General features: G+C 43.4%; 6 protein-coding genes across 6 annotated transcripts; 4 read left to right on the top strand and 2 right to left on the bottom strand.

The window, feature by feature from the left end:
- Nucleotides 1–21801: 21801 nt before the first annotated feature.
- On the top strand, nucleotides 21802–27268 carry LOC306753340 (ectonucleotide pyrophosphatase/phosphodiesterase family member 7-like; the record flags this gene model as incomplete). The annotated part of the gene is made up of 5 exons (XM_079237211.1): nucleotides 21802–21964; nucleotides 23281–23426; nucleotides 24283–24915; nucleotides 25079–25307; nucleotides 27141–27268. Exons 1-5 carry the CDS (start codon nucleotides 21880–21882, stop codon nucleotides 27266–27268), a joined length of 1221 nt encoding a protein of 406 aa, XP_079093337.1. The 5' UTR covers nucleotides 21802–21879.
- Nucleotides 27269–30068: 2800 nt separating this feature from the next.
- Nucleotides 30069–33023, top strand: LOC306753339 (ectonucleotide pyrophosphatase/phosphodiesterase family member 7-like; the record flags this gene model as incomplete). Its single annotated transcript, XM_079237210.1, has 5 exons — nucleotides 30069–30231; nucleotides 31324–31469; nucleotides 31592–32224; nucleotides 32622–32868; nucleotides 32977–33023. The coding sequence occupies exons 1-5, from the start codon at nucleotides 30147–30149 to the stop codon at nucleotides 33021–33023; spliced, it is 1158 nt and encodes a 385-aa protein (XP_079093336.1). The 5' UTR covers nucleotides 30069–30146.
- A 3089-nt stretch (nucleotides 33024–36112) lies between these two features.
- Nucleotides 36113–42117, top strand: LOC306753568 (DNA-directed RNA polymerase III subunit RPC4). Its single transcript, XM_079237453.1, has 9 exons — nucleotides 36113–36132; nucleotides 36719–36902; nucleotides 37716–37762; nucleotides 37879–38033; nucleotides 38169–38293; nucleotides 39960–40047; nucleotides 40138–40325; nucleotides 40581–40718; nucleotides 41305–42117. Exons 2-9 carry the CDS (start codon nucleotides 36729–36731, stop codon nucleotides 41431–41433), a joined length of 1044 nt encoding a protein of 347 aa, XP_079093579.1. The 5' UTR covers nucleotides 36113–36132; nucleotides 36719–36728; the 3' UTR covers nucleotides 41434–42117.
- Nucleotides 42118–42415: 298 nt separating this feature from the next.
- Nucleotides 42416–46560, bottom strand: tfam (transcription factor A, mitochondrial). Its single transcript, XM_079214061.1, has 7 exons — nucleotides 46322–46560; nucleotides 44963–45105; nucleotides 44449–44519; nucleotides 44083–44232; nucleotides 43879–43974; nucleotides 43549–43605; nucleotides 42416–43463 (listed from the first exon to the last, which is right to left on the bottom strand). The coding sequence occupies exons 1-7, from the start codon at nucleotides 46405–46407 to the stop codon at nucleotides 43182–43184; spliced, it is 885 nt and encodes a 294-aa protein (XP_079070187.1). The 5' UTR covers nucleotides 46408–46560; the 3' UTR covers nucleotides 42416–43181.
- Nucleotides 46561–48198: 1638 nt separating this feature from the next.
- ube2d1b (ubiquitin-conjugating enzyme E2D 1b) lies at nucleotides 48199–53515 on the bottom strand. Its single transcript, XM_079214288.1, has 7 exons — nucleotides 53378–53515; nucleotides 52246–52309; nucleotides 52045–52076; nucleotides 51767–51844; nucleotides 49386–49491; nucleotides 49181–49274; nucleotides 48199–49095 (listed from the first exon to the last, which is right to left on the bottom strand). Exons 1-7 carry the CDS (start codon nucleotides 53399–53401, stop codon nucleotides 49050–49052), a joined length of 444 nt encoding a protein of 147 aa, XP_079070414.1. The 5' UTR covers nucleotides 53402–53515; the 3' UTR covers nucleotides 48199–49049.
- Nucleotides 53516–57414: 3899 nt separating this feature from the next.
- On the top strand, nucleotides 57415–67906 carry ipmkb (inositol polyphosphate multikinase b; the record flags this gene model as incomplete). The annotated part of the gene is made up of 6 exons (XM_079238082.1): nucleotides 57415–57643; nucleotides 61024–61109; nucleotides 61720–61816; nucleotides 64139–64311; nucleotides 66608–66689; nucleotides 67096–67906. The coding sequence occupies 6 exons, from the start codon at nucleotides 57415–57417 to the stop codon at nucleotides 67893–67895; spliced, it is 1467 nt and encodes a 488-aa protein (XP_079094208.1). The 3' UTR covers nucleotides 67896–67906.
- Nucleotides 67907–71134: the final 3228 nt, after the last annotated feature.

The following is a 71134-nucleotide window of genomic DNA, read 5'->3' as shown; positions in this document are numbered from 1 at the left end:
GGTGGTGCCACTCAGGAACCACTTGCGCAGACCCAAGCACACACACACACACACACACACACACACACACACACACACTTTGACACACTGACACACAGGAGAAGAGAGAGAGGCTCTGTCACACTCCGATGCATCCGCGCCCCACAGAAATATTACCAAAAGCAGATTTTGCACGCATGCTCGCTCGGGGTGCACGGGGAAATATTTACATATGCTTGAACATTTTCAAAAACGCACGTCACAGTCATGCACATCCACGTGCATGCTTCAACATTTTCCTACACAAACACTCACACAGTTAATGAAAAGCAGGATTCCTGGGAGTGTCTGGCAAGAGTTTGATCTTTCTCTCAGATCAATGTCAGTAGATTGCAGGGGAGCCGTGAGGCTCACATCTCAACTCAATAGTAGGACTAGACTGTGTGTGTGTGTGTGTGTGTGTGTGTGTGTGTGTGTGTGTGTGTGTGTGTGTGTGTGTGTGTGTGTGTGTGTGTGTGTGTGTGTGTGTGTGTGTGTGTGTGTGAACGCAAAAGAAAGAGACTGAGCAGAGCAAGACAGAAAACTGTTAAACAGTAGTTTTTGACCATCTGAAAATCTGCTTCATTCAGGTTTGTACAGAGGTCTTGCACACAGCTGTGAGGCTGAATGTAACAACAAGAGAAAGAACAATGTGGGACTTGTGAATACATAGATAGTCTCACAGTTATCAATAGTGAAATTAATTAAATCAATACTGAAACAGATTCTCTGCTCACATAATTAGTTTGTCCCAAATAGCATGTCATTACTCCTGAGGGTGGGCTGATGATCTGCCCTGATTCATCTGCAGCCAGCCTCTCCATGCAAGAGAGGAATGATCGCTGCCTATCGTTTATGGCCAGTTTGACTTGTTCTACAGCAGCCTTAGTTTTCTTCTATTTTTGTTTCTGCTAGTTTAAGTATAATATGATAATATTCTACTTAGCAAGCTAACAAACTGTGAGTAAAATGTAAATGAGTTTGGCCTTCTGTCGTCCATGTAGGTGATGAGCCCTGGAAGTGCAATAGCTGAGCAAGAGGCCACAGCAATGGGACCAGCCAAAAGTCAGAAAGCAGCGATGGTTGGACCTCCATCTTAAGGCCACTTCCAGCCTGAAAACAGCAAATCCAAGTGCACGTTTTTTGTGCGTTTTGATACGAAAGCCGGTAACACTTGTACATTTTTCCAAATAAACTTCCTTCGTCACTGGTAAAAGGTTTAAGCAACAAATTACTTGGTTAGGTTAAGAAGAAGGAAATACATACTTTGGTTTAGGCAACAAAGCGACTAAATTGGGTTTAAATATATGCCGTGACTGAACTACGGAAGTGTTGTTTCTGAAGTTACGTTGCTGGCTGGCTCATTACTTTTTGTAGGTATAGCTACGAAGCGCTGCATGAGAACAGCCTGTCTACACTCAAAAAAAAAAAAAGTTGAGTCAACTTAAAAAAGTGAGGCAACCAGCTGCAAAGCCTTTTTGAGTTCACTCAACTAAGGGCTAATGTGTTGTGTCAACTTATGATAAGAAGTTCACTCAAAGTGATATCTTAAGTTTGTCAAACGTAACATTACTATTCAGACCTACTTATGTATTTAAGTTAACACTACTTAAAATATTGCATTTGATAGTTACATCTACTCATGGACTTAAGTTCAGATCACTTAAAATATTAAATTGGAGAAACTTGAAATTGTGTGTTCTTGTAGATTGAAAACATACAACAGCACTTAACATTTTTTGTTGAGAGAACTTGCTTTTAACTTAAAATGTTTTGTTGAGAGAACTTCACTGCCCATTAGTTGAGTACACTCAATTCTTTGCAACTTTGCCTTCATTTAAATTAATTAAAAATGTACACCGTTTTCTTTGGAAAAGTCAACAGTTAAAGAAAACAAACTTCTTCAAACACGAAATGTTTATTAACAATAAGTAAACATTTGTTTGCATAACTATATGAACTCCAGGTGTCAACACTTGAACATAGACAGCAGAGGGTCAACATCCTTAAAAATCCAAATGGCTGCTTAAAGACTAATGACTCCAAAATCAAGGCCTTGAAACAAGCTTTGGAACATGGGATATGATGGAAAATATATACAACACAGAAGGACAATGGCATTCCCTTGAAACTGGGCTGCTTGAGCATGGCTCTGGTGCAGGTTGCAGTTTTATTCAGGAACAATTTTTTTATTTCGTTGTAACATTTGACTGTCTAGTCAGGCCGGCTTGACCCCACCATAAATATTGGTGGGAGCTATAAATGGCTTAAAAACCTCTCTTATCCATGCATCTATCCATCCATCTACTGTTTAAAACTGCAATATCTTAACAAGAACTGTTAAGATGCAAAAAACAACAATTTAGTACAAGTTATGCTTTCTTGAGCATACACAGTAACAATGCTGATTCCAATATCAGTTTATCGTTATGGGCACTGTACACTATCAACAGTGGGACAATTTGTCATATATTGCTTTTACAATGAATGGACATTATCAAAAAAGTATCGTCTGTAACAAGACAACTGCAACCTGTACATTGGCCTTCAGAAACCTTTTGGAACTCTTCCCCCCTCAAAATCCAGCCAAGACCATAGGCAGGGTTTAAAAATGGCAGGCTACTTGAGCAAACTGTTTTTTAAGGCCTGAACCCGGGCAGAGCACTGGGTACCAAGGTTCATGAACAACTTTTGAATTACTTCGAAAGTGTACCTCAAGTCCTTCGGATACTCCAGGTTGAGAGCATAGATGAGTCCAAACAAAAGGGCAAATGCAGTTGGGATGTCGCATGTATCATCCAGGACAATCCGTTCCTCAATAATCAGGGCGATGCTTAGTGTTGTTGTTGGACTCCCAGTGCAACTCCTTTCACATAAGATTCCTCCGGGTCTGTATTCTACACAAAAACAAGCATACAGAGACTATAATAAATATTCACCGCCTCTTTTGAGTTTTCTTGTTTTTTTCTTCCCATTCTGTAACAATACAATTTAAAAAAGTCAAAATACATTTTTATGCAGATTTTAAAAACTAAAATATACCACTTTCATACAAGAGTCACCTCCTACACATTAGTATTATAGTATTTAAATCGTCATAGTCTGTTAAATTAAATAAATTGAGCAAAATACAGGGAAACATTTGCTCCCACGGTACAGGCTCCCTTTAATTAGTTGGAATGCTTCAGCAGTCCAACTATTGTCATTGTCTTCTTTATTCAACTTATTATTATTATTATTATTATTATTATTATTATTATTATTATTATTATTATTATTATATTTCTTCCGTACGTATTTTGAACCTCTTCTATTCCTTCATATATTCAGCTACAGAAACCGTTCAAATATTAAAATATTCAGCTACTTAAGGAGACGATGGCAATGACCTCTTCATATTTCTGACTTTTCAAATCTTTGAATTATTAAGCTTTTTATGAAAATTGAAATGAATGGGAGCGGATGGGGAAAATCTTCAAATCCTCTTCAACTTCAAACGCTCACAAGTTCTGCATACGTTCAGCTAAAGACACAATTTAAACTTTTAAAATGTTGACAAAACCTTCAGCTATTATTCTATAATTTCATATTTTTGATATTTTTTCAAATATTCAAATTATTAAGCTTTTTTGAAAAAGAAAAATGAATGGATTCCTATGAAGAACATCTTCAAATCTGTTTAAATCTCTTCAACTTCAAAAGGTTAAGGGTTCGCCATGCTTACAGGTAGTGACACCATTTCAACTTTAAAATGTTGACAAAACCTTCAGCTATTACCGTATGATTCAGCTTTTTGATATCTGTAATAGTTTTTTAACTATCAGCGTTTTCATTTCATGCTTTTTTCCGACCATTTCTGCCTTTAACATGGGTGTGTATTGCGCCGCTCAGAGTGCGTGATGTCACAGCTTGAGTGTAGTTCCCCTGGAGGATTAGTTAGATTTTATTTTGCTTTTTGCCATCTCCTCCACAATACTAAGTCTTTGGGCATAATTTATACATCAAAACGTAAGAAATCTTGTCTCACTTCTTAAACTTGGATCGATTTAAAGCCAACAGATTCAGGCGTGTTTAAATCAGACGATATGTGAGGTGGCCTCCTTCTTCTTCCATTCGCTCCCATGTTAAATCTTGCTCCAAAAATGTCTCTCTCCCACGACCGTACCTGATTTATAAATTGCGACTAGAGACACACAAACAACATCGACGCGTTCGCAAGAGTCTTATCTCTCAGAAAATATTATTATTTTGGCGTCTTGCCTTTGAACTTCTTGAGATATGAAGCTTTTTATAAAAAAGAAAACGCACTGGAGTCTATGGAGATCAAACAACTCAGTCTCTCAGTCATGTCACAGGTGTTTTCAGTTTGAACTAATCACCGCACACTGCAGCTGTTGGTGGAGAAACAGCGCAAACGGCCGCGCGCGTGACAAGTGGGCGGAGTTTACCCAGCATTCAGTTTGCTGGTGTAATTTTATGAATGTGAAACCGTGACTGAACATTTGTACCCTGTCAGTTAAGTAGCGCCCCCTGCGCTCTCAGCTGTATTCTGTGAAAATTAAATGATCCTCTCTTCCAAGAGTGCAATGCACTATGGGTATTGAGTGTATGGTATATTCATATCTACATTCCCCTGGGTCCTAAGTCCCTCCATGTTAGCTTCTTAACATGCTACCAACTTTCTCTCTGTAGTTCCTCCCTATAACAACTCACTTATTTTCTTTGTCTCTCTCCATCCTCCCTCTCTTTCTTTCTCACTCTCTCCTGCTCTGTCTGTCTCCCCATATGTCTCTCCACCCCTCCCTCTCTCTGTTTTCTCTCCTGCTCTGTCTCTCCCCCTCTCTCCTTTCTTCTCTGTCCTCCCTCTCTCTGTCTGTCTTTCTTTGTCTCCCTCTCTTTCTTTACCTCTCTCATTTTATACCCCTCTCTCTTCCTCTTTGTCTTTCTTTCTCTCTCTTCTGTTTCGCTCTCTCCCTCTCTTTCTATACCTCTCTCGTTCAACTTTTATATCTTCTATTTCTTCTGTACACATTTTGAATCTCTTCTCCTCCTTCATATATTCAGCGACAGAAACTGCTCAGCTATTAAAATGTTCAGCTCCTTAAGGACACGATGGCAATGACCTTTTCATATTTGTGACTTGAAATATTAAGCTTTTTATGAAAATTGAAATGAATGTGATCAGATGGAGGAAATCTTCAAATCCTCTTCAGCTTCAAAAGCGTACAGGATCTGCATACCTTCAGCTACAGACACATTTTAAACGTTCAAATGTTGACAAAACCTTCAGCTATTATTCTATAATTTCATATTTCTTATATTCAGCTATATTCAGCTGTATTCAGCTATGTTCAGCTATATTTAGCTATTTTCAGCTATTTTCCGCTATTTTCAGCTATTTTCAGCTATATTCAGTTATATTCAGCTAAATTCAGCTGTATTCAGCTATGTTGAGCTATATTTAGCTATATTCCACTATTTTCAGCTATTTTCAGCTATATTCAGTTATATTCAGCTAAATTCAGCTGTATTCAGCTATGTTCAGCTATATTTAGCTATATTCCACTATTTTCAGCTATATTCGGCTATATTTTCAAATATTTAACCTTTAAGCTTCAGCTTTTTGCATTCCAACGCAATTTCAGCAGGAAATGCAATTTCTAGTTCAATAAGTGACAAAAACCTGAACTGGAGCAAATCTGCCATTAAACAATGGACAATATCATTCCAAATCTGCCAGATTCTCACCCTAAAGACTTTTAGCAGCAAAGGGTGCTAATGGTGTGTAGGTTTTTTTTTAAGTTTTATTTTCTCAAAAAGATTAGCCTTGATGCTACAGTAATATTGCCAGTATTGGCAATATCACATAAAATTAAAAACTATAAAGTTACACTTATTAAAATATTTAGATGGATTAAAAAATTAACAGTGAAGTAGAAATGAGGGTTTGATGAAAGTTTGCATTAGTGTGTTCTTGCTGAATGTGCAACCTTAATGACAAACTAGTCTTACCAGACATGTCTTCAGCCAGCCGCCCGGCTTCTCCTTCACAACGAAAGGTAGACCTCGCAGAGCTGTACACTTTCTGTGGGCAAGGACATCAGTCGTCTGAAAAATACAAATTGAAGATTAAAAATTTGACATAATAAAAAAAACTATTAAAGACAAAGGCATTATTCAAATAAATTTGGCAAAATGCTTCCAGCATGGTAGCATGCATTTCAGGTCGGCTGTATTCACTAACTAAATGAACCCATATGTTCCTACTGTACATATGGGTACCATGTTCGTGAAACCATGATCGTGAAACATTAGCACAACAACTGGGACTGATGTTTTCTTGCCCCAATACAATGTGATAAAACACCATATAGGCCTTTAATATTTAGTTATACGGTGCAACTCTGAAATGTCAATAGCCTTACTACTATTTAATTAATTAAACGTCTTAAAAAGCATTTCACACTATAGTTCGTCATGTTGTGCCTCCTGCTCCTAGGTTGGCGTAAACATGGACCCGTTTACTCAAGTGCCAAACTGACTCCAGCATTTGTCCTGACCACAGTAGAAAAGGGGTAGAACACCACATTGGTGACAGACACATTTCATGTATTTTGGTAGTTCTTAAAAAAAGTGGAAAGTAGCAACCACATCATATTTGTCAGCAAATATCCAAACCTACACATAATGCTACGCTAATATTAGTGTCACCATAACAGTACAAGATGCCTCCATTCATTCAGTCCACTTTATAATTGATGTATAGAGTCAGACTACATAGTTGTGAAAATGCCCCTTGTCTGTCCCCCAGTTTTTGGTGCCAGTTTAAATCTAATTGAGAACCCTGTTATTCCACATTCACTTCCTACTTATTGATTACCTGTTCATCAAAGTTGTCTAGAAGGATCCTCATGTCCTGCGTGATCTGTACAGCTTCATAAGTTGCGACGCGTGTGCATCCAATGATGACAGGAAGGTCTTCTTCAGGTCCACTTGTGTAAGTCTGAAGAATTCTGCACAGATCTAAGAAAGGTGACAGTTTTCATGTACATGTTATGTACAATTGATTCAAACCTTTGTTGTTGGTTCTTTCAAAAGAAGGGAGAACATTTGGCAAAATATGTTGTTAACACAAAAAAATACCAACCTGTTCTTGCAAAAACAACCCAGGCCACCTCTCCATGACAGTCTCAAGAGAGAAAACGTCCATTTATGGAGCTCCAGGCTCATTAACTGCTTTAAAAGTGATAGCTTAAAGCAGCAAATCCCATTGTGAAAAGTCTCTCTCTCTCTCTCTCTCTCTCTCTCTCTCTCTCTCTCTCTCTCTCTCTCTCTCTCTCTCTCTCTCTCTCTCTCTCGCGATACAGAGAAGAGTTGTAACGCGACCATGTAGAGAGGTCGGTTGATAAAAACAAAAATCTTTTTGACGAAGCTCAAAACGTGTTCTATTTTTAGAACGTGCCTCGCGGGTGCCTCACGTGGTCCCTGCGGGCGACCAGGTGCCCGCGGCACTAGATACCGTCCAGGTCCTGATACACCTGAAGTGCACCTGAATGCTACGCGCGGGTAATTTATGAGGGAACTAGAGGCAGTTTCGACGCCACCAATGCTAAAGAACGGAGAAGCACTGCAGCAACATGCTAGCTAACCTAGCTAACACGAGCAGTTCGTTATTGTGAAATTACACATGACGTTATGAACACGTGAAAAGTAGGCTGGGGTTTGTCACGTTGTAAACTTCTTAATGTTAACTTTTGCATTAAAAAAACAACAGGTTATCTGACTAGCCAGTTAGCTAACGCACTGAACATACACAGTCTTACCTGGTTAAGTTGTGCTGGACGTAGACGGCATTCTGCAGAAACACTTAAGCTGGCGTGGACCGGCGCGAAATTGCTATCTCATGCAGAAGTGCACATGCGCAGTGGTAGACGGATTTTTCTCTCCTCTTCTTCTTCTTCTTCTTCTTCTTCTTCTTCTTCTTCTTCTTCTTCTTCTGCTTTTACGGCGGTTGGCTTTTTTTTTTCAATCGTTCTCTCTTTATTGAACATTTATTGTGAACAGACAGACATTCAGCAGGTTAAGATTAAGATTGAAAGAATCAAATGAAATCTAAAAAACTAAGGTATCTAAATATAATAAACAAACAATGGTATCAAAAACTTAACATTTTCAGTGGATTCCACTCCTTATTAATAAAATTGACTTTTTTCAAAGGTATTTGTTGACTCAACTTAAAAAAATGTGTTAGGCCAACAAATTTGAAGTTGGGCTTTTTATAGTGTAGTATTAGTTTTTAACGTGTGGTGGCAGCGTGTCAATCACTGATTAAAGATATAAATGAGTACCATACAATTTAGCCAATCAGCGTCCTAAAAAAGATTCACCCTGGGGCCGGACTCATTTGGCCCCAGGATGCGCGGCCCCGTCTTGACAATGGCGAGTGCGAGCACTGCTCTTCAAGAAGACCAAACCCGAACTCGGTAAAATCTCTCCTCCAACACCCGTTGGAGAGAAGAACTTTGGTGGAGAAACTACAGGTAAAACACCTGGTCCCAGATCAACTGGAGCTCACCATAAGACAACAGACTGGCGTGAAAGCGAGCAGCTTCTGTAGAGATGGGGACACCAGGACGGTTTGGCTAAGCTAGCTGCTGGATGCAGTCATGCTAACGCTGTATTTTGCTTTCCATGCTTGTTTTTTAAATTGACGGGACCGATCCAGCATGGACAGATACGGGAGTAAGGGACATGAAGCACTTGTCGGAAAAATTAAGAAAACATGAGAACACTAGGACACACATGGATAACTCCGTCAAGCTACTAAGCTAGCATATCAAGCTAAGTAAATATCGCTACCCACGGACACACAGGACTGCGGTGAAGAAACACAATGAGGTGGATAAAAATGGGCACATTGTGTGAAGTTTCGTGGGGCTTTTAAGTTAGCCTTGCATGAGACAAGACTGGCTCCTCTGACAACTCTGGCTTTTTCAAGGGAGTGGTGGATGTTGTTGCCTCCCTACACACAGTGCTGGCGGAGCACCGTAAGACAGCCTGCGTTTTCAAAGGCACGTCAAAGACGGCACAAAACAAGCTGTTTGGCGGCATGCGGTCGGTTATTATGTGATATGTAAGTAACCCAATTTGTGTTCTGGCTTTAGAAACTGTTAATCAATCAATGTTGTTGTTTTTGTTGCATGTGTTTTGACTGCTTCAAGCTACAATTGTCTGGTTTCCTGTTTTAAGATGAGATGCATTTATTTTTAAGGCGGCTTGTGAAGTTAAAAAGGAAGTCGCAATGTGCGCAGAGTGAATGGCGAAAGCTACTGAAAATATGGTCAATTTTGTATACAAATTAGAAAGACAGTAACGGTATTAGCACTCAGCGGAAGAGGCTCAAGGTTAGTGAAAGTTGTGATATGATATATATATATATATATATATATATATATATATATATATATATATATATATATATATATATATATATATATGTATTGATTAGATGGCCCTACCAAAAATAATTTACACCAGCCGCCACTGGTTTCAATATACTCTGATACATGCATAATGTCCTTTAAAAATAAAGGTAAATACGTTGAAGAAAAGAGCTTTTTTGACGTTAACGTTTGTCACTTTTGCTTCTAGTTTTGGTCTGAAAGCCGGGGTAGATATACTGTTGAGTAGATGAGTTGATGGAAGACCGCTGGGCGGACTGGAAAGAGGAGGTAAATGAGTAGTATACAGGAGGGAGCCAGGAGCCACGCACACACACACACACACACACACACACACACACACACAGAGGCAGACAGAGGAAAACAGGAGGCCCGGCCTGGCCAGAGAGCAAGGGGCTATAAAGCCAACCTGTAGACTGTTTCCTCTCAACCACACACTCGATACGCCATTCCAGACCATCCCTGAACAGAATCTGGGTCTGCACCGGTCACATCATGCAGGGCGCAATGTACTGCAGGTAGAAGTGTTTACTCTGTGTGGTCCTTTGCCCGTTGGTTTGTACTGGTTTGTCACCTTGGTACCTTGAGGGCCGCTCTGGCTGTGAGTGAAAAGGATTGAGTGAAATGTAGAAACGCTCCTCGGTATATGTGCTGATCCCCTGACTCTGTCGGGACGTGAGCATACTGTCAAATCCTTCAGGCTCTTCCCAGCTGTGGATTTTCCCACAGCCTTCTGGGAAACGGTGTTCCGAGGAAGCCTTTTTAAGCTCTGCTGATCAAGCCTGCCAGTGGACAGCAATCAATCCATGTCAACCCGCCTATTATTCATTAAAGCACCTATGGCCGAGGGGATTTTACTTTTCTATTAAACCAGCCGGTCAAAAAGGGGGTACTTGACCCACTCTGAGCCTCTCTCGCTCTCTTACTCTGACACACACACACACACGCACACACACACACACACACACACACACACACACACACACACACACACAGCTGTCAGCTGTCCCTTTACACTGCGATGTGTGGGTTAGCCGCTTGCTTGTAAACGAAATGAGACTTAACCATGCGTTGGCCCCCTCCTCAATCAGTCTGGCCCGGCCTGGCTGCTGCCCTCTGATTCATGGACAGACCCCTTTACAGGACCTCCACGGCTGCCACACTCCATGACTGAGAACTATCATTCACACACACACACACACCGTAATCCCCTTTACACACTGTGTCATGTAAATAGCTTCCCCGTCGTTTTACAACAGCTGTGGGTGAATGCTAAGCTGCTATCTGCAGCTTCAACCTGGCTAACAGCAGTCAATATTTCTCTGTACTTAGAGAAGATATACTTATTATAGCCGTTGGTTTGGTCAACTATAGCTGTTGAATTTATCTTTGATCCTTTGCGATAGCTATTTATATTGATAAGCCAACTTGCCCTTTCAGGTAAAACGCAAACCCAGCCTTCCAATCACAATGGAGGAGGGGCGGGACAAATACAACGAAAGAAGCCTTTTCCTAAAACGGCTTTGTGCAAAAATGTGACGAATGTGATAGTGTATGACGTTCAAATGCCGAAACAGATTCATTATTGAGATTAACAGAGAAATCATTATCGTGTGTAAATACGTATAAATTGAATGATTTCTCAGTTTTCCAATAACCACTTGGGAAAACATAATTAACAATGATTGTGAGGAATCATTAACAGTAATCAGTGATCATAGACAGACAAGGAAGACTATATATAATTTGAAGCATGATGGTAGCACTTCACTGCTCAGACTTAAAGAGGTATTACTGAAAATACAAAGAAATACAGAGATATACTGTTTGATCATTTTTACAAAACAAGATTGTCGACAGATTTCTTTTCCCCTTTTGGATTCAAACGGGAGCCGGATTGACCGGTGAGGACGACGACATAAGGAGCCACAACAAACTGCTGATGCTGGAGTGATTCAGTGAGTACAGTATGATGCAGCGTTATTTCTCAAATCAGGGCTTTAAATGGTCATCTGTGATGGATTTTGCAATTTTCTGGTCTAGCCGACCACTCAAAGCGCTTTAACACACCATTCACGCACTGATGGGAGGGGCTACCATGCAAGGTGCCACCCGCCCATCAGGACTATCTAACATCCATACCCATGCATACGCCGCAGGCATAGCCTACGGTAGCAATTTGGGTTTAGGTGTCTTGCCGAAGGACACAACGACCGAACCGCCGATCCTCGGATTGAAGGGCGACCCGCTCTACCACTGAGCCACCCCGTTGTTTATGCACCAGTTCTTCAAAAAATGCAAATCGCGATGGGGGATCTAATTGGACAGGATAACACTTGATCGGATGAGAGAAAAAGTAGTGAGACTAGACTGTGTGTGTGTGTGTGTGTGTGTGTGTGTGTGTGTGTGTGTGTGTGTGTGTGTGTGTGTGTGTGTGTCCTACCTGGCATCCTGACACCTCTATTTCCCAGACATGTTGTTAGGATGCAGGGAGAGATTAGCATAAACATACTGAATTTCCCGTGAACAGCTTTGTCAGGATCTGTCGCTGCCGCCACAGAGCACCGGTCATTGACCTCCAGACTTAGCCCCGATCACTCCTCTGGACAGGAGAGGAGGAGACGGACAGGACGGAAGACGTGGGTGGAGGAGTGGATGTAAACAGGGAGAAAGGTAAAACACACTGAAGAGAAAGAGAGGATGGAGGTGGATGAGAAAGGAGAGATAATAGACTAGGAGAAAGGAAACAAAAGAGGGTGGAGGAGAGGCGTATTAATCATGTAAATTTACAAAGAATTTGAATTATATATTTTAAAAAAGAACTGTAGCGGTATGCGTTGCCAGTAATATATGTGTGTAGTTACACGATTGTGCCTTAGGGTACTCTTTTTTATTTTATTTTATGCTTTGTCTTTCTTTTGTTTGTCTTTTTATTTCATTTTTATTTTTTCTCTGCGGTTGCCCCCCTGACCTGAATTGTTGGATTAACTGTAAATGTATTTTACAAAAATACATTCATTTTACAAAGCAAAGAGTCAGGAATGGAGGAGAGGAAAATGGAGAGGAGAGGAGGAACAGAGGGGAGCAGGGAGGGAGAGGAGACGGGAGCAGAGGATTAGATGTGTGTCATCGTGGAGTGATCACACACAGCCCTCATCCATCACAGGCCCAACAGGAGGGAAGCCCTGCTGTCTGATCGGCCACTCCGCCGCCACTAGCTGAGAGACACAAGGACACCGAAGAGAGACAGAGAGGAAGAGAGAGGTCCTGGAAACAATCAGGAACAGAGTTGTCTGAATTGTTTCTGCAAAATAAATTTTAAAAAACGTGGAACTTGGATTCCCGCAGTTACCTTTCCAATCGGGTTCCTGGGTCCCCACAAGGAACTGACTGATGGCCCGGGAACTACGAGGATGATGCAGTTCTGAATAATACGGGGTGATTTACGGCACGCAGGTTCACGAGGAACTCCTTCAGCTCCGACTCCAGCAGGGAGGCAAGGGAAGCAGGAGAACCAGAACCAGAACCAGAACCAGGACCAGAACCAGAACCAGGACCAGGACCAGGACCAGGCGGCAACCTCCGGTTCTGAAGCGTAAAGCCAATGCGTAAGTGCTGCAAAGCCGCCTTCTGTCTTCTGGCCATCAGGGGGCGACTCCTATGGTTGTATATAAGTCTATGCTTCATGTGTTCAAGCTGCATTCTTTCTCCTGACCACCAGGGGGCGACTCCTCTGGTTGTATAGAAGTATATGCTTCATGTGTTCAAGCTGCATTCTCTCTCCTGACCACCAGGGGGCGACTCCTATGGTTGTATAGAAGTCTATGCTTCATGTGTTCAAGCTGCATTCTCTCTCCTGACCACCAGCGGGCGACTCCTATGGTTGTATAGAAGTCTATGCTTCATGTGTTCAAGCTGCATTCTCTCTCCTGACCACCAGGGGGCGACTCCTATGGTTGTATAGAAGTCTATGCTTCATGTGTTCAAGCTGCATTCTTTCTCCTGACCACCAGGGGGCGACTCCTCTGGTTGTATAGAAGTATATGCTTCATGTGTTCAAGCTGCATTCTCTCTCCTGACCACCAGGGGGCGACTCCTATGGTTGTATAGAAGTCTATGGTTCATGTGTTCAAGCTGCATTCTCTCTCCTGACCACCAGCGGGCGACTCCTATGGTTGTATAGAAGTCTATGCTTCATGTGTTCAAGCTGCATTCTCTCTCCTGACCACCAGGGGGCGACTCCTATGGTTGTATAGAAGTCTATATAAATGACTTTACTTCTCTCTTGATTTATTCCCTCAGTAAACATTGTGAACATGAGTTTATGTCTCAATCGCTTGTTAAAAAAATAAAGTAAAAAAATCGTGAAACGTTGAATGTCTTAAATATCTGAATGAATAGGTTTTTTTACATTGTGCCATGACACATTTAAATCAAATCACGACGCAGGAAACAGAAAACCCAGGCGAAAAAAATATATAAGTATATTTAATCTTAGCATACTTGCTTATTTTGTACTTAATATATTTAAGTTATGTTTAAATAGTATTTAAGTACAACTTGAAGTGTATTTAGTATATTCGTTTGTGCTAAATTGCAACAACTTAAAGTATACTTAGTAGAATTATTTTAAAGTGTGTTAAAAGTGTAATTTTAAAAATGGATGAAAGCGTGACTTTTGTATACTTTTTATACATTTGCAGTACACGTCTTTGCTAGTATATTTGCAATATACTCCTGGAAATGTAAGTATATTTTAAATAGAAAAAAGTATATATATGTTTTGCCTGGGGAGGTGTATGATATTTCAGTTGTCCAGAAGAGAGCAGCATAGACCTACCAACACGTCTTTTAGCTTCCATGAGGAGGCTTTTCTTTTTTCAGATGACTCATCATTACTAAAATGAAAGCTCCAAAGGTCATACACAGGTTTCTGACAATGTTCTTTTCATGTGTTGATTAAATATTGTGTTTTGCTACCACAGGTAAAGTATGACTCAAATGCAAATCGCCACATGGGTGCTTCTCGTGTTATTGTAGCAATTCCAGAACCCACAGATCAGTGTGTGTGTGTGTGTGTGTGTGAGAGAGAGAGAGACAGTCTTGTCTGCATGTCAGGGCTTGTAACAGTCCCCTTGGAATCACATGGCGCCATCTACACTCACAAAGATGCACACACAACTCTCTGTCTCATGGCAGAGGCGCTGAGGTCAGGTGGAAATGGACAGGTTCACATTTAAAGACAGCGGCGTGCTGGTGGGGAGACCAATTAACACAAATGAGAATAACAAGTCTGATAACAAATTAAAATGGATCAAATCTGGTTTGAAGGAGAAATGTGAGAATTTGTATGTGTGTGTGTGTGTGTGTGTGTGTGTGTGTGCGTGTGTGTTTGAGAGAGTGCTGGAGTGGATGTAGATGAGTTTTCTCAGCGCTGTGGGGGAATGGGCTGCGGTTGGCTAGCCCGACTGCAGACCGCTCTGTGGAAAAGAATGACTTTTTAAATTACCCATACATCACTGTCACCGCAGCACAGACTCGGGCGACAGTGCTGCGATCGCATGCACACTCACACACACACACACACACCTCGTCTCGCTCCCCCTGCTCACTCAACAAACTCAATCCCATGTTTACAGACATGCAAACACACAGCTTTGCAACACAAACCTGAACACACTCGTGTATAAACGTGCAGAAAGGCAAAATGTGTAAACTTGAACCCTCTAATACTGGAGCAACCTCTCTACAAATACATACCTGATTCATAGACTTCATATACACATGCACACATGCTCATTTAAGTCCTACGAGTGTAACTGCCGAACCATTAGCAGATGGGGAGACTTTCTCCACACCCCTCTCATTCCTTTCTGCTTGGCATTCTCCTCCTCCTCCTCTAACGAGCTGGATCTTAATTGCAGGTAATTAAACTGCTCGTGGCTTACAAAGCAGGAGAAGGGCTAGCTCCATATGCGTCAGCAGTGAAACACTGAGACATTGCGCCACCGAAGGCTAGCAGGGGTCACACATTGTCAACGCTGGATTGATGTCGCTTTGGGGATCTCTTTGGTTCTTCTTCTCAACTCAAGTTGTAATTAGAACCTCAGGAGATGCTGAACGCAGCCGTACGCCCGCGTGAACGGCACACGCCGCTATCTGAGCAGATTTTAAACGTGCTAAGTGTTTGATTGCCGCAGTTGATATGCAGCAGAAGGATGAGGACTGGGAAATGATGGAGGAGCAAAGCAGCGTTGCTGCACAGACACTGGCTGTGACGCTGGAGGCCTGGTTGATGCCTTACAAATACTGCCTCCCGGAAAAGTGGAGGAAACACAATATAAACTGTTACATAAGATGTATCCCTCTAATCTGATTTACAGATGAGGATAGTTCCTGTTCCACTGCCATTCTCCTTCTGCATCAGATCCTCTTGTGCTTCCACCTGACGGTTAGGAATCTCCTGCTTAGGCAGAGCAGTAGAAAGGCTGCAGGCCCCTTACTTAATCACTTAGTGCTTCATCCAAGCCACCACCCTGCAATTTGATGGCTCTCAATATGCTAACAGCATAACAATGCTAACAGCGTAACGATGCAAAGTACAGCAAAGTGCTGACGGGACCAACAGTGTTTGCCTGAGGGTTGGCGCTAAGCTAACGCGACGCCGCCGTCATTCGGGTCGACGTTATCAGGTGTAACGAAGGTATGAGCACAGTGCAGAGCGGCAGCCATTAGCTACATTCTTACATGCACTTATATGCACTAAAAGACTCGCACTGCCTTGTCAACAAAGCAAGGAGCTGCATGGTCTCCTCTATCCAATATCACAACGAAACAATGGCATTGTTAGCCCATCATCTTGCTGCTGTCTCGTTTTAAATATGATTGTCTCTCTACCTTCAGTTCATCCGCGCTGCCGTTACGCACCTCCCCATCTCCGCCCAATCGTTGCAGGTCCATCATCTTCATCAACTCATCATTCTATCAGCCTCATCAGCCACCACCAGGTCTGGGCTCCGCTGGGGGATTCATCTTGCTGCTGCTCTGACAGACGCCCCTCCATTACAAATAATTAATATGATTCCACCATCCAGGCGGATAAACTTCTTCAACTGGGTGTCAAATGTCCCTCTGTGTCAGTTGATAATGGACTTCTTGCAGAGGAGGGGTCACTGGTTATGAACACGGATAAAACCATGGACTGTTTGGTCTCCACTACTTAGCTCACTTTTCACAAATAACTTGCCAGTGGTAGCACTTTGGTTTGACCCACCCATCCTCCCCTTCCCTCCACCCTATGTGGACTTTCTCACAATTTAAATTGCATCAGTTGCTCTGACCGTCTAGTCATATTGCAGATGGGTTTGCATTAAAGTAAGTTGAAAGCCTGGTGCATCTCATACAGACGCTGCAGGGGCTCTCGGTGTGTCGGTATCAGACACCGTGAGGTACTGACCAAGCCGCTGGAGTGAGACCCGGTTGCGGCAGCAGAGAGGCTCTTGGGAGGTAGAGCTGGGTGTCGTCTGCATACAGGTCGAAACCAAGGCTTCAGCAAAGGAGAATCTGACCAAGCGGTAGTGTGTACTTGATGAAGAGGACACCAAGGAGGCATCGGGAGTGATGGGCTCCGGAGGATAGGCAGATGTTCGTGGATTTAAAATGGCTTCTCATTTGTGCGAGGAGAACAGTCATACATCTTGACCTCTGATATCAACGGTTATTAGGATAGTGCCAAACGGACTCCAAGATGGTCTCTTCTGGGTTTTCTCTGAAACGGGCCTTTCCTGAAGATACAGATGATCGGATACGGATGATACCATCCAGGTTTGGAAGCATTTGGCCTCAAGTAGCAACATTCTTTGTAAATCCTCTCCAATAAGGGAAGTCAACCAGCTAAATGTCTTAGCAGGTGTGCTAAATGATGAATCCCACTTGATCATCACTTGAAGGCGTGTGGACGATTTATTTCACATGAAATTGGAGAGCTGCCACCAAAGAAAGTCTTTAAGAGGAAGAAGAAATCAAGGTACTGTTAGCATTGGAGCAACAACGTGTTGACTGAAAACAAGAGGATCTGTTCTTGTCTCGGTAACAGTCCTCTCGGTGCCAGTCTCAGTCAGTCCCAGTAGACAGGACCTCACAACAAACCTGAATCCACGAACATGTCATGCATATGGATGGGACTGCTTCATGTCGCACGAACAGCAGCGGTGATCTCGTCTCATAGATTTAACATCAGCCTTGAACCGAGGCAGTAGAGAAATGGAACGCTCCCTCTGTCAGGTTGCATGATGGACAGCCGTGGAGGTGTATTTGAACTGCAGGGATCCCATGGGTTAATGAAGGAGCCCTCAGGTGTTAGCTGAGCTGCACCGAGATGGGATGCAGCACTTACTCATTTGAGTATGATACTTTTCTTGTCAACAAATCCCATCAATGAATTGATCCAACTAAAGTCCTTCTATTGTTTGGAGTGTTTCAAACAAAGGGAGTGGAGCCCAGAAACACTGTGAACACTGAAACACTGTGAAATCAGAGTTGGGCCGCCCTGTGGGACTATGAGCCAGTCTGTGTCACAGTCTGTGTCTGTGCCCAGAGGCCCTTTGACTTTTTGTCAAGACTTCTTGCATTGAGTCTCCTTAGAGGCTTATACTAGTTCTAATGTGTCAGTTTGGGCTTTTCTGTTACGCTCCTTGTTTCATTTGTTTGTGTATTTGTGATATAACCTCAAAAATCACGTCTGGTTTTACTTCCTAGCTTCTGTGTTTTCCCACCTCTCTGATGGTCTGCTTCACCTGGATTTGTTCCACCTGTGTTTAATCATCCTGCTCTGCTTGCGTGTTTCCCCAGTGTCGTTGTCAGTTTGACGTCTCTCCTTGAGAAAGGAAGCCTGTAGTGTTAGTTTACCTGTGTTATAGTGTTCCTGGTTTGTTTTTGATGCATTTTCCTCTGCTGCCTAACTGCTCTTGGACTGTATCCCGTTTTGTTAGCGTTAAATCTTTGAACACAACCTGCTGCCGCCTCATCAGTGTTGACTGCGTTTGGGTCAAAACCTACAAGCTCATAATCGTGACATCATGGACTGTTGATGTCTGACTGTTGTAGGAGAAACAAAGTTCATGTAGTCTGACCTTCCAAGTTACCAAAATGATTGTGTTCAAATACAAAGTTGTTTCTTTCTAGTGTTTAGGAATCCGGATGTCTCAATAAGTTGTATCCGCCTTCTGAGACCCATGTGTTGACCTCTCTTGGACACGCATTAATTGGGTATGACTGGAAGCCTGAGACCCTTGAGGATCCAGGGAGCTAAATTATATTCATGTGTGATGAAGTTAGGTCCCATAGTAGCCATTTCACAAAAAAATTGAACTTGGCCGAACTGTTTAAAATGACCTTTGGGCTAATCACAGGCTCATGGAACTTTACAACCACAAACTAGAGACTTCATGCATTCAGAGGATGTATGTTTCATTAGATATCGACAATAAGTGGATTTCTGAGCAGTTTAAAGAAACTTTTAACATCCAATTGCTGAGAAAGTTTGAAGAAATGTCCAAATGTCAAAAGTTTTAGGTACCAAATCACAGCATGACTTTTTATATGATGTTCCTCAAGGTCTTGCTGTTTTAATGTGGTATTTTTTAGTGATATTTCATAGTTCCATCAATTCCAGCGATCAAAATTGGTTACATTTGTGGCCAAGTCTGTATGACAAATGGCATCAACCCAAAGATTGTAACATGGGGATGGCCATCATGTACTTGGGTCATAATGTTAAAAGCCCTTAAAAACGTTCAGTTTTAATTTCATTTTTGATTTACGACACACGCTCCTGAGCTGGATCTCAAATGAATCTTCAGTTTCCCAGCCTTGTGTGGCACATGTTGACCTAAAGATCCACCACTAAAAGACAAATGGGTCCATGTGGGTGTTTAAGGGCTACACAACTGGACAAATCCTTTGACTAAAGTGAATCCAAAACAACAATGCTCTGTCTATTCTCACGGGTTTCAACAGAGAACTTGTGTGTCACGAGACAGTTTTACAGTCGGCGTCATGTTTTTTGTCACAAGAATAAAATCTGGTTTTACTAATAATACAACCAATAAAAAAACATCAGTCTAGTTAAAAATGCTATTTAATGCTGGACTGTGTAGGAACAGAGGATAAACCTGTTTATTTTGAGTACAAACATAATGTGAGTCTAATAAACTGTTGTAAATTTCTCTCCACTCAGACTGGCACTTATACTGCACCTCATTCCAAGTGAGGCTGTTGAGAGAGGTGGCACAAACCAGCCCAGCTTTCAGTGCATTTTGAATGAAATGCTCTGAAGATATGGGATTGTTCTAATCCATGTGAGAGAAAAAACTAACATGTGACTCACTGTCTGCATTTGTTTGATGTTTTATGATTCAGAAACAGCATTACAATATTTAACAGATTACGATGTGTGCTTAAAGAGCCTCCATATACATAGATAAACCTGCTTTGTATTGATCTATATGAACATATGGCACTTTTAAAGTAGTAAACATGTATCATATGGTGAGTAATGTGTATACGTGTCATATTCTGCCACTTATGAGTGAGTGTTGTCCTAAAAAGAGTGAACCAGGGAGAAATTGGTGATTGGAGGGTGGAATGAATATACTGACAGCGTAGAATACTTTCCTGACGGCCTGAACCTCAGGACGGATCCATGGAGTGCAGCCTCCACCTGCTGGTCCTGACAGCGTATTGTTAGCCTGACTTGATGGATTTAGAAAGTGTTGTCCTGGTGGATGATCGTGGCTTTGGCATTGGTTTTGACTGAGAGATTGGGTTCATTGTGGCATTTTGAAATGCAGATGAATTGACTCTGTAATCGCATAAAGTGATGTGGCAACAAGTAAGCTGGGTCTCACTATATGTCATCCGTCAGATCACTGATGGTCCATCTTTCCGGCCAAAGCTTTCAGAATGATGAAGTCCTGCCGGGAAATGTCCAGTTCCTTGGATATAAACACTAAATAAGTCGCTAAAAATGGCAGTTTGGTTACCATGGTGGTATAATTGCTATGTAGCAAGTAGCCTCTTCAGGCTGATCTTGACTGAGAGGAATGTCCAAAACCTGAAAGTCAATTTAAAGGAATGTTGAGATAAATCTCCTGTTGATGGGTAACTTTATGCATGCATGAGTCCCTGTATTGTCCCATCAGTCAGCGACTTTCGGACAGGCGTGGGTTGTGTTCAGAACAGGGAGTCACTCCTCTTAAATTGTGTTACACACAGCTGGACTAGAAGCTATGAGTGATTGTGTAGCTGGGGGCATCCAAGGGCAAGTTGGTGTTTACTCTCAGCAGCTCAGATTCTGCATGTCCTCCCTGCAGCAGCTGCAGTTGCATCCAAGTCCAATATCATGGGGGTCCTGCAGTAGTATGTAGTAGACCCTGTCTCAAAATCTAGTTCTAAACTACTATATTATCATATTTGCACATTATATTGTGCACCTATGTGCATAAAACCAAACAAATCCATGAACTATGAACTGACACACTTCCTGTACAACAAAACGGCACCTGTCAATGACTGCCGGAGGGAAAACTAGGTTTGTATTTGATGTATCAGAAATACTTTAAATCAAAGTCTGCATGGCCACTGTCAACCAACTGTAACCTATTTATTTTAACCCAAAACATGGTGTTTTACTAAACCTAACCCAGCAGTGTTGTTGCTTAAACTTAAATGTAATTGAGAATATTTTATTTTATTTATACTTAACAGGGACAATACAGCCCTATGATAGTAGCAGGTATGTAAAAACAATGAGGGTACGTAAGGCGAGTGTCAATTTTTGGTTCAGAGACTATTTTCAATGTATCCTTGATTTGCAAAACCGTACGTTGGGATATTTTCACTTTGGCAACTGAGTGTTTCTGCTGTATTCTAGAGTAATAAACCTCATCCAAGAAAAGAGTTACATCAATGTATTTTTTTAATTTTGTTTTATGAGTTGATAAGATAAGATGGCGCATCTATGGGTGTGAGTGCAGATAAAGCCTGGGGTTATCTGCCTCTGCCATAATCAGACGAGCTTCAGAGCCAGGATGTGCAGTACTCTGATAACAGAACAGCAATTGCTTAAAACTGTAAGTTGCACAACTGAGAGTGAACGGATCACAGGAGGAAAGGTCAAGGAAGCAGGAACGTTCAGCACAAACACCAGTGTAGTGTGCAGTCTGAGAGTAAATCCTCTGTAATGCTGCTCTTCCTCGCCGTCCTCTGCCTCATCGGCAACTCTTTCTGTGCGGTTATTCCTCCGGGATCCGGGGCCACCAGGAACAAGCTGCTGCTCATCTCCTTCGACGGTTTCCGCTGGGACTACGACAGAGACGTGGACACCCCTCACCTGGATCAGATGGCTCGGGACGGGGCGAAGGCTCACTACGTCACACCGCCCTTCCTCACCATCACCAGCCCTGCACACTTTACCCTGCTCACAGGTACTGCAAAAACAATCTCCAGCTTGTTAACCTGGTCGAAAAAGGTTGTTAAAAGGTTATGGATACACAGCGTGGTCCAACATTGCTGTAATCCTGCAATTTTTCCCATGTGGGACTAATAAAGGAATATCTTATTTTATGAAAAACCTTAATCCACAAACCAATGACTGATTTCACTGTCACTACATCCACTTATTATAAACTGTATACGTAAATATGTAAAGGAAAGTCATGATTCAGATCATACTGAACTGCATGCATGCAGCCTGTGTACGTACATGTCAGTTAGACATGGAGAGGAGACAGATATCGTTAAAACATAGAATTGTTTGGATTAAATTGTAATAGAAGTGAACACTTTATTGACAGAGAATTAAAGTAAGATTTGCAGTGCAAGACATAGGGAGAGTGACCATAACCATAAGCAGTCGTAAAACATCACTTAAGTGATAACTTATCACTTTAAAGATGAAGCCTGATAAAAGCATGGCCACTTTAATGCAAGATTATATTTGTGGTGGACCACATTCTACTATCAAGGATTCAGATCTATAAAACTATTTATTAGGCGTATAAAAAAAAAGGCTTTTTAACCTTTTTATCCATATATGGTCATATTAAGCACCAATTCATCAAAAAATCTATCAATTTCTTCGTAATTGTTTATACAAATCCCAAGGTATATTCTATAATATGTGTGCTTACATGCTTAATCTCTATACTTTTGGTGTGTGGAGGCGTAGTCCTCTGTATTGCTCTACCTTTGACTGGCTGCAGTCCTTTTAAACCCAAATGACACCCAGGGGCTGTTCCATTGGTGTGTGAAAGGGTGAATTAGTTAGATGGGCAGGTACCCTTACATGTTAGTGCTGCCATCAGTGTAAAATGGGTGTGAATGGTTGAATGACAAAAACGCTTTGAGTGGTCCGAAGACTAGAAAGTACAATTCCATTTATCATCTACCATTCTAACTCTGCCGAATTTTTTGGCATTCCAATATTATGCGACAGAATTGATTAAAATGTATTTCGTAACTGTACTCCACTCAAATATCCTGTTTCACTGAGGAAGACTCACATCACAGAAGCTAAAGACACGAGAAAGTGTGCAACAAAGGTGTGTGTTCTATATAATATAATATAAAAGACAGACTCAGGGCCTTGCTTATATTATATTTTATTGAGAAACCCAATATTTTGCTGTGGCATCATATAAACTGTAATCGGATGTGTTGTCCCCTAGTGTGCAATCTGTTCACCACTACAGGACTTGTTGTTCTTGTACATGTTTTCATCTATATTTCCTCTGTTCATAAGGACGTTACATTGAGAACCACGGAGTGATCCACAACATGTGGTTCAACACGACCACTCAGGAGAAGAAGCAGTACTACATGACTCAGTTTGTGGATTCCTACTGGGACAATGGCAGCTTACCCATCTGGATAACAGCACAGAGACAGGTTCTTAAGATCTATCCAACTTGTTGTACCTGCTAGCTCAAATATGCTCTGTACGAAAGACTTAGGGCCCATCTAGTGTCTGCTTTTAAGCAACGTAGTGAGACATTTTTTTATATTTCGATGCCAACAATATCTTGACATATCCCTTTTATATCAGGAAAATCAAGAAAAAATCATGGTATAAATCCCCCCCCCCCCCCCCCCCCAAAAAAAAAAAAATTCTTAGTATCAAATTAAACATGAAAATCAGGGCTACAATAATATACAATCCCCATTTACAACCACTAAACACAACTCAAACAATAAATAGGATTAGGGGTTAGGGTTATTAGGGTTAGGGTTAGGGTGTGGGCTTAAAGGGTTGACAATTAGCACATCACCACTCTAACCACCACCATTGTTTCATTGATTAGCATCGACCCTTTGCTTTATATTATCTATTTGGGCTACTATCTAGTTGTTTGATGTTTTTTCCCAATGAGCACCAACCTGAGGATGCTTGGCCTCACACATTGAAAGGATAAGCTTGTCACTGCTCAATCCGACAGCCGTAGCATTAGAGCAAGGAGGCCAATCCTTCTGATACAACACATACGGTGATGAAAACCCATCACTCGCCCGCAGCTGTGTATGCCCAGTCATTCTACTCCCACCGATGGGCTTTTCGGCCTTTGTTATGATTGTGACTGTCTGAACTATAAAGCTCAGGATAGACAAACACGGCCATAAAAAACTTCTCCTCCATTGTCTACAGGGATGTCACCAGTAAAACAATTTTAAAGATGAAAATGCTATTTGGATACAGGCTCTCATATATTATTCTTGTGTGTGTATATTGTGTTTTGTATTCTTCCAGGGTCTAAAAGCAGGTTCTCTGCATTTCCCTGGCACAGCAGCAACGTACAAAGGAGAGACTGTGAAGTTTAGGCAAGTGGAACCTCGTTTCTATGATCATTCTAACGAGACAGAATGGAAGCTGAACATCGACAAGGTGGTTGGAGAGTGGTTCCACCAACAGGACCTGGACTTTGTCTCCTTGTACTTCGGAGAACCAGATTTGGCTGGGCACAGATACGGACCAGATTCCCCAGAACGTCGTGAGATGGTCCGGCAAGTGGACCGCACGGTGGGCTACATCCGGGAAAAGATCCAAGACCATGACCTTACTGAGCGAGTCAACATTATCATCACTGCCGACCACGGGATGACTACAGTTCTGCGGGGTGGACTAGTTGAGGAAATCATCCTCTTTAAGATCCCTGGCTTTAGCTTCAAGGATATCAAGTTCCATCTGGTGGATTATGGTCCCGCTGGGATGCTGCTTCCTAAAGAGGGGATGCTGGAAAAGGTCTACCAGGCTCTGAAAGGGAGCCATCCTCATCTCCATGTGTATAAAAAGGAGGAGATGCCAGCCAGACTGCACTACAGTAACCATCCTCGACTCCTACCCATCATCCTCTTCGCTGACCCTGGATATGTAATCAATGGGGTAAGAAAACGGGCACATGAGTCAGTACATTTATTGAGACAATAACCAACCTAAAGCTTAGAACCACTTTGTGGCCAGAGCCAAAAGAACGTGTAGCTCAATACATTGTTCATTGTTTACATTTCTACTACATTTCATTTGCTTGTTTTCTCTCCAAACATAGCTGTTCCCAGTGCAGTCCAACAAAGGAGAGCATGGCTTTGACAATGTGGAGATGGACATGAAGCCTTTCTTCAGGGTGGTGGGGCCTGATTTCCAGAAAAACCTGGTGTCTGGGCCTTTTGAGACAGTTAATGTGTATCCACTGATGTGCCATCTACTCGGGATAAACCCTGAAATCAACGATGGACACTTGGACAATACCAAACACATGCTGGTTCCGAAGAAAAAAGGTACATTTCAGATGTCAATTATTTGTGAGTTTGTCTCACATCTTCTCTTTTTCGCAAAACGAAATCATATAACTAAAACTTCTGCTCCGAAATCGTATGACTAAAAGATGAAAACGAGAAAAGATGTACAACACATATAGTATGTGATATTAGGCCCCGCGTTCCTGAAGACACCTCTATTGGGGATGTAAGTGAGGCCTTGCCTGTATACATCTGTCATCCTTCAGTTTGATAACCGCTCTTCACCGAGCTCCGATGTGCAATGGGGCAACCAGGTGTAGTACCTCGTTCCTCTCCTTCAGAAAGGGAAGTTATAGTCATAACAAATGGTTCCCCTCTCAGTTTATTCACTCTGTAGCATCAAATATAGTCCACGCCCTGCAGAGCAGCCAACGAACCAGTCAAACCTCCAAGCACTCTAGTGCATCGTAGACACTGTCACATCCACATTACAGCCACCCAGCACCTTGTTGACTGGCCCACTGACAACCATACAAGAAGGCCCCACACTCCCAGCTCACTTAGGAGAGTTGTGAATAAATATTCTGCAGTTTGAATTATGAATAGCTGGCATTGGTAATCGTTTAGTGACAATTACAATGCCGATGACCAAAGGCTCACCTGAATCGGGGACAGACCCTGTTCATCATTCATTTGGGCCATGGGTGTGCTTGACCATCCATTCTCAAAGGCGTGTCCTGGTCTGTCATGGATAAGAACCAAAGGGAGTCTGCCCCGCCGAAACGATCCCATATTCAAGCCACCGCCAAAGGGTGCAACCTCCACTCTCGTACGAGAGAGACTTGGAGACCATGGCCGGTCTCTGAGAGACTTATTATACTACTGCGATTAATTAGAATGTTCATTTCCATGAGCCATGTCTTGCTTGTCATGTTAGCCCGCAATGCTCACGGAGATAATGACAATCTGAACGTCTCTAGTGCACAAGGTTGTACCTTTTTGACACACAGATGTGTGTTTGTTTTGTAAATGTCTCTGTGTGATCAGCTCCCTTGCTACGTTTGTGGGTTGTGACTGTGGTTTGGAGTTTAGTTGCACCTCGGTGTTCCTGTTTCTACTCTAGATATCAGTTTTTTAACACCACATCGTCAACGCTTTTATCTGTTGAGCAGTGAAACACCTTTTACGCTGTGTCAGCACAGTTTGAATGGTCACACTTGCTCATCGCTCAGCTAGCTGCAAGTATTCCCCACATATTAACAAGTGGTCGAAACCCAGAGTATGGCAGGTCAATATGCAAGAATTGTTTGGGCTTTTCTGTATTTATGATCAAAGCAGCAGGTGCAACTGTCAGTCACCTCACTCTGCCAATGAAAAATATACATGAGACTTTTTTTATCCAGAACCAGTGGTACCCAAAATAGTTACTCCCACCTATCTAACTATAATACACTAAAAGCTCCACATGGAATGTGCCAATTGTTTCCATTTTTCCTACAAAAAACAAACTCATCCATTTTATCTCATGACTGATAAGGAACAGATAAAAGCCATTTGATGGACTTTTGACTTGACCTGACAGGAAACCGCACTGTTATCACTGCTCTCAGATCCAGAGAGCAGATAGAGTGGCAATATACTGCACAACACAAGATAACAAACACTACAAACAAGTTAGTGTAAGTAACTTTGTCTAGACAAGAGATACCCATCTGATACCGATAGACATTAGCTGACCATGATCCCTCATCTTGTATGACATTATCATCCAGATGGTGTCTTTATATACAGAATGGAAGATGTGTTGGGATCCTGAAACACTGTGATAAAGGCATCATCTTCTCTGTCTGTGTCTCTCTCTTCTGTCTGCAGATCCAGGAGTAAATGTCCAGTCACAAGCGGTTATCGGCTTATCGGCAGTGACTGGGTTTCTGCTCCTGGTGTTCACAGTGACCACCTCCTATGCGTTGTTCAAAAGGAGCCGAACAGAAAGGAGGTAACACGCTGTCATCACGCTATGAACATGTATTATTATGTGTGTGCTGCCCTCTACTGGCTAAGTCACCCATATCCATGATCATTTAATAGAATACTATACAGGTCAAAGATTGCTGTTCCTTCACAACAAAAAGGGGGAGTTGGCTAACTATTCATTCCCAGTTCTGTTATCTTTCTCACTTGTACCTCTCTGTGGTCTTTTTCTTCTTCTCTTTCTTCAGTTATGAACGAAAACATTCTGCTGGTGAAGAACGAAAACATTCTGCTGGTGAAGAACAGAAGGACGTGAAGCAAAGCAGTTTTTGAAATTCAGATTGATGTCTGGGTGGACGGAGGTGTGGGGGGCACAATGTTATCCTAGTTAAAGAAATATTTTCCCATAAATAAATTAAAATAACATACCTTTTTATTGAAGGTCACAGTGAATACGTATGTCCATGTCCATGGAGGCAATGACCTGCTGGAATGATATCTCAATTAGGTGTCAAATAGGTATGTTTTTCTTTTAAAATGTCCGACAACTGTTGACTATTGTGCAGCCTTTGTAGTGCTTTATTGTTGACTTATGATTCATGATGACTTTGGCTTTTCTTTATATTACTTTGCTAAAAGCTACCAGTCACGCCGTCCATTTCAGCTGTGATTAGTGATTAGAAGGTGATTAGAAGGTTATAGTGGGTAATAACCATAACAATATCCTTTATTCATAACATGAAATGCCATAAAACAAAAATGATATAGTTTGGTTCAGTATTAGTTTCTTTTTTAGCCTTCATGGGAAATGTCACATTCATGTACCTTATTTCTTCATTGCATAGGAATATAGATGGATAACAGAGTATGCTTACTCATTTGAATTTGTATGTGCTAATATTGCATTATAAAACCAGCTGACCATGCAGTGGAAGCTGTCACAATCGCATGGGCTGAATAAAACGTTCATATTCTACTTTGTTGGTGCCAATCTGTTATTGGCTGTTTGCACATAACTTCATTTGTATTTCAGCTATAAACTAATTAATTGGACCATATAGAAAATTGTTTCTGTGGTACATGAATATTAATTCATACTTAATACTAATTATGAGTAGAGAGGAGAACATGTGGACAGACGAGAAAGAGAGCTGTTGAATCATCATCACTAAAGTGACATTTAACGGTGGCCCAATATAAACATGTTGGTGGGTCTGCTCTTTGGCGGACTGTGATTGGCTGTGGCTGTACCCCAAGATTGCGCCTATTTAATGCAATGAAAAGTGTCTAGCTTTCGGGTTTACCACCGCTTTTCTCTGCACAAAGAAGGTTTTACAAATATAAAACGTGGTCGTGGTCTATGCAATGTCCGTTCCTACGGTTCAATCCTTTTCAGGATCTGAACTCACTAGAATGACAGGACTGGTGAAATGCATGCAGGTGTGTGTTGGTTACAGCTCCTGACTGATTACAATTACTTTTGATGACTGAGAAAGCCAGTTATCTACAGTACAAGTGTTCCAAAACGCAACAAGCAATGTATTGGTGAGGTACCGTAAACGTCGGGTTACAAGCCGCTCCTACGGCCGATCAGTGTCCCCGCTGTAGCTAGCTAGCGCTGCTAAAAGCTAGCGCTGCTGCTGCTCCCCTCTGCCCAAGTCGGGTGTCGAGCCTGGTCCCGCTACCTTCGGTGGTTTTCGGGGAGCTAGCGGAAGTTAGCATGGAAGTAATGGAGCGCTAGCAGGAGCCCCAGCTGGCTACAGCGGGGAGCTAACGGGGACACTGACCAAAGGTAATAGCGGCTCGTAACCCGACATTTACGGTATGTCTGCATCCAAAAGTTGCCAATGTTATTTAAAAAGTTGCCGATGTTTGAAGATTAGGTTGATATGTAACTGGACACTGACACACTTTCTGTAAATAAAATCTATCAAAATGGATGGTATGCAAGAGTGCTAAATGGGTGAGGTGTAAATACCTCATTCATGATCATGTTTAAGCCCTGGTCTTGTCTGATAGAATAGTGCGCCTATTAAAAGGAACTTGCCGTAAAAGCATTTTGAGCACCCACCTTTACGTTTCCTCGCTTGCTTTCTGCCATTTCTCTCTCCCTGTCGGAGGTTGAATGAGTTTCTTTGGAGAGTGCCTATTCAAGGAAAACACCCTCCCCCTGGTCATATTATGTAATAAAATGTTTTGTTGAATGCAATTGGTTGCCTTTTATGTTTCTTGCACTGTTGACCAAAATTCGTTCATGGATTAAATTGAGCAGTGGCTGGCATTCTTTGGTTTTCACTCATGCATGTTTATGTAAATATCATTACATAAAATAACATGGAACTCATGAAGATGTGAGTTACTTTGACCACAGTGTTCTATGGGTTTGTGATATGGATTTGTGACAAATGTCTTGTCATGTTATGCCCATCTCACCTGTTGCAGTTTCAAAGGGTTCTTCCTATCATATCACTGTCATGCCTAAAGGTATACAACTGTAGTTTATGGCTTGATAAGCACAGACTAATATCTTATATTTAGCCCAGACATTGACTAGGGGTGTAACCATTAAGATTGCACCACACAATGTCATACTTGCCTCAGGGTAATATCAGTCATACTACTGCAGTAAGGCAAGAAGAACAATTCGGTCTTCTTTCCTGACATCTTTTAAAACACGGCTGAAAAAAGAAAACCATTGGATTTCCTGTTACAATGAGGTCCAAATCCTCAGTCACGGCGCGGCTCTGCCTTGCTGTCCTCTGCCTAATGTCCGGCTCGCCCTGTGCTGCTGCCCCAACAAGTGACGAGCACTTCACGAGAACCACGCGAAATAAGCTGCTGCTCATCTCCTTCGATGGCTTCCGCTGGGACTACGACCAAGATGTTGAAACCCCTCACCTGGATGAGATGGCGGAGGACGGGGTGAAGGCAACCTATGTTACTCCCCCCTTCCTCACCATTACCAGCCCTTCACACTTCACAATGCTGTCAGGTAAAAGCAGCACGTACAGGTACGGCAATCTGCCAAGCCTTTTCCAGTTCCTCACAGTTTGGGGTGTAAATGCATAATACCTCATGCACACATTCTGGATACTTACTGACTGGAAAGTTCAAATGTCTCCCGTCGACAATTATTTAATCATGTAAACTTCTAAAAAATCTCTAGAGTGTTTGCTTGTGTTAATTTGACACTGGTAAAAGATCATTTACATGAAGCCTGGGGTGGGTGCCCACAAACATATTTGGTTTGGGTGATTTTGAATGCACAAATCAATAATTCACGTATGAGTGTGTGATTTTTCTACTTATAGCCCAGTGTTAGAATCAGAGAAACCTGAGCTCCACCACTTTAAGAAGCAACCCCTCACCGCTTGTTTTTTGGAGAACCATGACAAGCATGATCACTTATTTACTACAGCTATTTGCAGATAATATGCTTACTTCTCTGTTCCAAAACTTGATTTAGATACAGAAATGACTGGGGATATTCCAGCTGCTCTCAAATTGCCTTCTCATGTCAGTCCGTTGAACACAAGTGTTTTCAGAAGATTTGCTAAAATTGCTGCTAAAGAGAGAATTTCATTCAAGCCAGATTCCTACTACACAACTTTCAAAGTGCAGTGTTCATGCTCCAAATTTAGCACGATAATTTTTACGATAATCAAGTTTGGGGGGAAATAAAGTGTGAGTTATGATCATGAAGAAGACAGTAAATACCTCATTTGAGCTGTATTGCAGAGTTTGAAAAGAGGCCATCTTGGTCCTTTTTTATGACAAGATTTTAACTGGCTTACTTGAAAGGCAAGATACATGAATATATATGAACATATGATCCTTTTTGTCCAAAAGAGAGGGAAGGATCATATGTTCATATATGCATGTAGTCTTGCCTGTCAAGTTAGTTGTTGTTAGTTGTTCCTTGATCAAATTGGTAATGTCAAGCAGGGCCAAAGACAAATGACGACAGCCAGGAGGCATTTATAATATATGACATGTCTCACTTTTCTCAGAATTTAGGATAAAGCTCAAAGGTTATTGTAAACATATACCAGGTTCTTTACTTATTTTCTTTCCCTTCCCTCAGGACGTTACATCGAGAACCACGGAGTGATCCACAACATGTGGTTCAACACGACCTCTCAGGAGAAGAAGCAGTACTACATGGCTCAGTTTGTTGACTCCTACTGGGACAATGGCAGCTTACCCATCTGGATAACAGCACAGAGACAGGTTCTTAAGATCCATCCATCTGTTTTCTACTTGCTTACCTGAAATATTTTCCAACTCTACGTGAGATCACAATTACAGGAGTATTTTTTAAATGAATGAATACTTGATTTGTATTCTTCCAGGGTCTAAAAGCAGGTTCTCTGCATTTCCCTGGCACAGCAGCAACGTACAAAGGAGAGACTGTGAAGTTTAGGCAAGTGGAACCTCGTTTCTATGATCATTCTAACGAGACTGATTGGAAGCTGAACATTGACAAGGTGATTGGAGAGTGGTTCCACCAACAGGACCTGGACTTTGTCTCCTTGTACATCGGAGAACCAGATTTGGCTGGGCACAACTTTGGACCAGATTCCCCAGAACGTCGTGAGATGGTCCGGCAAGTGGACCGCACGGTGGGCTACATCCGGGACAAGATCCAAGACCATGACCTTACTGAGCGAGTCAACATTATCATCACTTCTGACCACGGGATGACTAAAATTCTGCGGGGTGGACTAGTTGAGCAAATCATCCTCTCTAAGATCCCTGGCTTCAGCTTCAAGGATATCAAGTTCCAACTGTTGGATTATGGTCCCGCTGGGATGCTGCTTCCTAAAGAGGGGATGCTGGAAAAGGTCTACCAGGCTCTGAAAGGGAGCCATCCTCATCTCCATGTGTATAAAAAGGAGGAGATGCCACCCAGACTGCACTACAGTAGCCATCCTCGGCTCCTACCCATCATCCTCTTCGCTGACCCTGGATACATTGTCAATGGGGTGAGAGCATTTGGTGCATGTAGCCCATATTCAGTGGGGTGGGAGTTCAAAGAGTTCATTATATTTAAGAATTGTTGCATATAGGAGGGTTGAAAAGTTAGATTTTCTCTGATTGGGGTAAAACAAGTGCAACCATTACTGAGTGCACTTCACCTTCCAGCTTAGATGCGCTTGTGCAAACGTTAAGGACAGATATACCTTTCATGCAGATGCCTTAATTGTCCGTTACCACTGCATCTAAATTAAAAGGCTCTGCATGATCATCAGGTGTCACCACTATGACACCCCCTCTCTGTGTCCTCACATCTCATTAATATATACGAATAAAGGTAATAAAGCTCCAAAATGATTACATGACCTGTTTCTCATGAAATGTTTTACTTTTGTGTCCATATAGCGCTTCCAACTAAACCACAACAAAGGAGATCACGGCTGTGACAATAAATTTATGGACATGAAAGCCTTCTTCAGGGCAGTGGGGCCTGACTTCCATAAAAACAAGACGGTAGATCCCTTTGATCTGGTTGACGTATACCCACTGATGTGCCATCTACTAGGAATAAACCCAGAGATCAACGATGGACACCTGAACAATACCAAACAAATGCTGGTTCATAAGAAAACTCCAGGAGAAGAAAACAACAGTAAGTGTATGAATGTATCCACTTCGATCGATATTTTCCCTTTAATTCAGTGCTAGAGAATTGTTCATTCTTGACCATGTGACAGTTACTTTGACAATGGATTTCCAGAGTGTTTACTGGAAGGAATAGCTGTGAATGTGGGGAGCAGCTCGTAGAGAAAGCCGATGGACAGAGTCGTTAATAATAATGTGCGTATAAGTGTATACATTTCAAAGATGGTAAAAGTACTGTCTAAGAAAAAAGCTGGTTTAAATTTGGTGACATTCTGATCATTATTTCCATAGATGGAAGAGCAATGTGGCAGACGCTGTCTCGTTTGGAGAAGCCTACATTTTTACTATTTCACTATTTCAAACATAAAATTATCCAGATGACTGACTTCTTGTTCGAATTAACGAGACTGTTTGAGCACGGATCAGCCTTTGAGGAACCGACATGGCCTGATGTCAGTCATCTCGGTCATTTAAGGTGGATAATAGGACATTTGATCGACTTTGTTGAACCATGTACGAGGAATAGGCCCAGAGAAAGATCAAGCCCCTGAGATAGTAAAATACATATGGTACGTGTTTCTGCTGAGTGATGGTGAAGCGTGAACACTTTGACCAAGTCTCAATAAAAACAGTCTTAGCCTCTCAAGGTTCACATTTATAGCAGGACTTCAACCCTGACATCACACAGTCATATAGTATCTTATCAATATGTTAAGGTTGTTATTTCTAAGCTTTCTGATAAGCGAGTAAGGGAGTGTCTCTATCTGTGTTTAATCCTCTTATTTGTTTTCTTCGCCAATTTGCTGCCTAATGTGTTTGTGCGCATGTTTTCCGTTTGTCTTCAGATGCAGAAAAGAAAAATCTAATGGAGATGATGATTGGCTTCTCAGCCGCAACGGGGTTTCTGGTGCTTGTGTTCATCCTTACCATTTCCTTAAATATGTGGAAAAGGACCCGAGGATAATTAATTTTGATATCTAAAAAGAAGAAAAGGGAAAGATGCATTTACATGTATTTAAGAGTATGATTACAGTAGGGGAAGAAGTAAACATTCTATGAGTTAGTTGAAATGATGGAGAATTCAGCATCCCTGCGCTGGTTCATAACCAAATGTAGCCTAGTTGTAAATTAATCGCATGATGTAAAACAACCTGGCAAACTCTAACTAGATCATTTATATTTTGCGTTTGCTGTAGCTCAAGCTGATTTTGTCTCAGAAGGACACCTACAAGGAATTATGTATGTATTCTACATTAGTGTGCAATACATGCAACTTACTGAGTGATGTTGTTATACGTGAACATTTACCGTAAAGGTTGAGTTACAAGCCGCTACTACCTTCAGTCGGTGTGCCCGTTAGCTCCCCGCTGTAGCCAGCTAGTGCTCCTGCTCGCACTCCGCTAGCTCCCCGATTACCACCGAAGGTAGCAGGACCCGAATCCGTAGCAGCAGCAGCTGGAAGCTAGCAGCAGCAGCTGGGAGCTAGCAGCAGCGCTAGCAGCAGCGCTAGCAGCAGCGCTAGCTAGCGATGCTGCTAGCGCTGCCACAGCGGGGACACCCACCGGAGGTAGAAGCAGCTTGCAACCTGACTTTTAAGGTAGTTTTTAGCATTGATATAGTCTCTAGCAGCTTCCATTACTTAGTATAAAAAGTAATATAGAGTTTTATGTCAGCTAAGTGGTAATAAACTGTAGTGTGCTAATAAAGAATAGTTAAGGAGACATTTGGTAGATTCATTCTCTTCAACCCTCTTCCTGCATCTTTGTCTAATCAATATAACAATTTACATCCTGCCCACCATCTTAAGACAAATATTAAGCAAACGCAGAGGTTGATATCCATTGACATTGTCTCTCAAGGTGGGCTCCAGGGAAAAGTTTTCAGAGTAATAGAAATATATATATATATATAGTGTGTGTGTGTGTGTGTGTGTGTGTGTGTGTGTGTGTGTGTGTGTGTGTGTGTGTGTGTGTGTGTGTGTGTGTGTGTGTGTGTGTGTGTGCGTGCCAACATATACAATGTTCTTTTAAGTAAACAAATGTATAAATGCAAATATGTTACATATCTAACATCGTTTTAAACCATGTCTCTTGTGTTATTTCACTACACAAAGTGTAAAAAAATGTCAAATTGTTCGACGGGTCATACATGAAGGGATCCTCAAGGGATAGGGGTAATGTAACTACAACAATTTAAGTACCATAATTCTGTAATTGGTAAAAAAAAATAAGTAGCATATGCAGTACACATTATGGTCCATTGGTATTTTTGGTTTCTCGTTATGTGTGCACAGGCTCCATAATTAGCACCAACCACTCGCCAAATGCAAGTAAAAATTGACGTTGGTCAAAATAGGTTATTGTTGTTGAATAATAGGCTGCTAAAAAATTACTACAATACAAAAAGGCCGTGTTTGACCCTGCACACTGTTGGCGACATACAAAGTCTGAGGGCCAATAATTGCATTGTAGATATTTGATTGACCAATGGATCAACAAACAGCCCTGTGAATGAGGAATTCAATTCAATTCAATTTATTTTGTATAGCCCAAAATCACAAACTAAAATTGTGAGGAAGAAACCCTTCAGGAGAGCAACAGAGGAGGATCCCTCTCCCCGGATGGACAGAAGCAATAGATGTCATGTGACCAGAATGAACTACGTAACAGAGTTACAGCACATTACATGAATATGACAGAAATTATTCATATAATGAGTAGTAGGCATGGAGCACGGGAGATTTTCTGCAAAATAGGTATAGTAACTCCAGGAGTCGTAGATGGCGGTAAAAATGAAATGCATTATTATTATTACTATTATAGATGTGGTTGGGGCGTTCTCTCTTAAACATACAAGGAGTATAAACAAATAGGAAGATTCAAGTTCCTCAAAATTGTACTGAAGTACACTATTTGCTGTTGTGTCTATGAGGGGAAAGTATGAAGTCAGGTTGCCCCGCATAAAAGAGCTGAGAAGAGGAGACCACCGCACACAAACAGCGCCATCTGGTGGTTCCACCGGTGCAGTGCAGTTTAAGCAAAACAATGGCAGCGCGGCACGGAAGGAAATTAACACGGTCCTTTTAAACTGGACAAGTTAAACAGGCGGCAAGAAGAAACTGGTGAGTTATCACTGGTAGAAGTTTTTTTGCAACGTTTTTTTTGCAACCCCCGCCCACCAGCACAACGTTACTCCGCTGTTTTACGACGGAGATGCGTCAAAGACGAAGCGGTTTGTATGCAAACGTCAGGGAGGAAGCACGGGACGAAGGGTATGCGCTGCGGCAACACCGAATATAACGCTAACTCATAGTATTCCGGTTCGCACACACGGAAAGATGTCTGCCTTTGTTGGTGTAGTTTTGCATTCGGCCGCAGTCTGTTTTGATCCCGCGACTGCGAACAAAATGGAGGGTTATAAAGTCGTCGTTAAAATCGTCTGTTGTGTGGAGCGGACCCGTGTTATGGTTTAACAGGCGACTTTTCAGCCGAACGCGTCCGTTGTTGTCGTAGTTACGACGAGAATGCCGCTTTACTTTTTTTTATACAGTGTCGAACACCTCTCATAAACATAATAATATATAATATACAAATTAAATAATGCGGCATTCACGACGGCAGCTACGTGTTTTCTTCCTTTTTTCAAACGGCTCTCTGTAACTACGACAACAACGGACGCGTTCGGATAAAAAGTCAACAGTTAACACGGTCGCGCATTAAACCGCAACCGTTTCTAGGCGACGCGGTAACGATGGGTAACGATGCGCGTTACGACAGTCGCGAAATGTAACGTGAACGTTATTGTTTGGGCTCTTTCTTCCCGCCACTAGTCAAACACAACCCTGTAACGCTCCACAGGCGACACGACATGACGGACCCCGGAGAGGCAGCGAGCGTTCCCGGCTGCTCCGGGCTCGGTTTCCCCGCGGGCAGAGGACTCCCAGGCCGGGTCGGGAGTCTCTCCTCTCCGCCGCCACCTGCGAGACTGACGTCGCTCAGGACCAGGGACCTAACACTAGGGGGAGTCTTAAAAAAGACCAAGGTAATGGACGTCCCACCGAAGGGATGGAAAGGTATTATGGAGAAGTCATGGAATTTTAAAATGGTTATTTTAAAGGCCTGGAAAAGTCCTTGCATTTTTTTTTTGAAGCCCAAAAGGCCTGGAAAAGTCATGTAAATGTGTTATATTCATGTGTTCATGTAAATGTGTTATATTCATGTGTTCATGTAAATGTGTTATATTCATGTGTTCATGACATTCATTTACACTGAGTTTGAAATAATGAATATGCTTTTAAAAGAAAGACGCTCAAAATATAAGCAGGCATACATACAGGCATCTATATAAATGTTTATTCTTTTAATCAAACTATTGTCTAATTCATTTGAGTCATTTAAGGTTTACTGTATGCTTTGTATTCTCATTGTTAGTTTAAATACTACATTTACTCACTTTTTACTGTTTACACACAGATTTCACTAAATGTTTGGTCATGAAAATTTGGTTTAAAGTCATGGAAATCCACTGGTCAACATGTGTATGAACCCTGCGTTAAGCATCGTTCATACACATCTTGACCAGTGGATTTCTATGACTTTAAACTAAATTCAAAAGTCATGGGAACTCATTTGATTTAGTAGCTGCTTCAATGCAAGAACCAATAGAGGGTCACAGTTCAAGAAGTTATAGTTATCCTGTAATCCTTAACTAGATCGAATTTCCAGCTTGAAAAGGATTTACAGCATATTAAATATACTATGTATTTGCAACACCTTTGTTCTGAATCCCATTTCAGAAACCTGTGGTATTAAAAAGGTTTTATATTTCGTCTTTGTTCTCTCTTTTCCTCCAAAGAAAACCTTTGAGCCAAACGTCCACGCTGTGAGGAAAAGCAAAGACGAGTGAGTCAATGAGAACGTTCCGGTCTCCTGTTCACTCGGGAACGTTTGAAGCTTTGCACATGTTGTGCAGTAAGTGTGTGTAGTGATTATAAATATGGTGTCCGGTTCGTCCCGAGGTTAAAGGAAGAGATCCAGACGGCTCCCAAGAAGGAGAGGAGACAGAGGGACGAGAGGAGGAGAGAGAACAGAGGGAGGAGGAGAGAGAGGCCGCCGACGATCCAGTCTCACTCCATCTTTGAGCAGGGCCCGGCCGACACCGTCCGCAAAGCAGGTGCTCTAACGATGTTGCTTCTTGCTTTCCTTTTTCTTGAATCCTTTCGTTCCTTGTGGTCGGGTGAGGTCATGCACACCAGAGGTCCGTCCGTCACAGATGCCTGACAGGCCTTCTTCCCGTGTCTGTGTTCAGGCTGGCGCGGTGCCACGGACCTGCAGGACTCCACCGCCTCGCCCGTCTGCAAACTTGTGAAGAAAGAGAGGGAGGAGGAGGAAGAGGATGAAGATGAGATACTCAATAAACTACAGAGGGACGATGTGAGTACGTCCTGCTAGCTGCTATATCTTAAGAGTATAGATTCTCAACTTTTCAAGTCTGTTTTAAAATGCCGGTCAGGTGTTCATATGAAGAAAAGAAAAGTCTTCCTAAAGCTCTGAGGTCTATACGAGGCTTCAGCAGTCTGAGTTTGTCAAATCAATTAGGAATCTCTCACAGTTAGTCTTTTTGTCCAGAATATCATCTTTGTGTTACTACTTATTTTCATATAGATACATAAAGCTTGAAAAAAGTAATGATTCACTGATCAGTGAACTGTAGGAAAGAGTTGACCAATCAGATTCAACGATGTCCACTCAGGGAAAGCTGCTGGATGCAGGATACACTAACCTGAAAACTCTCCCTCTTCCAATCTCTTATTTATTGATACGTCTATTTACCAGGGACAGTGCACTTTAATCAACATTTCAGTTTCCAGGATGATCATTTCTTTGAAATGATGCAGCTGTAAGGTCCAACTCTAACCCAAATCATAGCTCAATATGTGAACATTCTCTAACCCAAATCATAGCTCAATATGTGAACATTCTCTAACCCAAATCATAACACAATATGTGAACATTCTCTAACCCAAATCATAGCTCAATATGTGAACATTCTCTAACCCAAATCATAACACAATATGTGAACATTCTCTAACCCAAATCATAGCTCAATATGTGAACATTATCTCTGCAAAGGTTGACTTTGATAAAGTGAAGCAGAACAACGTTAGAGAGGGTTTAGAACAGAGAACATTCAGGCGAGGTCTCAAAAATTTGCATTGGGGCACATTTGTGACATTTTAATTTTTTCATGTACCAAACCATATATTTCACTTGTATACTACTTTTGGTGTTCAATACATCCAAATACAGCAGTTTGGGGCATTTTTTTCTAAAGCAAGCCATGATTTACAGTTTTATATAATCACTCAGTCTTCCCTCCTCCGGACGATTGGTTTCTAAAAGGTTAAAGACATCTGCAATCCAAATGAAGTAGATTGTACTTTTGAACAATTGTGAACCTACCCTTTTAAAGCTGCATTTATTTGTCTTGGCCACTTGGGGGCAGCACAACAAGCTGGAAACGCAGCTGTTGACATGTCATTACCTCGAGGTTGTTGTGGCTATGAGGTTAGCGGAGCAACATTAGCATTCGTTGTGTTCACCTGATGCAGTCTCCTCATAGCTGTGCTTGAATCTCCACCACTCCTGAGAGCGAGATCTGGCTACGAGACCAGGGACACCTTTCAAAATAAAGGTCGTCATTTGAACTTTAACGTCATATCGTGCACTACGACCTTTTTCCTCAGTCTTTCACTTGAGAATAATTGTTTCTTATTCCACATCGGCTTAATACACATTCACATTTCACGGTTCATGCCTTTTCCTCGACCTGGAGAACAGAGGAGAAGTTAAGGTTCAAATCCGTCTGTTTCCTGTCTGGTGTGCGAGCAGAAAGCTGTTTCCCAGTAACTAAAGTATATAAAAAGTATTTATATGCACCCGCTGAACATACTAATTAAAGTGCTATTAAGTGTTTGTGGTCCACTGTGTGCTCAGCTTGTTGTGCAGCCTGACGGCGGCAGGAAGGAAGGACTTTCGGTGCCTCTCCCTCACACACCGGGGAGCTGTGCTAATGACTAACGTTATGTTGCGCCCACAGTTCATAGATGACCCGGGTCTGAGGAACGACGCCAAGCTGAAGCCCATCCAGCTGCCTCTGTGTCAAACACTCACAGCCGCCGCAACATGTGAGGAAACCAGTTTCACTCAGGACACACGCGACGACGCTTTGAACCCGTTTTCTGCGCTGACGTGCTTTGTGGTCCTCGCGTCGGCAGGTCCGGAGAACCCCGAGCCGTCCCTGGTGGAGCTGCTGCGGGAGCTCAGCCTGTCGGGCCGAGAGGAGCTCTTCTTCATGCAGCTGCCCGACACCATGCCGGGCAGAGACGCCGCACCGAAGGCCGACCCCTCCTCGGAGAGAGCCGCCAAGAAGGAAGACAAGCGGCCCGCACATCTACAAGCACACGTGAGTTGCCTCGGCAACGGGTCTGGGGTTGTGATTCGATTCCCAATGTGTGGCGCGCTGCGTCTATTCCGTATTATTAAGCACACATGTGCTCACGCTGCTGCGTTCAGGGACCCCCCTTGTTGTTCTTTGGGTTATTACCATGCAGGTAAAGGTGTCGCTTGTCCAGTTTAAACTTGTGCTGCTGATGTTTTTGGTTCAGACGTGATGCTGGTACACGTTACCAACAGGTTGAGTGTCTCTGTCTGTCCTCAGGACGGCTGTCCTGTGCTTTCGCAACTCCCAGAGGGGTTTCTTGGTAAACTGCAGATCAGGAAGTCAGGAAAGGTGCAGCTGAAGCTGGGTCACATCGTCATGGACGTCTCTGAGGGAGCGGCATTCTCCTTCCTGCAGGTGTGTGTGTGTGTGTGTGTGTGTGTGTGTGTGTGCGTGTGACTGCGTGTGTGTGACTGCGTGTGTGTCTCTGTGTGTGTCTCTGTGTGTGTGTGATTGTGTGAGACTGTGTGTGTGTGTGTGACTGACTGTGTGTCTGTGTGTGTGTGTGTGTGACGTTGTGTGACTGTGTGTGTGTGTGTGTGTGTGTGTGTGTGTGTGTGTGTGTGTGTGTGTGTGTGTGTGTGTGTCAGATACATCTCTTTCCGCAATACAAAAATTAGATTTTGGATTTATCATGTAATCCCCATCGAGGAAAATATTTTTAGTTGGAAAGATGTTGTTCGACAGTCCTGGTATCAGACGCACAAAAACAAACACAACAACAAACACAACAACAAACACAAGCCGTCCCCGAGGACTCCTCTCCAGTACAGCTGAAATGTGTACGAGATCTCAGTGAGATCATTATCTTTCAAAAGTAGATTCATCCTTTTATTTTGTAGGAGGACAACCTATAAGTAACCCCCGAAGCTTTTATTGTGAAGAGGCCGTAGCGAGCAACTGATCTATCTAAACTTACACATGTTTGTGTTTTCTTTTTCAGCAACTGGTGTCCGTGCGTCTGTCTGACGGTCGGACCGGAGACATGAAGGTGTTGGGGAACGTCCACCACAAGCTGGTCTTGTCTCCTGACTTCCAGGCTCTACTGAGGCCGCCGGGCCCCGGACCCTGAATGTGCATTCCCTTATGACGTAGAACAGCTTTCTCTTCTCAAGTCATGGAAAGAACTTTCTGAAGTGTGTAACTGCTTTTCCTGAGATGTATTTAATAGAATGTATCTGTTGTCCGGTGTCGGTTTCTGACGCGCTTCATTTTATATTTTTGTAACCTCGGTATCTGTTTAATAAAAAATGATGATACAAAATCTGATGTACAGCTGGAATTTGTAACTTGTTGTAAAGCCAACTTAGAGGTAGTATTTTCATTCCAAACTTCCGTCTATTGCCGTCACACGTCTAGATCTAATTTTACTTCATTTTGTGTATATTTATATTGATATTTATACCGTTCTATATGCTGTAGTATCTCGTGTGTGGAGCACTCAAACATTGTTTTTTAAAGATTATGTACAGCCTAAAAAATATTTTTTAATGAGGGGCGTTAGTATATTGCGTATTCTTAATCCAAGTATTTATTCTTTAGCAGGGTTCTTACGGTCATGGAAAACCTGGAAAAGTCATGGATTTTTTTTATTTATGGTTATTTCCAGGCCTGGAAAAGTCCTTGAAAAAAATAAAATCCCAAAGGTCTAGTAAAAGTCATGTAAATGTGTCATATTCATGTGTTCATGTCGTTCATTTACGCTGAGTTTGAAATAATTAAAATGCTTTTAAAAGAGATATAAGCAGGCATACATACAGGCATCTATATAAATGTTTATTCTTTTAATCAAACTATTGTCTCATTCATTTGTGTCATTTAAGGTTTACTGTATGCTTTGTGTTCTCATTGTTAGTTTAAATACTACATTTACTCACTTTCTACTGTTTACACCCAGATTTCACTAAATGTTTGTCATGGACATTTGGTTTAAAGTCATGGAAAAGCATTGGTCAAAACGTGTATGAACCCTGTTCAGTATCTCAAGTGGTTGCAACCAATAGTGGGACTGGAGTGTTGTGTTCTTAAAATTCTGTCTGTATTTGAGTCACCAGCAAAGGTCCTTTTGTAGAAAGGTGTATGTACATCTTTATTCAGTAAACACACCCAACATGAGAACCAACGTTATTCCACATTATCACCGTAATCGCTTCTTTCTTCTTTAAAACAGGTTAACGGAACAGACAAAGAAACATCTCGCATGAAGCTGGACTGGAACGACGCATAATTTGGAACTTTATACCAAAATGTCAGTCAATGTTACTTGTGCCATAATGACATGAGCAGTAGTTCACAGTTTGAGGCTGTCGGGTCAGTCGTGATGCCTTCACGGGCGCCGTGGTGCAGTCTGGACTTTAGAGGACGCGTCTGTCAACACTCCCACGAGGGACCTGCACTCTACTATCTATATCTATTTATCAGTATATAGACCCTTTTCATGGATTTGCTGACGAAGCAAACTAAGACGAACACCAGCGTTTTTTGGGGACATTAATACTCTTTATGAAATACCAAAAATATAAATGTGTGGTTGATTTTGGCACCGCACCAGTGACCTTTACTGCGGTGCATTGTGGGTACACTCGGGGCTGTGAAGCATTTAAACCATCGCAGACCATGTGATGAGGACGTGAAGTCATCCTGATCCGTCTGAATGGTGTAAAAACGGGGTTTCCCTGTTGAACCGAGGAGGCGTTCATGACAACTGGGAACTTTGTGACTTAAGTTGGATGAAAAAAAAGAACCAAGCAGAGCACATGCCTTCTGTTCCAGTTGTCACGAAGGCTCCTCTAAACTCTCCCTTTGGCAGATAAACACGTCTTATGTCTTCTTCGTAGTCCTGACGGTTTTCGCGGCGCTACTCTTCGCGGGCTTCCTGCTGGTTTTGGACTTCCCGGCGGCGGCGGCCTTCTTTACGACTTTAAGTTTGGCTTTCTTTGTCCCCGTCTTGGCCGCCGACGTTTTCGCGGCAGGTTTTTTCTTGGAGGACCGGGTCTGCTCCCGGATCAGGTCCTCTCGGCCGATCTCCATCATGTGGTCCTCCCACGACTTCATCTCGTTCTTGTAGCGGATTTTGTCGTCCTCTGCCAGCTGCGTGTAGACCTGTGACGGAGCAGACAGAGGTCTGGACTCGTTTCACACACATGGAGGCCGTGTACCGTTAAGAATAAAGGACATGTGGGCCAACCTGTTTCTGATGACTGAACAGATTCTTCCAGTCCTCCAGCAGGGACTTCATCTTGGCCTGAATGAACCACATTGACAGACACATGCATACATTTCTTTTTGCAATTCAAGCACATAATCATGCATGTCATAGCATTCTGTCTCCCCTGCTCATTTACAATATATCCCAGGAAAGTACAGAAAGGTCACGTTAGAATTTTCATGTGCAAAAACGATAAATACAACAAATTCTCCGTTAATTAAAGTGCAAACTGTGATCCCAGTCCATGCATCAATACGACGCCCCCAAGTGTCTCTTTAAAGGTGGCGTCCCGGCGCTGTGGCCACTGACCTGTGTGGTGATTCCTCTGGCCTCCTCAAAGTGCTCCGACATGAAGATGTTGAACGGGGAGCGAGGACGTTTGGGCTTCCCCAGGGTGTTCAACTCCTGGAACACACAGAGCAGCGGAGGCATGACTTTTCCATGTTTCCCATGACGTGAGACCTCTGCTTGGAGCTCTTGACAACCTCGTTCCACGTCTACTGTCTCTCTTACCCTCTTCTTGCGGATGGCCTTCCTTTTGGCCATCCTCTGCTTCTTCTCCAGGGCTTGCTGCTGGACCTGTGCTGGGCTCAGCTGGGCCTGGTAGTGCTGGAGGTCCACCTTAAACTGCTCCCTGGCCCGCACAGAGGCTTCCTCAAAAGGCTACAAGGGTGAAGGAGAGCAAGCAACACTTTGGTCACAACCACAGACTGACAGAACCCACATGTGGAGACTGTGTGGAAACAGAAGATACGTTATAAAGGGAACGAGAGAGGATGTAACACTTGCAGCCATTGCCTTACCACGACACTGTTAAAGACTTGAATAAAAGGCATTCAGTTCATGCTGTTTAACACGGTAAAGAAAGTAAAGAAATACCCGTTTCTGTTCCGGGTTCAACGTTCTCCACTGCTGGGCGATTTTCCTGATGATATCCACTGATTTGATTTCTGAGGGCAACAATTAAAAAGACGTTTATTAACAACAGAACTGCAGCCACGCGCTCTGGAGTTACATTTCACCGATATCAGAGATGTGCATTAACCTGTCGGTCAGCAGGCAGCAGGAGCTTGAGTCTTTTAAACACACATCCACGAGCGCGTCTTTCAGTCTATTTAACGACATTCATTTTTAAGGATGCCGTTATTCTACAGTAGTATATATATTGGTGTTGAATAAAACACAATTTCCCAAGTGTCAGGTGTGTTTTATGCATCTTTGTTATTCCGAGGGGTAAAAAGAATACAACAAATATCCAAAACACAAAGTTGAAAACTGTATATCCACCCACTGAATACTCTACACGCCCTAGCTCACAGCGCTACGAGCGGTTGTGTCGGTGCGGCACGTAATCATTAATTCAAGCTGCCGTGTCGACGTGTTGCAGAGGTACCTGGGTTGTGTCTGGTGATGACCGGCTGCTGCTGCAGAACATATCTCAGGTATCCGTTCAGGGGTCTCTTCGGGGGCCCGCTGGCCTGAGAGGTCAGACATCTCACTGGGTTGATGTATGCAGCTGGGAGGACGCTGGTGTACCTAAAGCATGCACACACACACACACACGTGAATAAATAAATGTGACATAATGCAGAGACAATTCTGACATCTATTATTTCTAATGGAGTGGAATTTACACAAAACTCAACTCAGGAACCTGGCAATTTAAACTAAAAAGAAACAGGAAAGGAAAAATAATGGAAACATTCTCTAGTTCTAGCTTCTCAAATGAGACTTTCCTGTGACATCTACTAATGTAAAGAGCGTCACTTTATCCATTATTATTCACGCAAAGTGTTGCTTACTAGTGGACCATCTGTGTGTTCGGGCTTTAAGTTAAAAGGTCAGCATTAAGCCGCAAGAGGCCTAAACAGCTGCACCTGTTGGAGAAAAGCCTCTAACTTTAACTAACTGCACATGCATTGCTTTCAGGGGAATTAATCCATTTTGAATGTGTCTTTATCACAATATTCCTGGTGGATATGATCACCTAAAAGCTCCTCACAACCAAAGCCCTGCACCATAATACACAGGGGTTGTTATTCAATACACATTCTGACCAATGGGTTTTATGACTTTTCCATGACTTTAAACCAAATTTTCATGAGCAAACATTTAGTGAAATCTGGGTGTAAACAGTAAAAAGTGAGTAAATGTAGTATTTAAACTAACAATGAGAATACAAAGCATACAGTAAACCTTAAATCACACAAATGAATGAGACAATAGTTTGATTAAAAGAATAAACATTTATATAGATGCCCGTATGTATGCCTGCTTATATTTCTTTTAAAAGCATATTAATTATTTCAAACTCAGCGTAAATGAACACATGAATATAACACATTTACATGACTTTTACTAAACTTTAGGGATTTCATTTTTTATACAGGACTTTTCCAGACATTTAAAGAACCTTTTAAAATCCCATGACTTGTCCAGGTTCTCCATGACCGTCAGAACCCTGCAGGAGTTCAACAACAAGTCCTGATACTCCCAACCTGACGCCAGGTGTCTGAGGGTCACGGAGGCACGTGACCGTAACACGTTGGGCTCGCGCGGCTTATATTTAACCCCAACATTAACACACCTACCCTGACATTAACGTTAACTAATGCTAGGACACCCTTTCCAACACTTTCCGTTCAAGTAAAATGTAGCTAAAACGTGCTAACAACAGGCCATGCAAAGTGCTAAGTGAGCAAGCTAATGCTAGCTTGCCGAGAGAGTGAAGGAACGTTGGTAGCTAGGTTACCTCGCCAGGGTGCTTGTGCTGGAGAGAACACTGAAGGACTTAGCTAGCCAGCTAACGCTAGCCGTCACGAGGCTGAACGGAGCCATGTCGGCGGTGATAACCGGATAAAGGACGTAAAGAGGCCTGAAGAGACGCGCGTATTGTCCCGCAAAAGCAGCGTGTTATTTATTCACGCATCTAGTAGAAGCCGAGCCGCTTCTTCTTCTTCCCCTCCTCCTTGTTGACATGTACGGTCTGCAGGCTGCAAAAGGCGCCTTCAGTGTGCCCCGGTGCATTGTGGGGGAAAAGGTCAAATCACTCAGATGGGCGTGGTTTCCTTCTTCTTCTGCTTTAAGGTTTATTGGCGGTTGGCAAACTGTTTGGTGCATTACCGCCACAGCTGGTGGAGTGTGGATCAGGATGTCTAGCAATATCAACAAATAACACTACTAAATAAAATAACAAAAACAAACAAAAACTATATATATATATATATATATATATATATATATATATATATATATATATATATATATATAAAGCTTCAACAAACCAATCCATAACTACAGTTGGGGTTTTAGCCGGACGTAGTGTTACAAACACCGCTTTTTGTTGTGTTATGTCAGTGGTTCTCAACCTTTTTTCAGTGATAATAACTTTATTTACATAGCATCTTTAAAAACACAGTTTACAAAGTGCTCTACAGAGCAGCAAAGCATACTCATACATAACATAAATATCAGTAAACAAAAAGAGCAAATGAAATAGAAGACAAATAAATCAAAAAACAGGGGAACAAAAGAACTGCATAGTAGATCAAAAAGGACATAATAAGATCCCTTAACTCCTAAAATCATTTTTGGTTGAAAAAAATATGTAATGCACAGCACTGTGCCATCAGTGTCTGATTTAATATAGAATATATACAATTATGTTCATGAACTTACACTTATATTTAATTGAATATTTACTAAATAACTATTTTTAAATGGATGCTAATGTTTTATATATTTAAAATCTCACGTACCCCCATTTGAGAACCACAGTGTTATAGTCCATTAAAGTGTAAATATATTTTAGCACTATATAATTCAAAGTTTTTTGCATTGTATAAAATAAAAATACAATTCTTCTCGGGTGATGTTGAACACGTATTTGACATGTTGTGCTGTACTAATCTACAGGACAAACGGTTCTTTATTCCAAATCTTCTCATTTGGTGCAGAAAGCGTTATATCCCTAAATGAACCGGTCTGAAAGGACACAATACTCACCGGGTCAGCACTAGCCTGACCAATCAGAAGGCAGGAAGGAATTTGGTACATTTACATGCCGCCACATGAAAACTCTCCTTGTGCACAACAAATTGAGACGTTCTGATCCGTTATTTCCTGTTAAATCTGGAGGCATTTGTGATGCCAAAGTGATGCATTTGCCGTTGGGGATATTGTTTCCATGCATGCCGGTCAGCTTGGGCTTTATTATTGTTACACAACAATACTCTGTAGTTTTGCACTTGCAACCTCACACAGAGGGGACCGGTATCCGCTCAATTGTCTGCAATATATCATTTAAAGGAGACGTATCCTGCTCATTCTCAACACATACATACTATTGCACCAGCACTTCAGTACCGACTGGCTGTAGATTCAGTCACATTAAAGTCTACCAACAGTCAGCGCTTGTGCAGTGTATGTATTCATTCTAGAGCCGATCGAATAGGCTGTGGTATGTATTGTAGGTTGTGAGCCCTGAAAAGTGCAGTATGTCATATCTATTGATGCCGGTATGACTTAAGCCTTGTGTTGTCTTGGGGTCAAAATGACCCATCAACACACATACATATACACTCGTACACGGGTCATTTTGACCCCAAGACAACACAAGGGTTAAACATGTGACCAGAACTAGATCACCAAACACAAGCTGCCCTCCACACAACAACATTAAGCTGGGTGATAAAAACTGTACCATTCTTTAATTCAGTACAAAAAGGTGCCACACAGGCGTCTGTGCACAGAAGCAGAACATTCTCATTTCAATAGCAAAGAGAGACAAACAGACTGGAGGTCAATCTGATCTGTGTAAAGCCATCACTGCTATTCTCAAGGGGAAGAAGAGCACATCATTTTAATGACAAATTTACATTGTGATAACTCCAATTTAATACTATACAATTAATAATAATAACAATAATAGGAGGAAGAAGAAGAAGACAGTTACTTGTCATTGCTCCCATTTTCAGGGTAACTGCAACAGTACATCGTTTCCTTTCACTTCATCTGCTACAAGATGCAAAAACAAAACAAAAAAAGAACCCTCCTTCACCGAGACGCGTGTCAGAATGAGGGGTTTACATATTTGGCATTCCCCGTCCCACAACTCCTCGGTTCGCCGTGCTCCTTTGACCGAAAGGCTCGTCGCCGAGCGGCGTTGGTTACGTCCTACAATCCACTAGTTTGACTTCAAAAATGCTGGAAAGCAACTTGTAATAAACTTGTGTGAGAAATAAAATGTCCTTGATGCAAAAAAAAAAATCAACAACGCCAAACTTTGAAATGTCACGGCCTCCTTTCCCAAAAAAACAAAGAATGTAAATGCCAGATTATTAATTATGTTAATGACAGTTCAGTTTGATGGAAGTTACCCACGATTCCTTAAGGATCCCTTACTATAATTTACAGTGTGTTGTGACTCCAAAAAAAAGGAAAAAGAAAGATTCTCAGCGTGTTTTTTCTCCATCTTTTCTTCACATGGCATACTTTTGGGTCCAGTCTTTTGCTAGTTTGTTGTATCTGAGGAGAGACAAGCAGAGAGTGGGTGATAACTCACGTTGGCATCAGAGGACAACACACCTGAGCTCCCGGCGCGAGTACTCACTTGTCTTTGTCGTTCTTGTACATGTGTGCTATGTCTGGAACTAAGGGGTCGTCTGGGTTTGGATCACAAAGCAATGAACATATGGACAATAAAACTGAAATGGAGAGGAATTGAAAAGATCACATTAGTCGACACGTGGAGGAAGGATGTTTAAAGTGAGCATCACAACATTATTCTACAATAATGACACAGAGACAGAAGTTACCTTTAGACACCGTGAGTGCCGGAGACCACTGTGACCGTAGAATGTCCAAACAGATGCTCCCATTGCTGTTGATATTTGGGTGATAAATCTTAGTTGTAAACGCTACCTGTGAAAAGAAAGACAGACACAGGTGTATGAGCAGAGAAGACACACCTCCACACAGGGAATTAAATACTCTCCTGGCAAACACAGGATGGGTGTTAGATGTGGCAGGTAGACATTTCAGGGCACCTGCCACCAGGACCAGTCACGCTTCAGGACCAGTAGCAGTCACGCTTCAGGACCAGTAGCAGTCACGCTTCAGGATCAGTAGCAGTCACGCTTCAGGACCAGTAGCAGTCAGTAGCGGTCACGCTTCAGGACCGGTAGCGGTCAGTAGCGGTCACGCTTCAGGACCGGTAGCGGTCACGCTTCAGGACCAGTAGCGGTCACTCCTCAGGACCAGTAGCGGTCACGCTTCAGGACCAGTAGCGGTCACGCTTCAGGACCGGTAGCGGTCACGCTTCAGGACCAGTAGCGGTCACTCCTCAGGACCAGTAGCGGTCACGCTTCAGGACCGGTAGCGGTCACGCTTCAGGACCAGTAGCGGTCACTCCTCAGGACCAGTAGCGGTCACGCTTCAGGACCGGTAGCGGTCACGCTTCAGGACCGGTAGCGGTCACGCTTCAGGACCGGTAGCGGTCAGTAGCGGTCACGCTTCAGGACCAGTAGCGGTCAGTAGCGGTCACGCTTCAGGACCAGTAGCGGTCAGTAGCGGTCAGTAGCGGTCACGCTTCAGGACCAGTCGCGGTCAGTAGCGGTCACGCTTCAGGACCAGTAGCGGTCACTCCTCAGGACCAGTAGCGGTCACTCCTCAGGACCAGTAGCGGTCACGCTTCAGGACCGGTAGCGGTCACGCTTCAGGACCAGTAGCGGTCACTCCTCAGGACCAGTAGCGGTCACGCTTCAGGACCGGTAGCGGTCACGCTTCAGGACCAGTAGCGGTCACGCTTCAGGACCGGTAGCGGTCACGCTTCAGGACCGGTAGCGGTCACGCTTCAGGACCGGTAGCGGTCAGTAGCGGTCACGCTTCAGGACCAGTAGCGGTCAGTAGCGGTCAGTAGCGGTCACGCTTCAGGACCAGTCGCGGTCAGTAGCGGTCACGCTTCAGGACCGGTAGCGGTCAGTAGCGGTCACGCTTCAGGACCGGTAGCGGTCAGTAGCGGCCAGTAGCGGTCACGCTTCAGGACCAGTAGCGGTCACGCTTCAGGACCAGTAGCGGTCACGCTTCAGGACCAGTAGCGGTCAGTAGCGGTCAGTAGCGGTCAGTAGCGGTCACGCTTCAGGACCGGTAGCGGTCAGTAGCGGTCAGTAGCGGTCAGTAGCGGTCACGCTTCAGGACCGGTAGCGGTCAGTAGCGGTCAGTAGCGGTCAGTAGGGGTCACGTTTCAGGTCCGGTAGCGGTCAGTAGCGGTCACGCTTCAGGACCAGTAGCGGTCAGTAGCGGTCACGCTTCAGGACTGGTAGCGGTCACTAGCGGTCACGCTTCAGGACCAGTAGCGGTCACGCTTCAGGACCAGTAGCGGTCAGTAGCGGTCACGCTTCAGGACCAGTAGCGGTCACGCTTCAGGACCGGTAGCGGTCAGTAGCGGTCACTCTTCAGGACCAGTAGCGGTCAGTAGCGGTCACGCTTCAGGACCAGTAGCAGTCACGCTTCAGGACCAGTAGCGGTCAGTAGCGGTCACGCTTCAGGACCAGTAGCGGTCACTAGCGGTCACGCTTCAGGACTGGTAGCGGTCACTAGCGGTCACGCTTCAGGACCAGTAGCGGTCAGTAGCGGTCACGCTTCAGGACTGGTAGCGGTCACTAGCGGTCACGCTTCAGGACCAGTAGCGGTCACTAGCGGTCACGCTTCAGGACCAGTAGCGGTCAGTAGCGGTCACGCTTCAGGACTGGTAGCGGTCACTAGCGGTCACGCTTCAGGACCAGTAGCGGTCAGTAGCGGTCACGCTTCAGGACCGGTAGCGGTCAGTAGCGGTCAGTAGCGGTCACGCTTCAGGACCGGTAGCGGTCACGCTTCAGGACCAGTAGCGGTCAGTAGCGGTCAGTAGCGGTCACGCTTCAGAACCGGTAGCGGTCAGTAGCGGTCACGCTTCAGGACCGGTAGCGGTCAGTAGCGGTCAGTAGCGGTCACGCTTCAGGACCAGTAGCGGTCAGTAGCGGTCAGTAGCGGTCACGCTTCAGGACCAGTAGCGGTCAGTAGCGGTCAGTAGCGGTCAGTAGCGGTCACGCTTCAGGACCAGTAGCGGTCAGTAGCGGTCAGTAGCGGTCAGTAGCGGTCAGTAGCGGTCAGTAGCGGTCACGCTTCAGGACCAGTATCTCCCAACACAACCAGCGCTTACCTTTGGGGGCTTGAACGGGTAGTCGGTGGGGAAGTGGATGGTGAGGAAGAAAACGCCTCCTTGGTACGGACTGTCCCCCTGACAAGAAGACAGCAACACACTCAGCACACAAAACTATTGAAAGAAAATGCAAACATGGTCAAAACGAATCCCCATTGTGCTCTTAGAGGCAAACAAAGGTGCACAGGTCCCAATAGCTACTAAGAGGTCTTTACTAATGCAGCAAGAGCCCAGCTGAGTCCGACTGAAAGCCTTAAGTGATGGTGTGTGATACTCACCGGACCCATTATGGTCGCCTGCCAATGGAACACTAAAAGCAAGAGAGACACGGGGAAATATCAGCAGTGCAAGTCACCGACAAACGTTCATCAGCCATCATACGCCTGTATCCATTGGTGGTCGGGTCACATGTAACCAACTGATATTAGCTTTAAGATGTGGAAACAGGATTCTAAGAGGAAATGTGCATTGATACTCACAGTCGTCGCCCACGGGTCCAGCGGAGCACTGAGCCGGAGGGTCTCTCTGCAGGTCATGCAGCTCCTGGTCAGAGCAGCAGAAAGGTGAGACAAGTCAGTTACTCTGCTAAACGGGCTTCAGTAAAAACTTAAATCACAAAGTCAGACTTTGTGGGCACCAATGGGATGTGATCTAGCTTTACTGGTGCTGTCCACCACATCTCATGGTATTCCTCAATGGAAACACAAAGTAAAGTGCTAAACTAAGCATTTACAAAGAAAGATAAAACAAATTAAACAGCATCAACTGGGTAAAGGATGCAAAGTGGTTTGGGTGTGGTGGGAAAAAATGTTTGAGCTACATGAGGAGGCCTGCATCAGTCTTCACAGACAGGCACACACACACACACACAGAGAGAGAGACGCACACGCTTCATTTATGGTTCTCCGTCACAGATACACAGAGAGAGAGGCACACACACGCACAGAGAGAGAGAGAGAGACACACACACGTAACTTTCCCGGTCACTGCAGTACTCGTCTACCGCCACGAGGACGCGCACACGTACGAGTCCGGTTGCTTGGACACGAAGAGAGAGCACGCGGCGCGCCCGCCGCAGCAACCGCTGTGCCGGTGTTACGGCACAACAGGCGACCGTGTTAACTGGTGACGTTTCAGCCGAACGCGTCCGTTGTTGTCGTAGTTACGACAGGCGCATCGAGAATACCGCTTTAATTGTGTTTGTATTCAGTGTCAAACCATAATAAACATAATAATATATAATATGCAAATTAAATAATGCGGCATTCACGAGGTCATCTACGTGTTTTCCTATTTTCAAACGGCTCTCTGTAACTACGACAACACCGGACGCGTTCGGATGAGTCACCAGTTAACACGGCCGCGTATTAAACCGCTACACCGGGCTACGCTAGGTTCGCGAGCTAGCAGCAAACTTTGAAGTTGTCATTCGCCGCTGTTTTCTTTCCGGGGAGGTGTCAACGTACAAATGATGTCCAAAAACGTCACAAAGTTAGCCACGAGTAGCATCAACGCGGGATAGCGCCGCAAGTCCTTGTTAATACGCTATTTCGTGGAAATGAACTCTTCCGGTTAGCCTGCGGTGGGCCAGCCGCAGTTAGCGTCAGTTACCTTCTGTATCCTCTTCAGCGCCATGGTGGAGGTGCGGGTCGCTCCTCAGCTCACGCCTGCAATGGTACTGCGGACGAAGTCAATGGCTGTTGGTTATTCCCTGAGTTACTTCGACAGCCGGGGATGTGTTTGTGTTTTTGTGAAACCTTCTTTTGTTTCCGCTTCCTCCTGTTTACGGTCGTTACACCCGAAGTGGCTCATGGGAAACGTAGTTGTCACCGCCTACATCCTTTGGCGTGAGTTCTTATGCGTTTCTGATTAGTTTGAGGTTTCTGTATAATGTTAAACGCTCCTGTAATAAGTCATTAGAAATAAAAGATACAAAAGAAGTAGGCCTAATTTTGCTTTCAATAATACTTTTTAAATTGAAGAAATTATAGATAGATAGATAGAGATATACTTTATTAATTTGTTGTCGTAGTAGCGCCTTACAACTTGACGATACAAATAAACACACAAGATGAAATATATAAAGAAGCAACAAGGATGAAAGATGTATATACAAAAAAAAACTAAAGTAAAATATATACATATAAATATACACAATTAAATAGAATACAAATAACTGGAATGAAATATATGTACAGCTGCAGTGTATTCATTAATTAAGCAATTAAATGTAAACAATAGATAGTGCAAAATGCAAAGTATGTATGCATGTATGTAATACATCACACATATTCACGAACGATCCATTAGCCTATTTTATATCATGTATTATAACTTACATGCATATTCACATGTTCACATGTTCACATCTAGGAGCTGAAAGCTAAGATTCTTTTTTTGTATTGTACTACTTTTTTTTCTTTTCTCTCTCTTTTTAAAGTATACGTGATTTGCAAAAACACCAGGATGCCTGAAACAAAAAACACGAGTCCGTCAATGGTTGATGGTTTTCAGGAGCGCCGAAAAGAGTTTCTCTCCGCTGCTACGACCCTGTATGAAGGGATGGTAGCATCCACACGCCTCTAAGAGTTTTCACATATGGGAAAATAACAAAACATACCCTTTCCATCATCACAAATATACATCCTACACAGATCAGCAATCTCACACAGATAATATGGAAACGGGCCAATATGCTGTTTCCACTGCACGGCTGATGTGGGAGGAGAGGACAGGTGAGTCAGGTGATGAGGGACAGGTGAGTCAGGTGATGAGGAACAGGTGAGTCAGGTGATGAGGAACAGGGTTTTACTGCAGGTCAGGAGGGAGCGTCACGAAGAGTTATTGCAGGGATAATGAGACAAGAGTCAAGTGACAAAATACAGAGTAATACTGTGAGCATAATGTCATTATGAGCATTCATGTTCCATATGTAACACCTTCATGATGAGTGTGTATCCGTGTACGGTGAAGTCGTTTGGGTTGCGGTTAACTAACTCTAAAATCTATTTACACTAGCATCCAAAACTAAGCAGACCTATTGCAAAAACCACACCAAGCCTGGTAGGAAGAAATACATCAATCAATTATGATTTTGATTATTATAATGATAATTATTGCATTATTCCCCTTAACCTCACATCTTCACTTGCACGTGCAATCCTACATGCATGTATCAGTGTGACTGTTAGTAAATATTACACTCTAAGTTTAAAGGTGTTACTGGGCTACATACTTTCAAGAGTTCCCAATGTACTTTTCAGCTTCCATGTGGTCAATATTTGTGTAAAAAGTATGTGTACACACACAAGGACTTTGAGTCTTTTCTCCTGACTGTAGCGCTGGGCGGTTGTGATCGCAGCTTCCTGGTTTGTGGTCGACAAAAGACACAAAATTCTACAGAAATTCGCAAAAAAAAAACATCTTCATTTAGTTCATTTCCTTGCATATAGTAATTTACATTTACATACAATTACATGGCATTTTTTTATTTGCAAAAAGCTAAACATAACGCAGGAATTCATTACAAGATAATATGAAGAACATAGCACATTCTCTGTGTTCAAATGATATAATACAGACAGAACTGTCGTGCCTAATCAGAGTATAATTCCCCCTCTTGTGCATTATGTAAGGCGGCCGTCGGCCTCGAGCATAAACACCATCATTATGTTGTTATGAGCCAGAGGACCGACTGGACGGCGCTTCACTCCTCTGTAAACAGAGCTGCAACCTGTTTACTGATCCCAGTGTGTTTACGGGACTTTAGGCCAATAAGAGCGATATTGTGAACGTTATGACAGATAAGTGTAATTGTCGTATCAATTACAGACGTGGACCCGTCTGGACGTCTCGTGTGATGGAGGAGTTCTCAGGGGGCTTCATTTCCTCTCAGATGATGTTTCACAGCACGAATCGTGATATGTTCATGTTAAATGTCCCACGTTTAGGTCACACACACACACACACACACACACACACACACACACACACACACACACACACACACACACACACACACACACACATGTTATTGTATATAGGTCAGTAAGTAGCCCATACTCAAAATTAAATAATCTCCTGGAACTCCCAGGTTACACAATTTAGTTGATGATGATGATGATGATGATGATGATAGACTTTTCAGCATACACATTTTCCCATCTACTCCACTTTCTTGATTGCTACTCTAACAGCTGAAGTAACAGTACATATAAATGGTTAATGCACGCTATTGAAGATGTTTTATTATACCTTACCTTATTCAGATTACTAGTTTATACACAGATGTGTGAAATAAGGGGTCATGGGGTCAGTGTCTTGATGGTTTAGGCATGTGATGGTCGTCATTTGTGAATTGTCATATTGTTCCTCAATATTTATTATATTGAAAGTGTAGTCATATCTCACATCTCACATTTACATTAAACTTCATGGAAGTGAATATGGCCATTTGCTATAGCTTGATATCAATAATGTAGTATTTATTTAGCCTAGTCACGTGGTAGTGAGAGGGAACGACGCACAACAAATACATGAATAAATACAAACATCTCTTCCACGCATGGCATCCGCATAAAAAGGCTGCTGCCGCCGTTGCCGCGAAGGTATCATTTGTTTTGCGACAGTAACGTAAAGTGTCGCAAAACGTGTGGGAGGCTTTGGGCGCTGTTTGATACGTAGTGAGGTAGCCGCCTACACCGACCTGGATATCTACAGCCGGGGGAGCAGTCTATCGGTCCCTTTTAATATCATGGATTTGAGGACGACCATGCGCCGTGTTTGCGCTCATCTTCAGCGGATAGCGCTGCGCCCTGAGGGCGGTGTGACGTCCCTCTGGTCCGCCGAGTTGTGACGCGAGGAGGGGCTTGCTAAGCAGCCTAATGGACAGTATCGATGACTTAGCGATCAAAACCAGGACTTGAATATCCTCTTTATGCAATTGTATTGTCTACGTTCTCTTCCGTGTACCGCCTGAAACTGGATATCGCTCTCGGGTGTGTCGTAACATCACGCAAACTGTATTTACATCTCTGGAGCGAGGAAGTGGAAGCTGCGTCAAGTTAGCCGCACTCGATCAAGACAAAACCGGACGTTGGGCGACGTTGCCTTCAAAATAAAGGTGCCAAACGTATTTGTTTTTGACATTAAACAACGGTGTTTTGGATTAAACGCGTGGATTAAACGACAGCGTGTTTTTTTGAGTAGCAGTCAGAAGACCACCCGCCTCCATTATTAACCGCAGTACGTGCGTCGCCATTCGTTTTTTTTATTTTGAAAACCGCGACCGGAAGTTGTGCTCTATCTCTCCCGCTGGCTTGACACACTGATCGGGAAGTGGGATGTGGCCAGGTTGTATTTATGCTTCTGTTTTTAAGAGATGAAAATCATTGAATTGGCGCTGCTTCGGGAGCCCTGTTTCACCAGCGGTTGCAGCGGGCATTACGACAGCGTCGCCGGCCGTCAGCGCGCCGGTTGTCGGCGGTCGAAGGCGGCGAACACGAGCGGATCCGCGGCGCTGGTTTGGTCCGGACGGGACCGTTTCCATGAGGGCGCCTCCACCTCACGCCCTAACCATCCGCGCGCGGCGGGACTGTGTTTTGTGCTTACCTAATAACGTTTTAAAATAAATATACATTTAGTTGCAAATGTCAACAACTCAGCGTCAAGTGATGATGGAGCCCTCCCTCGCGCTCGGGAGGCTGGAGCTGACCCCGGGGTCAGGCGCCGTCACCCCGCGGCTCTCCGGCGGCGGCCGCCCCGCGAAGGAGCCGCGCGGGCAGCGGCCGCAGGGGCCGCAGGGCCCGGCGCACCTGAGCGGCTGCGTCCCGCTGTCGCACCAGGTGGCCGGCCACAAGTACGGAGTGGACACCGTGGGTGAGTTTCACTTCACCTGCAGTCAGAACTTTGTTGAAATGTGTTTTTTATTTTTATTTATTAGGATGTGTAACAGGGTTCTTACGCTCAGGGAGAACCTGGAGAAGTCATGATTTTTTTTTTTAAATGGTTATTTCCAGGCCTGGAAAAGTCCTCCAAAAAGTTTAGTAAAAGTCATGTAAATGTGTTATATTCATGTGTTCATGTCGTTCATTTACGCTGAGTTTGAAATAATGAATATGCTTTTAAAAGAAAGACGCTCAGAATATAAGCAGGCATACATACAGGCATCTATATACATGTTTATTCTCATGGACATTTGGTTTAAAGTCATGGAAAAGTCATTAAGTCCACTGGTCAAAACGATGACTTTAAACCAAATTTAAAAGTCTTATAAATGTGGTTTAAACTCATGAAATCCACTGGTCAAGATGTGTATGAACCCTGCTGTAAACTGAGGACATTATGAATGGTTTTAGGTTCAGAATGAAAAATAACCCACCAACAGTTTTCGCCAAAGGTGTCGCGGAAGTGAAAGATGATATTTGTGGCAGAATTCCTGGCCTCGACCAGGTGTGAGCGCTGGAGCAGGAGCAGTACCTGAGGAGATTTTGTGCTTGGTGGTTGACCGTCTCACCTGGACTGAAAGCGGAAGTTTAAATGCATGAACTCCAGGTTCAGAGCGTTTTTATTCAGTCAATCATTACAATAAGTAAATCATATTTACACTTATGTGTTGAAAACAACCTTTGTACACAGTCTGGCAGTGCTTTTTGCTTCAGCTCTGTACATTATCTGCATTATTCTTCTTCTTTTTGCCACAGTTGTATCCATAGATTGACAGGAAATGGACGCCCTTATCACAGCGCTGTGACGTTTAAGCGATAAATTCAAGTAATGATTGATTGCGTTATCAATAATGAAAACGATCGTTAGTTGCAGCCTTAAACGTATAATACGTACCATGTATTTGCCAGTCGCTGCCCCAAATATTCCAAATGATAAGCAGGGTTGTTACGGTCATGGAAAACCTGGAAAAATCATGGAGTTTTTAAAATGGTTATTACCAGGCCTGGAAAAATCCTTGAAAAAGAAAATTAAAATCTCAAAAGTTTAGTAAAAGTCATGTAAATGTGTTATGTTCATGTGTTCATGTCGTTCATTTACGCTGAATTTGAAATAATGAATATGCTTTTATTCTTTTAATCAAACTATTGTCTCATTCATTTGAGCCATTTAAGGTTCACTGTATGCTTTTCACTAAATGATTTCACTAAATGTTTGTCATGGACATTTGGTTTAAAGTCATGGAAACCCACTGGTCAAACGTGTATGAACCCTGGATAAGTGATGGGCACAATGACATCTAAAAGTTTAAAAGCATCACCTGGTTGCCGTCGCTGACACTCGATGCTTGCCGCTCATAGGCGCCTCACACGTTGAGTTAATGAAGTCCTGTGCACAAAGACGGCCCGAGGGCCCTTCAGCTTCCTCGGGCTCACTTTCGTTTTTGAGACTGCTCATCAAAGTATATATAATACTTCTATTTCTGAGAAGGAGGCCTTCTTCGAAGCAGTGGTGCAGTATATTGACCGTAATGCTTGGTGGTGAACAATCATTGACATAACGAGGCCCACGTAGGTCCAGACTAGCAGAGAGAGGGGGAGACGGCATTGAGGGCGAGCCAGCAGTTCCCTTCAGTCGCCACGACGGTTGGAGAACAAGCAGTGGAATCCTGTTCAGCTTGTACTGTCGCTGACTGAGAACGATCCCAATCTGCTTCCCCCAGGCCTCCAGTCTCCAGGAGTGTGTGTGTGTGTGTGTGAGAGAACGCAGCCGTGACGGGCTGAACGTGTAAGCGGGTGGTTTCACACGTTCACATGAATTCAGTCAGTTTCCCAATTTAAAAAGTGGTCGAATAAGCTAGAAAAAAAAGGCCTAGAGGTTCTGTGAGCTCTGCCGGGAAACATGAAACTCTACATGCAAAACTTTTTTTCCCTCCTCCCCATATTAGCTGTGTGTGTGCGGTTGGATCGTAATGAAGCTACAGGCTCTGATGCAAGACAGAGGCAAAGGTGAAAGTCCGGCTGTGACTCAGTGTCCTCACCTGTCAGCTGCTCCGTGTTGATTCTCCACATCGGAGGCGGGGCGCGTCTTTAGAATGAAGCCACAGCGAACGGTTCAATGGTCTGTGTTCAATGATTAAAAGAAGTCACAAAGGACGGTCGGTCACGTGTGTGTGTGTGTGTGTGTGTGTGTGTGTGTGTGTGTGTGCACATCTGTGTGTTCTTGGAAGCATCTGGAGACCGGAGCAGACTAATCCTTCAGTCCGGCTGCAATCAGCTGTGGTCGGCCTGCGGTGATGTAACCGGACACGCCTCTCTTTCTCGCCGACAAAGAGAGACGCATGTTCGGGTGACTTCAGGAGAATGTGCCCAAAGTCATTGAATGCAAGAAGAATAAGTGAACTAATGAATTCAGTCATTGTCATTTAATGGGCGGCTAATAGCTTGATTGCAGGCCCACAATAGGCACAGCTTTGTGTTTCCATGACTTCATACTGAAGGGTGTGGAAGGCAATTATATTTTTGTTGCATTCTTTATTATTGCCTCACGCGTGAGTACATATTATCATTTCAGCTCACCAAATCATGACGTCATCGCCCCGGTAACTCGGTGCAGTGTTTGTTTAGTTTCTTTCTTTGCCGATAAACTTCCTCCATTAATGTTTCCGTCGGTTAAGACGTCCCTGCAGGCGTAACCGGTAACTCCACGCATCACATTTCTTTTAGCTGACGCTTTTGTCCAAAGCGACTTACTATAAGTGAATTCAACCATGAGAACAAACTCAGAAAAACAATCAATAAAGTTAAACTTTTACGGCGCTACTTTCCTTATTCAAGGTGTAGTCAGAAATATGTTTTTATTTCACGGCGGAAGATGTGGAGACTTCCTGCTGTCGTTAATCACTCCTTAAAACCCATTTTATAGAATTACTTTGATGTGATGTTGGCCTTTTGATCTATTATGCAGTATTCATTGCCTTTATGGTCCTTTTTTGTTTACCGGTATTTCAAGTTATGACTGTTTGCTTCTCTGTAGAGCACTTTGTAAACTTTGTTTTTAAAGGTGCTATATAAATAAAGTTATTATATTGAGGAGCCGGGACAGCAAACAGTCGTGACTTTGAGTGTTTAGCTCGCAGTGACGGAGCTGCAAGCCGATTGGCAGAAGTCCAGGATGTAGACTTTTTTACGTTGACCCACAACACGGCGAAGTGTTGTGGGTCAACGTAGAAAACAAACGGTCCTTCTTGTCGGCCGCTGCTTCCTGTTCCTCCACTGCTTGAGTTTTCACGGCCATCTTTGTATCCGTTTCAGGCATCTTGCAGCATCCGGACGGGACGGTCCTGAAGCAGCTTCAGCCTCCGCCCAGAGGTCCTCGAGAGATGCAGTTTTACAGCACGGTAACTAACGCGTTCACGACCCCGACAGTGTCTTGACCACTACCCATCATGCACCAGTGAAATAGAGGCTGCATTTAGAGCCGGACACACGTTTGGGACTCCCATGCAGACATTCAATACTAACTGGATGCACGGGGAAATGTAAATGCTCCATCAGGCGTTCCACGTGTGTGTGTGTGTGTGTGTGTGTGTGTGTGAGATATGTTTGCGCTGGAGCTTAGCAGCACTGTCAGCCTCAGCAACTCTCATAGAAACGGTGAGTCAGGGCATCATGACGGCCTCTCTGAACTAATCCGGCCGTGCACGAGGCTGCAGGTCTACTAACTGTCACGTTCACACGCTCATCCTGTTCATTCAGGGCTTTCACTTGCCATCCGAATTTTAAAAAAAAATGCTGGGCTGTTGGACGTTACAGGGACAAATTAGATAAAAAATTCCTCTGTTCAGATTCCATAAAAAGATGTATGTTCGTATGTTATGCGTGTGGCGTTGTGTTCTTTATACTAACATTCTTTCTGGAAGTTAAGTTTCATTAACGTCTAAACTAAATATATAGTATCCACATGTAGGTACTGTGTAGTGTGATAATGTGTGTGTGTGTGTGTGCTAGGTCTATGCAGAGGACTGCTGTGATCCATGCCTTCTGCAGCTCCAGAACCATCTGCCCAAGTACTACGGCACCTGGTCGTCTCCGGACAGCCCCAATGGTAAGGTGTGTGTGTGTGTGTGTGTGTGTGTGTGTGTGTGTGTGTGTGTGTGTGTGTGTGTGTGTGTGTGAGAGAGAACCGGTTGGTCCTATCGTATACAGCTCAGACCGATAGTGGCTAAAAAAAATGTTTGGGCTGAAACAAACAATCTTGTCTTTTTGTTCTGTGGGGACCAGATTGAATGGAAACACCAAAACGACCTCCAGCCCGTTTCACCAACGTTTCACGTAGCTTAGTAGAGCGTTTCACGTAGCTTAGTAGAGCGTTTCACGTAGCTTAGTAGAACGTTTCACGTAGCTTAGTAGAGCGTTTCACGTAGCTTAGTAGAACGTTTCACGTAGCTTAGTAGAACGTTTCACGTAGCTTAGTAGAACGTTTCACGTAGCTTAGTAGAACGTTTCACGTAGCTTAGTAGAACGTTTCACGTAGCTGCTTAGAGCGTTTCACGTAGCTTAGTAGAACGTTTCACGTAGCTTAGTAGAACGTTTCACGTAGCTTAGTAGAACGTTTCACGTAGCTTAGTAGAACGTTTCACGTAGCTTAGTAGAACGTTTCACGTAGCTGCTTAGACCGTTTCACGTAGCTTAGTAGAACGTTTCACGTAGCTTAGTAGAACGTTTCACGTAGCTTAGTAGAACGTTTCACGTAGCTTAGTAGAACGTTTCACGTAGCTTAGTAGAACGTTTCACGTAGCTGCTTAGAACGTTTCACGTAGCTGCTTAGTAGAACGTTTCACGTAGCTGCTTAGTAGAACGTTTCACGTAGCTTAGTAGAACGTTTCACGTAGCTTAGTAGAACGTTTCACGTAGCTTAGTAGAACGTTTCACGTAGCTTAGTAGAACGTTTCACGTAGCTTAGTAGAACGTTTCACGTAGCTTAGTAGAACGTTTCACGTAGCTTAGAACGTTTCACGTAGCTTAGAACGTTTCACGAACGTTTGACGTAGCTTAGTAGAATGTTTCACGTAGCTTAGTAGAACGTTTCACATAGCTTAGTAGAACGTTTCACATAGCTTAGTAGAACGTTTCACGTAGCTTAGTAGAACGTTTCACGTAGCTTAGTAGAACGTTTCACGTAGCTTAGTAGAACGTTTCACGTAGCTTAGTAGAACGTTTCACGTAGCTTAGTAGAACGTTTCACGTAGCTTAGTAGAACGTTTCACGAACGTTTGACGTAGCTTAGTAGAATGTTTCACGTAGCTTAGTAGAACGTTTCACATAGCTTAGTAGAACGTTTCACATAGCTTAGTAGAACGTTTCACGTAGCTTAGTAGAACGTTTCACGTAGCTTAGTAGAACGTTTCACGTAGCTTAGTAGAACGTTTCACGTAGCTTAGTAGAACGTTTCACGTAGCTGCTTAGAACGTTTCACGTAGCTGCTTAGAACGTTTCACGTAGCTTAGTAGAACGTTTCACGTAGCTTAGTAGAACGTTTCACGTAGCTTAGTAGAACGTTTCACGTAGCTTAGTAGAACGTTTCACGTAGCTTAGTAGAACGTTTCACGAACGTTTGACGTAGCTTAGTAGAATGTTTCACGTAGCTTAGTAGAACGTTTCACATAGCTTAGTAGAACGTTTCACGAATGTTTGACGTAGCTTAGTAGAATGTTTCACGTAGCTTAGTAGAACGTTTCACGAACGTTTCACATAGCTTAGAACGTTTCACGTAGCTTAGAACGTTTCACGTAGCTTAGAACGTTTCACGTAGCTTAGTAGAACGTTTCACGTAGCTTAGAACGTTTCACGTAGCTTAGAACGTTTCACGTAGCTTAGGAGAACGTTTCACAAACGCTTCACGTAGCTTAGAAGTTTGTAGAACGGAAAGTGAAAAATAACTTAAAGCAATATTTATTTGCAGTTCTTACGGTCATGGAGAACCTGGAAAAGTCCTTGAAGTTTAAAATAGTTATTTCCAGGCCTGGAAAAGTTCTTTAAAAAAATAAATTCCAAAAAGTTTAGTAAAAGTCATGTAAATGTGTTATATTCATGTGTTCATGACGTTCATTTACGCTGAGTTTTACATAATGAATATGCTTTTAAAAGAAAGACTCAAAATATAAGCAGGCATACATACAGGCATCTATATAAATGTTTATTCTTTTAATCAAACTATTGTCTCATTCATTTGTGTCATTTAAGGTTTACTGTATGCTTTGTATTCTCATTGTTAGTTTAAATACTACATTTACTCACTTTTTACTGTTTACACCCAGATTTCACTAAATGTTTGCTCATGGACATTTGGTTAAAAGTCATGGAAACCACTGCTCAACATGTGTTTGAACCCTGTATTTTGTATACTTAAGTCCAGCCGTGTTTTCAGACCTGTACCTGAAGCTGGAGGACGTGACCCGGCACTTCGTGAAGCCGTGCATCATGGACGTGAAGCTCGGCCGGCGGAGCTACGACCCGTTCGCCTCGCAGGAGAAGCGGGAACAGCAGATCAGGAAATACCCGCTGATGGAGGAGATCGGCTTCCTGGTCCTCGGCATGAGGGTGAGTTGGTCCTTTTCTTTTAGTTTGTGACCAGAGCAACAACCAGGAACCAGTTATTGCTTTTGTATGAAGTTAATCAATTGCTTGTCTTTAACATACATCTTTTAAGGTAAGCAACAAACTGAACATGACAAAAGAAGGAGTGGCTTGTCCCTCACAGGGACCCTTACTACTGAACATGACAAAAGAAGGAGGGGCTTGTCCCTCACAGGGACCCTTACTACTGAACATGACAAAAGAAGGAGGGGCTTGTCCCTCACAGGGACCCTTACTACTGAACATGACAAAAGAAGGAGTGATTTGTCCCTCACAGGGACCCTTACTACTGAACATGACAAAAGAAGGAGTGGCTTGTCCCTCACAGGGACCCTTACTACTGAACATGACAAAAGAAGGAGTGATTTGTCCCTCACAGGGACCCTTACTACTGAACATGACAAAAGAAGGAGGGGCTTGTCCCTCACAGGGACCCTTACTACTGAACATGACAAAAGAAGGAGTGATTTGTCCCTCACAGGGACCCTTACTACTGAACAGACTGTTTATGTTGTTTTCTGATAAAAGACAAATGTTTCTTCTTCAGCATGATATTAAGCTGTTTTACATTATAATAAAATAGTTAATAACATCTGAAAATAAATACAATATTTAATTAAATGACCAGTCATATAGAAGCATTAAAAAAATAAAATACATCTTTTTTTTTTTTTTAACTTGTTGTTGCTCCAGAGTGCCTGCTATATTGTCCTGATAACATTACTTTAAAATAAAAGCGTGCAATACACTAGTTTTTACTTCATTATTGAATTTGCTGCATAATGTGATTAATCGCAGAAAAATCATGCGATTAATCAGTTAATTTTTTAAACTTTGCCCAGCTCTAATATATATATACACACACTAATAAGATGCCCTCACATTTCTTACGTGAGGATCAACATGAGGTGCGCCGGAGTCCGGTCAATGTTTAACCCGTGTGATATGTGAAATATGTTGGCATGTTGACTGAGCGATACAGCCCAACACACACACACACACACACACACACACACACACACACACACACACACACACACACACACACACACACACACACACACACACACACACACACACACACACACACACACACACACACACACACGTATAGACACATATATACACACCCACCGGGCTGCAGCAGTCAACGCGCATCCTGAAGAGTCAGATAGTGGAACTGCTATCGCTTCATCCGTTTCCATCGCCGCTCACCGCGGTATCGTCACTGCGGTATCGTCACCGTGGCGACGTCTCCGTGGTATCTTCATCGCTGTCTCGTCATCAGTCGTCCTGCCGCAGCAGGAAGCACACAATACCTTTCTGTCTATATTTAGCATTTCTACCACGCTGCTGTGGGACCGCGGGCATTCCTGGAAATCCGACTCATACTTTGGTTTCCATAGATACTTCTCATGCTGAGTACAAACACACGTCTTTCATTTAATACAATACAACAAGTACAACTAGTTTGACTTGTTCTGGTCATTAGAATAGATTTTGACAGCGCAGTCTCCCAATGCACTGGTCGAACCTTTTCACCTCTTCAAACTTCTTATTGCACTCGGTCAATCATTCAGTGAACTCGTCCTGCATCTGCTTTCTGTTGCAAAGTCCAAGACGTGCTATGTATGTATGTATGTATGTATATATATTTTCACTCGTTATCATGAACGGTGTTCTTCTACTTTGTTCAGCTTTCACACATTTAACATGTCGGTATGTTGACTAAAACACCCGTCTAGTCTGAAGATGACCAGTTGGGGGAACAGAGATAAATGGGGGAAGTGGGGAACATTCCCACAATCAGCTGTGTTTGTTTAGACGGAGAGGAGGATAATTAGCTGTAAAGACCTTCCTGTTGGAGGAGTGAGTGATAGTGTGGGAGGAGGAGAGTCTGAGAAAGATTGAAAAGATAAAGAAAAGGGAGGTGATTAAGTGTTGAGAGAATGTTTCCTCCTCACTTAAACGCACGCACTGCAAACTTGGGTGTGGCTTTTATATTACCCAGCATGCTGTTGTCCGACTAAAAGGATCTTGTTCATTCTCATCTGAAGCATTTTATTTTGGTTTATCAATCTTGGATGGAGTATTGGAGGATATACAGGCTTCCTGTACTGGTGAGGTACCCCCTCAACCACAGGCAGGGTCATGGAATCCATTGGCCGGTGTGAGTGCAGCCTCTGGCCACTAGAGGGAGTCGGTGCTCGATCAGTCAGAGAGCGAGGGACATCATGTCTGTGTCCTCCTTCTGTTTCAGGTGTACAAGATGTGCAGCGACACGTTCGACTCGTACGACCAGCACTACGGGAGGGGGCTGGTTCAGGACTCCATTAAAGACGGTAGGGGGCGGGGCTTAGTGCGTTTTGAGTTCTGAGACTTAACAAGAGCTTTAAGTGGAGGAGGAACTCCTCACAGTACTTCAAGTATGTAACTCTCTCCTCTCCCCTTTTCTTTCTACCTCCCCTCTCTCCTATCTCTCCTCTCTCTCCTCTCCTCTTCCCTTTCCTTTCTACCTCCTTTCTCCTCTCTCCTCTCTTCCCCTCTTCCCCTCTTCCCTAAACCTTTCCTTCTACCTCCTCTCTCTCCTCTCTCTCCTCTCTCTCTCACCCCTCCTCTCCTCTCTCTCCTCCACCCTCTCCTCTTCCTTACACCTTTCCTTCTACCTCCACTCTCCTCTCTCTCCCTCTCTCTATCTCTCTCTCTCTCTCTCTCTCCTCCCCCTCCTCTCTCTCTCCTCCCATCCAGGCCTGGCTAATTTCTTCCATAATGGCGTGAGCCTGAGGAAGGACGCCGTGTCCGCCAGCATCCACAGAGTCCAGTGCATCCTGCGCTGGTTTGAGTCTCAGCAGCAGCTGGTCTTCTACGCCAGCTCCCTCCTCTTCGTCTACGAGGGGCTCCCCTCCTCTTCCTCCTCCTCCTCCTCCTCCTCCTCCCTGTCGTCCCTCCTCAGCACCCCGTCGGTCAGCCCCACCGCGGGGAAAACCGCCGCGCTGTCGTCGCCGGGCGACAGCGGTGTGGGCGGCGAGGGGAACGCGAGGCCGGAAGAGGAAGAGTACAACAACAACAACAACATCCAGGCGCCGGCGCCCTGGGACTGCAGCCTGGCCAGCATCTACACCAACCACAGGAAAGGCGGCCACCGCCGCTGCGCCAGGGGCCGTCTCCGGGGCAACGACGGCGGGGGGACGGCGGTGGCGAGCCCGGCTCCCGGAGGCGACGCCCCGGCGCCGTGCGACGAGGACAACTCGGCCTGGAAACGAACTGGCGAGTCGCGACGGACGCCGCCGAACGGAAACAAATCTCAACTGGAAGGCGAGGACGGAGGGAGGAGGGAGGAGGAAGACGAGGAGGAGGAAGACGAGGAGGAGGAGCTAAAAGGTCGGGGCGGCGACGCAACAGAGGGGAGCGCAGGAGACTCGGAGGTGGAGGTCAGGATGATCGACTTCGCCCACGTTTTCCCGAACGAGAGCCACGATCGCGGCTACATCTACGGCCTCAGACACCTGCTGACGGTGCTGGAGCAGATCCTCTGTGACGCCGCCTAGAGCGCGACCTCCCCGCGACCTCCCCGCGACCTCCACCCGACCTCCCGCTCTTGAACCACCGGCTCCCTTCTGCCAACCCTCCTCTCTCCTCAAAAGACAAACCCCTTCAGAGGAGAGCGGGAAGAATCAAAAGAGTAAATATTAAAAACGGAGTCATCATCATCTCACCTGTTTGTGACGATCCGTCGGTCATCTGCGTGTGCGCGTGTGTGTGTGTGTGTGTGTGTGTGTGTGTGTGTGTGTGCGTGTGTGTGCGTGTGCGTGTGTGTGTGTGCGTGTGTGCGAGTTGTTGACTGTTCCAGCAGCACTACATGCACTAATCGACCCATGAAGACATGGCGACCCGGTACTTAAACACAACATCAAACGTGACTTCCCCTTTAGTGCACATTGAAAAAATGCATTCATAGAAAATAGGCGTTTAAAAAAAAATAAAAAATTGTCATCATAGCCACTTGAACCACACCTCAAATTTGCAGGCTTCTCATTGGTCGGTGCTCATTGAGCCGAGCGAGTCTGAGTGTTTCTGTTCAAGTCGGGTCGTCATTGAGTGTTTCTGTTTAAATGCTGTCTTCAGGTTTCTAACTCAGGTGAATTTACTGTAAGAGAAAATGCGTAATACTACTACTACTACTAAACTACTACTACTACTACTACTACCACCCTCTCAGCGAGACGATCCTCATGCTGTCTGGCTGTTTAGTTGTAAACGATTGTTTTATCAAGTCTTTTATCTCATGATTGTCCTTATCTCATCGTCGCTGACCTTCATGTTCACCTGACAATGACCTTCCACCTTGTGTGTATGTGTGTATATGTGTGTGTGTGTATGTATATATATATATATATATATATATATATATATATATATATATATATATATATATATATATATATATATATATATATATATATATATATATATATATATATATATATATATATATATATATATATATATATATATATATATATATATATATATATTTTTTTTTACCCATGGCTGTTTTGTTGTTCATGTGTTCGGCTGCCAAATCCCCCCGTGCTCTCCGCTGTGTTTATTCCAGCTTGTTTTTTTAGGAACGGCATTATATCGCTGATGTCATACCGTGAACCCCCATTTTATTATGTTTTTTAGAAAACTACTAACATCAAAAGATAACATTGCTCATGGGTTAGTACCCTATTGCCCATGAGCTACTCTATGGTTTTAGGCTATTACAATGTAATGAAGTAGTTATAACTGGGCATGAATAGGAACATCAACCATTCCCCACGCATTCTGGAGAGATGATTGTTTCAGAACGGGGGGGGTGTTGACGGATGTATGATGTCATACTGTGTGCTACATGGTGTCATACTGTGTGCTACACGGTGTGATACATGGTGTCATACATGTTGTGCTACATGGTGTCATACTGTGTGCTACACGGTGTGATACATGGTGTCATACATGTTGTGCTACATGGTGTCATACTGTGTGCTATGTGGTGTGCTACATAATGTACTAAATGTCATACTGTATGCTACATGTTGTGCTACATGATGTGCTACATGATGTCGTACTGTGTGCTACATGTTGTGCTACATGATGTCGTACTGTGTGCTACATGGTGTGCTACATGATGTCATGCTGTATGCTACATGTTGTGCTACATGATGTGCTACATGATGTCGTACTGTGTGCTACATGTTGTGCTACATGATGTCATACTGTGTGCTACGTGGTGTGCTACATGATGTGATACATGCTGTCATACTGTGTGCTACATGTTGTGCTACATGATGTCATACTGTGTGCTACATGTTGTGCTACATGTTGTGATACATGCTGTCATACTGTGTGCTACATGTTGTGCTACATGTTGTGCTACATGATGTCATACTGTGTGCTACATGTTGTGCTACATGTTGTGCTACATGATGTGATACATGATGTCATACTGTATGCTACATGTTGTGCTACATGATGTGATACATGATGTCATACTGTATGCTACATGTTGTGCTACATGATGTCATACTGTATGCTACATGTTGTGCTACATGATGTGATACATGATGTCATACTGTATGCTACATGTTGTGCTACATGATGTCATACTGTATGCTACATGTTGTGCTACATGGTGTGCTACATGGTGTGCTACCTGGTGTGCTACCTGATGTGCTACATGATATCATACTGTATGCTACATGTTGTGCTACCTGATGTGCTACATGTTGTGCTACATGATGTCATACTGTATGCTACATGTTGTGCTACCTGTTGTGCTACATGGTGTGCTACATGGTGTGCTACATGTTGTGCTACATGATATCATACTGTATGCTACATGTTGTGCTACATGATGTCATACTGTATGCTACCTGGTGTGCTACCTGGTGTGCTACCTGGTGTGCTACCTGATGTGCTACATGATGTCATACTGTATGCTACATGTTGTGCTACCTGATGTGCTACATGGTGTGCTACATGATGTCATACTGTATGCTACCTGGTGTGCTACCTGGTGTGCTACCTGATGTGCTACCTGATGTGCTACCTGATGTGCTACATGATGTCATACTGTATGCTACATGTTGTGCTACCTGATGTGCTACATGGTGTGCTGTGATTGGTCAACACGATTGCATGACACGACTTCCCTAAGGATTTTAAGATTGTAGTAAAAAGAAACGTGCTGCTTTACGCGAGTCGACCGAGACAGACAGCGACTGAATGGTTTCGTGCCCCGTGGAGTTTCCGCCTGTTCTTTTGCTCGGCGCTGAAGTCGTACTCGGTAGATCTCCTGCAGGCATCGGAGCCTTCTGATATTTCCACACCAGGTCTGTCGAGGGTTATTGAGACTATTCAGACCAAAGCTCTCCACTGAAACCAGTGAGCTTCATTTAGCCGTGGCGGACTATTCTCTTTTTATATCTCCTCCACTGTTTTTCTTGCAATCATGCCTTCGTCATCTCGTTTTCTTCCAGGAAACACATTGCGCTCATTAGAGAAAAGAGCACCATTATATCAGAGTCTCCTGGAGCTTTCTGACACATCTCATGGCCTTCATTAGCGGATTGTTTCAGCCGCAGTTGAAGGCCACAACATACGGCTGAAAGCTCTGGGGGGGAAATGACTAGAAAACCCAACCTAATGATGAGATTATTTTTCCTCCGAAGTGCTATTTCCATTTCCTGGAAAGAACGTTTAGTCCAGACGTCCATTGGAGTGCGTCTCGTGGGTTTGAACA

This window comes from Taurulus bubalis, assembly GCF_910589615.1.
Source record: "Taurulus bubalis genome assembly, chromosome: 2".
Classification (NCBI taxonomy): domain Eukaryota; kingdom Metazoa; phylum Chordata; class Actinopteri; order Perciformes; family Cottidae; genus Taurulus; species Taurulus bubalis.
The sequence above is the reverse complement of the archived record's forward strand: the minus strand, read 5'-3'. Positions and strand labels throughout refer to the sequence as shown.

What these genes read in the sequence shown, in the direction of transcription:
- LOC306753568 (XM_079237453.1), top strand. Translation starts at nt 36,729, where the DNA reads ATGACGGACCCCGGAGAGGCAGCGAGCGTTCCCGGCTGCTCCGGGCTC. An exon ending in GAGTCTTAAAAAAGACCAAG is followed by an intron (nt 36,903 to 37,715) that starts GTAATGGACGTC and finishes TTTCCTCCAAAG; the next exon opens with AAAACCTTTGAGCCAAACGT. An exon ending in CGACACCGTCCGCAAAGCAG is followed by an intron (nt 38,034 to 38,168) that starts GTGCTCTAACGA and finishes GTCTGTGTTCAG; the next exon opens with GCTGGCGCGGTGCCACGGAC.
- tfam (XM_079214061.1), bottom strand. Translation starts at nt 46,407, where the DNA reads ATGGCTCCGTTCAGCCTCGTGACGGCTAGCGTTAGCTGGCTAGCTAAG. An exon ending in AGCACAAGCACCCTGGCGAG is followed by an intron (nt 45,106 to 46,321) that starts GTAACCTAGCTA and finishes TGCATGCTTTAG; the next exon opens with GTACACCAGCGTCCTCCCAG. An exon ending in TGAACCCGGAACAGAAACGG is followed by an intron (nt 44,233 to 44,448) that starts GTATTTCTTTAC and finishes TCACCCTTGTAG; the next exon opens with CCTTTTGAGGAAGCCTCTGT.
- ube2d1b (XM_079214288.1), bottom strand. Translation starts at nt 53,401, where the DNA reads ATGGCGCTGAAGAGGATACAGAAG. An exon ending in CGCTGAAGAGGATACAGAAG is followed by an intron (nt 52,310 to 53,377) that starts GTAACTGACGCT and finishes TGCTCTGACCAG; the next exon opens with GAGCTGCATGACCTGCAGAG. An exon ending in AGGCGACCATAATGGGTCCG is followed by an intron (nt 51,845 to 52,044) that starts GTGAGTATCACA and finishes TCTTCTTGTCAG; the next exon opens with GGGGACAGTCCGTACCAAGG.